Source organism: Arachis ipaensis, chromosome B8, assembly GCF_059453495.1.
Source record: "Arachis ipaensis isolate K30076 ecotype BB chromosome B8, ASM5945349v1, whole genome shotgun sequence".
In the NCBI taxonomy this organism is placed as follows: domain Eukaryota; kingdom Viridiplantae; phylum Streptophyta; class Magnoliopsida; order Fabales; family Fabaceae; genus Arachis; species Arachis ipaensis.
The window spans coordinates 139,930,101-139,999,492 of record NC_142443.1 but is presented as its reverse complement, the minus strand read 5'-3'; the positions used below and the strand labels follow the sequence as shown (position 1 = coordinate 139,999,492).

Here is a 69,392-nt window from a genome sequence, read left to right as displayed (position 1 = left end):
TATTTATTGATACCTCACTGAAATAATTTTACACCCGTAAATAAAAATGATTGAACTCAAATTTGTATGGAATTTGAAATTCGTTTATTACCAATTCTGTAAACAAATCTTGCCTATTAATATGAACATATAACAATGCAATGTATTATACTACATAAATTTTATAATTAGATGTGACATTATTTAAGATTTTAAGTTTAATTTCTACCGTTATTTAATCATATCCATTCGTTTAAATAGTCATTCACACATTAATTTGTTAAAAATAACTAATTTTGTTATATAATATTATATTTGCAAATATTTTTTACATTATTATTAGTATATTAAAATTAAATTTATTATTGTTTTCAACTACTTAATTATTTCATTAATTTAAAAAAATACTAAAACAGATTAATAGTAACAAAAGTGAAATTCAGGATGAGATAGAGATGGTGAAAAAATTGAAGCACATAAAGCCAAACTAGATTGGATGGCTCCTTGGAATCTAAGTATGTAACCTAACCTAACCTAAGTCTGAAGTTTGAAGTGGGTGAAGTGTGTAGTTATTATTATTATTGCTGAAAGTGAAAGAGTTGGACAGTTGAAAGCAAAAGGGTTTCGAGATACACATTACACAGTGCACTTTATTATTACTGTTGAAACCGGAATCACAAAGACTTCACTTTTTAGTGGATCATGAAACTTCTTCTCTCTCTCTCTCTCACTCTTTCATTAGTGGACCCCTACCTCATTGTTGCACTTGTCCATACCATATATCAAATAGGAAAGTTTTCAGAGGTACCAAACTACTTTATTGGAAATCTGCTATTCCATTATTTGTAAGCGTCCAAATTTATATTAAAATATTGTAATGGACATGATTGATTGCCAGAAATTTGCAATATACTCCATAAAAAGGGAGTGCAAGAAAAACCTTCAACCTGTGATACCCTTATCCAAAAGCACCATGTTGTTAATTACGGAATTACCCTTGTGTTTTCCTAAACGCATCAAGCCATTGTGGATAGTGGGAAGTCGGTTGCCTAATTGCTGGGGAGCCAATTGAAAAATATTGGGTTAAGGAATTTTTTTTTAATGGTTTGATGGACCTTGGATATGCAAACAAAATACTGTGTAGATTATTGTAATTTGTAACAGTGATGAGTGTATTGCAATAAAATATTAATATTTTGTTAGATTTATTTTAAATATTCAAATTTTAGTCTAACTTAATATAAAAACAACAAGTGTTTTGTGGTGACAATTTAAAAACAACAATTTATATTAGGTCAATTCAATATATATAATTTTGTGAATTTTATATAATAAATTTATAAAATCTTATTTGTAAAGATTATATTTAATAATTATATAATATTTATATACAAATTATTTTAAATTAAAAATAACATTATATATTATAAAAAGATCAATTACAATATAAAAATATAATATTTTTTATTAATTTCACTTTAAAATGAGTACTTTATTTATAAATTATGTCTTTATGCCAAGTTAAATCTATACTAAGCATGACTCAAATCCAATTCAAAAAGTATATTGGACAATGAATTTATAAATAAATAATTATATAAACATTTAAGATATCAAAGCATTTGTACAAGAAATAATAAATATAAACACAAAAAAAAAAAAAATCTCGAGTCTCAACTAAAATATAACATTTTTATTATTTAAGCTTTTAAGTTATTAATTTGTATTATTTTTAATTATACACTATTCATAAATAGATAAAAATGATTATACTAATCCGTCATTATAGTATATTAACAAAAAATTTCATAAGTAAACAATACATACTAACACACACTTACATATTAACATATAATTAAATTAATATTACTAACTTTTTAAACTTTTGGGAGTCTATTGGCCACCTAAGGTCCCCAGTTTCCGGATTTTTTAGTACGGAAGCCTATTAAAACGAGTGTGCAGTGCTTTTTATTTTGTCACATCTAAATTAAAATATTTTTTTTTATTTTATTAGAGGTTGAATAAAAGATGAACTAAAACGTAATAAATTTAATTAATGTTTTGATATAAAATTTTATAGTCATCGATCTTTTTACGTATAATTTAAAATAAGAAATAAATTATAATTGATAGATAAATAATATATATAAGTTATAATTTATTTATATATAAAATTATTGATTATGTTTATATTATTATTTAAATCAATTTGTGAGTTTAAGCTCAAATCGTGAATTTTTGATGACCTGAATTTGAATTTTGAGTCAGTTTAGCTTAATTTACTCTTATCTCTAACCTCAAATAAAATGTATAAAAATTTTATAAATGATTATAAGTGATTGATTCGATAAGAATCATTGTATATATTTATTTTTCTACATAAATATACTAAATAATGAGAATCTACTACTATAGTTTAGTAGCTATGTCATTCCTTATTAAATCTTGGTGAGTGGTTAGATCTTAAAATTTCTATTTTCTTATTAAATGGTGATGATTGGCTTAGCGTAATTTGTGTTATTAAATTTTGGTACTATTTTAGATTTTTATGATAAATTTAGTACCCAACCACTTATTAATAAATGTGTATTGAATTTTGAAAATTGTTAGACTGATAGAAGGTAATTGAGAAAGTCTAGGAAGTTAGTATTTTTATTTAAATTTAGTCCTTACTTAACTAATAAAAGAAAAGTGAGTAATCCTCCACTATTAGATGTAATCTTATACCATTAAAAATACTAATGATGACTAATTAATAACTACAAATCACAAAATCTACTGACTTCCTAGCACTCCTCATTAAAATTTATTATTTTTTGTCATTATTTTTAGCCATCGACTCAGTTATTTTAGTTTAATAATCCAATAACATTTTATTCTACTAATTAATAATAAAAAATAATAAATTTTAATGATTTTTTGGTTTTTTTTTTTAATTTTATTTGGAGGATAGTTGTATTGTAGAAAAATTATGATTGGACACAAGTGAGAAAAATGGTGAAATTATGGCCAAATAATTTGCAATAAATTTTTTAGAATTTGCCCAGCACTACAAGTCCGAAATGCTATCCAATAACTTCAAGCCATTGGAACAATAATTTGGCTCAATTCGCCGCAGACTCAATTTAACGTATCATGAAAGTCGCTTATTAGATTAGGCTTTTTTGTCATTTTAGGTATCATTTTAGGGATTTTTTGGTAATTTCCGTATACAGTAAAAAACAAATGATTAACTTGAAAACGGACCGTACATGGAATAGCAGATTTCCACTAAAGTGGTGTGGTATATGTGAAAGCTTTCCTATCAAATATATTGATATTGATTGAGAAATTTCATACATATATATTTGTCATAATGTGGTGACAGATTTGTTTGTGTGCTCTAAAGTTCAATGATGAGCCTTCTAGATTTCTCCTTTTAAGGCTTGTTGTGTGTACCAGAAAGGTTTTAATTTGACATGATTTGTTCAACTTGAATCCTCACTTAGAGGAGTAGGGTCCCTCCCTTTAAATGATTTGGCCACAACTGACAAGATATTTCAACTTGCTTAGATTCAAGTTCTTTAATAATCTTTAAATTTATTTTAACCAATTCTAAAATGAATTAAGCAATGATACATATATGGATACTTTTCTTAATTTAAAAATAATTTTTATTTTTTGTTTTAAAAATTATTCATTTAGAAGAAGAAATTAACATATCATTGCTTAATTTGAGAATTACTAATTGGAATAGATATATAAATAAGTTGAGATAAATTTATTAGTAGTCCATATGTCAAATAAATACATTATTATTATTATTGGAAAACCTTTCATGTTTGGTATAAGCTAATAAAGGTACTCAGCTATTTATTATAATAATAATAATAATAAAGAAATGAAAGAAATGATATATATTTAGTTACGCACCCTTTGAAAAGCAGTAGTGAGTATAGACATTAAATAAACCTTTGTAATGTATGTTTGGTCATTTTCTTTGTTGTGTCACAGATTGAAAAGCAGAAAAGGATAGCACAGGCTCTTTCTCCCGTACTTCAGACAAAAGCTAAATTCAAGTGCTAGTGCCATTTTTTTTTTAAATTTTCATTTTGATTAATCACGAGGTAGTTAGTTAACTCTTTCTTCTCATCTTCTTTCTTCTTTCCTTTAATTTCTTAAAAAAATTAATTACAAATTTGATTTTTTTTTTTGCATTTTTTATTTTTATATTGGATTGACGATGGTGATATTTTTTTAAATTATAAACTGTTATGATGTTTATTTTAAATATGATAATAATAAACTACTGTAACATAATTATTGATTACAATAATGCCTAATAAAAACTGATATGATTTTATAATTAATATAATTAATAAGTAGATTTGATAAGAACGGTAATAAGTAGAATGATAAGAGAGTGAGATAAAAAATAAAACTGATATTAAATGATATAAATGAAGTGAATTATGAAAAATTTTGGCTAATTATGGCTGAAATATTTTGGTTACTAAACTTTTTCCTAACTAAATTGCCATTTTTTTTTCACACACGTTTTATTTAATTCTACAAAAAGTGTTTGTGGATGCATCACCAGTGCGCATCGTCCCCAACTCCTTCATCAGTTGTAATTTGTTTCCCGTGGGTCGCGTCCCTACCTCCTGGCGTCAAAGCCCTTCCAGCGTCTTCTCCCCCAACCCAGTCCAATAAGGCCTCCTCTATATGCGTTTGATTTTTTCCTGTTAAACTCATCAATCATCATAACTGCATGATATTGTGCATTCCGAATCTTCCTCGTGAGTAACAACCCATCCCACAAAATTCTCACTCCCCTTTATTACCGCAACATTACAAGCGCCATAGCTAGAAAATACTTCTGTAGTGGGGAGACAATCGACACAAAAAGATAACGTATAACACACAAACCCTTGATTACCACCAAACCCTGCACTATATCTCTTTTCTATTTAATTCCCTTTTACACTTATTAGTTCTAAGGTAGAATAGTTATATTTAAAGTCTCCTGAACATGCATAACACACTGTTAGCCACCATCAAGATGACTCACTCTATGATGACGACGGCCGCCCAAAACGAACAGGTAATAATAATACAAATCAAATTAAACTAATCCATGTATGTTATTATTATCATCTCTTCCTTTTCTTTTTTTTTTTTTATTTATAAGAAAATCATAGAAGAATAATCGAAGCTCTTATTGATTATACATGAAGAGATTTAATTTCAATGGTGTTTTATTATAAAAAGCTGTAAATAACGTTATTAACTTACATATTAATTATTCAAATGGATATAATTTTTTATGATATTTGATGTATATTATATTTGGTGCAGGAACCATGTGGATGACAAGCTCATATATAATAACAGCAGTAATTGGATCTGGAACTTTATCCTTAGCATGGTCCATAGCACAACTAGGATGGAGTGGTGGCCTTGTTGTTATGATTTTCGGTCTCGTCACCTTGTACACTTCACATTTTCTTGCCAATAGTTATCGTGCCGGAGACCCCATCACTGGCAAAAGGAACTACACGTACATGGATGCGGTTGAAAACATTCTAGGTAAGTATAAACAAAATTAAATTATATATGGATTTTACATTTACAAGCAGATCTTTTTCAATCTGATGATGCATTTTGAGGAGATATAAATGAATTTATGTGTTTTTTGTTAATTACAATTACATATTCACGTAATATTAAAAATGACACATGCAACTTGAAAATGTATATTTAATTTGGTATTTTCTTATGATAAATTTAATTGTATAAGTATAATTAAGGTGTTTATTTTAGTTGTACATTAATTAAAACAATGTCTATCTTGCTGTGACTACGTAGTTTATTTAATGATTAAAAAGCATAGTGGTCATATATATTTCATTATAAAGTGTTTTGAAAAATAGGAAACTATAAAGTGTTTTCAAAAATAGAAAACTAACTTATGATAGCAAATATAATACATTAAAAATTAAATATTTCCATAAATAATATTGGATATGTCATAATTATTTTACAGGAGGAAAAAATTCCATTTTTTGTGGGATAATACAGTATGCAAATCTTTACGGAGTTTCAATAGGATATACAATTGCGGCCGCCATTAGTATGATGTGAGTTCAGTTAACCCTTATGTTTATTTTTGAAATCTTTAAAACTTTGAAATTGATTTCATTTGGTCAATTTGTATGTATATATATACTAATATACTTTGAATGATAATTATTTTAAAAAAAGTCCATTTTAATGATTTAAAACGATGAGCCGTAAGTTGAAGTAATTTGGCACTTTTTCTTCTAATTAATTTTAAATTTTTATGGATAAAAATTGAAAGGTTGAGCTTTATTTTTTTCATAAAAAAAAACTAATTTCTCATAGTAGATTAATTTGCTAAGCTCAAATCAACTAGTCATATTTCACTAGATTTTAGATAATTAATTTAACAATCTCTACTAATTTTTAGCCAACAACAAGTCAATAAGAATTTGTAAATTGTACTCTATACTAATTAATTATCATTAATTAGTGATTATTTAAATTTTATTTTTTTAAAAAATACAAAATTAATGATTATTAATTGCAATTGTTTAAAATTAGCTAATTAAAAGATATTTTACCTATACTTTTTTTTTAACCTAATTTGTATTTGTTGTTGGTAAATAATGATATATATCTAATCCAGTATTCTCATTTAGTCACCAAAAAAAAATCCAGTATTCTCATTTATACTAATAGTAAATTAAACTCTTAGATAATACTAGTAAAATAAATAAATATAATCTAGTTAAAAGAAAATTCATGTATTGTCTTTTATTAAAATTATTTGAATCTTAGCATAATTATTCAGAAGTTATAAAAAAGACAGTTATGTTTGAAATTGATTACAATTTATTGGCTTTGATTGGCAGGACAATCACAAAGACAAATTGCATACATTCCTCTCATGCAAAAAAAACATGCCATGTTTCTGGTAACCGATATATAATATGGTTTGGGGTAATTCAACTTGGATTTTCTCAAATTCCGAATTTTCATAAAATGAGATGGCTCTCAATACTTTCGTCAATGATGTCCTTCACTTATTCCTTAATTGGTCTGGCTCTTGGAATTGCTCAAGTTTCAGGTTATATTTAACTTGTTTTTCTATTTGAATTTGCTTAATACAACTAACACTCTCTATTGTTGAATACAAATCATTATATGCATTAATGAATAAAGGTTTAATTTGGTGGTATTTTATATTCTAGTCACTAAAATTTCAAAAATTATTAATTTTATTTTTATTTTTGTAATATTCTATAAATTGTTTTAGTATCTGACTAGTTAACTATTATTGTTTTATTAACATGTTGAGTGATATATTTACATGTTATTTTATGCTATACATTAATAAAATAATATAAAATTGATCATAAAAACTAAAATTAGTACTTTAAAAATTTTGGGACTAAAAATAAAGCACAAGTGCAAACTCAAAAATCAAATTGAACATCTACATGATCAGCGGCTGATTTAAGAGGGGGGAGGGGCAGGGGGAGGGGGAGGGGGTTGTTAAGGTGGCTATAGTCCCTCTAAATTTATTTAAAAAAATTAGTACTATTAGTTTTTTATTATATATATATATATATATATATATATATATATATATATATATATATGTTATAGATTAAATATATTATAGTATAGTAGACACTAAAAAAAATTTATATATTAAAAATTTAATATGTATAAATAATAATGTGTATTATAATATATTAGTAGCAGTTAATAAATAAGATTAAAAAAATAAAAGCGTATAAATATATAAATAATTGAAAAATTATTAGAAAAAAATAAGTTTGGATTAACGTAGAAAAACAACAACGATAAAAAAAATTTTTGTTTTGATTTTTTTTGGTGGTATTTTTTAACAATAAGAATTATTAAAACATACTTTGAAATAAGAATTATTAAAATACAACTAAAAAGTAATTAATATAGAATGTTGGACAACAGATTTGGGCTACAAGCTTGCACTGAATGGTTTATATGTCTTAAGGTCCAATAAGACACCAACTATAGACCCAACAAGTGCAGCAAATGTTACCAGGAGACAGAACATACTCAAACTTTGCAAAAGAATCCAACTCCCACTCCATTTTGGGATCTTTTTCTGTTTGATATACATTTCCACTGGAAAATAAACTGATAAGGGCCAAAACCCTAATGCCCCAATCACTCCTAATATGTCATTAAAGAACGGAATCAACATAGCTATAAGAGTGCTTACCACAACATACAATGATCTCCAAATTATTCTAAATATATTTAGGTTGTATGAGGGTAAAAATGGGATTTGAACTTTGTATTCTTTTCCAATTATTTCCCATTTTTTAGTTGTCCGTTCTTCAACAAATGCAAAGAGGGGTTGAGAATAAACTTGGTATGCTCCCACCAGTTGAATAATTAATGCTAAATTTGCAATATCAACAAGCCAGAATGGTTTATCAAACGCTGTGAGTAAGTTTCCTGGTGTTGAATTTCCAAATGCACCATATCCTATGCACCCACAAAGAACATAGAATGTTGTGGTGGTTGCAATACTTAAATTTGTAGCCCTCTTCATGGTTCTTACTTCCAATGGAGATTTTATGGTATCCTGTTTAGTCAGTGTATTATTATATACTCATTAATTTACATGTGAGAAAAAAAAGTTTTTTTATTATTTTTTAAAATTAAATCTTTTAACCAAGTTAGTATATTGAATAACAATCATATTAGATGTATAAAAAAAACTAGTTATTCATATAAAATATATATTGAAATATAAAATATATTTTAAAAATAAATTAAACAATACATGTATTTATATAGAAACGGATTAAATTTATCCAAAATAAAAAAAACGATAAAATAATAAAGTAAGACTCACATATAATGAGAGTTATAAATTAAATAGTAATTAACTCTTCACTTTATTATTTTAGTATTTTACTAATCTCTTTATTTTAAATGATCTAAATTCTACACCAAAACTAATTTTTTTGTATAACTAATATATTTAGAATACAGTTGTATTTAAATACATACATTTATTTAGTTGATTTCTATATTGCTTCCTTATATTTTTTCTTGTGTTTAAATACATTTTTTTTCCAATGTATTAATGGAGCCGCATTTATTTTAAAACTAATGATTAGTATATAGAAAAAAAGGGTATACCTGAATTTCAATGAGAATATCAGAAAAGGAATATGCAAAGGCTATGTTGCCAAGAGCTTGAAATATTGCCCACACTTTTTTGGCGTGTGTTTCTGCTTCAGCTCCTGCTATGGTACCCTTGAAACCACGGTTTTCTGTTTTAAGATCCAAACAAACAAAATATTAGGCAACAATTATCAAATGTTTTCAGATCATAAATTACTTTTTATCTTCTATTATTATCATAACCAGTGATGCATTCAAAAATTTTATACAAAAAGGAGGCAAAGTAAATATAAAATAAATTAAAATATAACATAATAAAAAATTAATAAAATATAATTTATAGTATATAAGTCAAAATTAATAATTATATTATATAGAAATTAACATTTAACTATATATTTTAGGATTTTAGTAATTTTAAATTTATTTTGTGATATTTTATATAACTAAAATTATCAATTTATCATCTAAAATAAAATTTAAAGTATTCTCTTTTTTAACATATATAATTATATAATCTGCTAAAAATTCGTCTTTCATCTTATTTCAAAGTCTGTTTTAATAATTCTTATTGTTAAAAAACTCTGTTCAATTGAAGGTATACATTTGAAGGTAAACATTTGAAACATATATAAAATGGTATACAAAACATTCTTCTAAAATAATTATTGGTTTTTCAGTTTTTAGTCTTTATAAAAATTAAATTAGGTTTTTTACTAATAAGAGATCCAATGATATAATTAAGAATACTACAAATAAAAATTTGAAAAAAAGATATAAAAATAAATCAAAGGTAAAAGTATATCATTCACATGTTACGAAAATAATTTTAAATGCTTCTATTTTCATAAAATTATTTTTAAAAATTAAAAAATATAACAAAAATAATAAAAAAATTTACTTTTTTAGACATAAATAGCAAACAAATAATGATAAAAAATGTTACGCATATAATTAAAGTGTTAAAAAATACATAAAAAATAATCCAGGCTATTACCATACCTCATCAAAGCACCTTCTACCATAGGTACTATATTAAGGTCGAAATCAATTGCCATAAAAGCACCTTCTACCATAGGTACTGTATTAAGGTCGAAATCAATTACCATACAAATTATAATGATAACAATAATTTCATGTAAAATTTCTTAGTTGATACACTATTGTGCTTGCAATGGTGTTGTTCTTGTGATTTTTGAATGAATATGATTGAATTAACATAGGATAAGTTTCATGTTTCATATCTCCAATAATTGATGATAAATACCATAACGGACAAAGAATCAATTGCAATTATTTAATGTAATTGATATTATAATTATCGTTTTTAAATATAATTATTAATCTTTATTGTATTTTTATATATATAAATCAAATTATAAAAAGGAATATTAATTATTGATTACAATAATGCCTAATAAAAACTGATATGATTTTATAATTAATATAATTAATAAGTAGATTTGATAAGAACGGTGATAAGTAGAATGATAAGAGAGTGGGATAAAAAATAAAACTGATATTAAATGATATAAATGAAGTGAATTATGAAAAGTTTTGGCTAATTATGGCTGAAATATTTTGGTTACCAAACTTTTTCCGTACAATATTTATGATGCCAACTAAGCTAAAACTAATTTCAACTAACTTCTCATTAACTTAATTTGTCTTCTACCTATCCTTCACCTTCATTACTCCTAATCACAATTTTATAAAAATTTACTTTTTTATTAAAAAAAAAAAGAAAAAAACGAAATCACTGATGATTAGTTGTGAAACCTGTCCTTTATATATATGTGTGTCATGTTGTTAATTGAATCTGTCCATCTGCTTCTACTTCCAAACTACACAGTAATAAAGAAGGCTAACATTCATCTATTTATTTAACTATCTTTTTTTTTTGGGACACAAAAGAAATTAAATTGAAGAAAATCATCTTCTTTTAAGAAAGAAAAGTAAAAATGACAGGTCTAGAAGTAGATGCAAATGGAAATGGCTCTTTAAAAAAGTTGAAGCCAAGTGAGACCATAGGAAAGAACATCCAATGCAGAGGTATTAAGAATGTGCCACTAATTTCTCTTAGCATATAATAATTATACATACCCTAAATTAAAATTGGTTGCATTAATTTAAAACAGCTGCCATGACTTTATGGTCCTGCAGAACTCTTTGTGGTGGAACTGGAACAAGTTGTTATTTATCCTCTTCAGAAAATGGAGGTTTGGATCAAAATACTGTCATACCGATCTAACATGTTAAAAAGTTGAGGTTCATATAAATATATGTGTGTTATAATATCTTGTTATTAATTAATGAATTAATAAAAGTTATATGGTCTACATATAATTTTCTCATATTGATTTTATTTCCGGTTTTATTTTTTATTTCCCCTTTTTTCTCTGTTCTGAACCAAATTAAAGAATGAAGCTCAGCGCGCTTTTCCTCGGATTTTTGGCCATGGAGCTTTCGGGTAAGAAGGCTTCTCTTATTACTTATGACGGTAAAATAAATAGTATTTTTTTATTTAGTATTATTTTAAACTGTAAAATTTTATTATTTATAATTTTATTATTATGTATAATTAATTATTTATTTTTTTAATAAAATTAATAATTAATATTATAATAAATTATAATAAAAAATCAAAAGATGAAAAAACAAAAAGTACTAAAAATGATAAACCAGGTCCGGCCACAAGATGACTCACAAGATGTCTCTTCATTCCTGAATCAATGACTGCTATTAATCAATTATATGTCTCTCATCAATGTAAACAACAAGAATTCGAAAAACAAAAAGATGGCCTCCAATTAGGGGTGAAAAAAGATTAGGCGACTTGTTAAGAACTTGTAATCTGACCTGTGTTTAATTTGGCTTGATCTGGTTTATTGTAAAATAAAAACAGAGTCAGATTTTTTTTAAAGTCTAAATATATTAATAGATTAAGCTCAAATTTATTAATTAGTCTTATTAGTTTGTCAGGCCTACATGGGCCTGTTAACACATAATTAAATATATAAATAATTTTTTATTATTAATAAAATTATGAGATATTTTAAATTTATTATATTTTATTATAAATATTAAATATGACATATTACATATAAATATTTTTATAAAAAAATTGTCAGACTTTTTAACAGACTTTAAACTAGATCAAACTAAAAACAAGTTAGGCTTAATACTTTAAATAAAGTCTTAATAAACTACAAGTCAAACTCAGACCAATTAATTATATAACATGCCAGACCTATTAAAAACAAAACTTGATCTATTTTTATCTTTACCTCCAATAATAGTAATAGTGAAAAGAAGAAAAAGACAATTAGTCTTTTTTTATTGCTCAATCAAAGACCGCTATTAATCAATTGGCTTCATCAATTCTGAGTGTATATTTCGATTGGCATAAAAAATTGCATAATTAATTATGTGCATCTTTGATGATATTTAATTTTTTAATAAGTCAAAATTTCGTAACTTACTATGAGTTCAAAATCAATTATACAATAAATAAAAAGTATTTATAAGATTATTAATTTATCTGTTCTTTGCAATTTAAAAGTCATGAAGATAATTTTACAATTGACAACAATAATTTTTTTATGTTAAATACAAGTTTGATTAAAAAAGAAGAAAAAAACAACCAATAAAAGCCATCAATCTCCTTCATTATTGCAATAAAAAAATTAGCAATCCCAAAATTGTTTTTATAAAAATAATAAAGTATGAAAACAAAACATATAAGTATACAACCATATTATGAAACATCAAATTAACAAAAAAATTCTTAATCAAGGCTCCTATACATTCCTAATATATCATATTTTTTTTTTTACCAATTTTCACGCTATTAGAATCGTTGCTGTCAATAATAAACAACAACACGTGGTAGGCAAATTAGAGTAAATAGTAAGTGATTAATGTGGTGTTAACGTAGCTGTTGCATGTGGGATCTTGATTAAAAATCTTTTGTTAATTAGATATTTTATGATATGCTTGTATGTTTTGTTTTTATAAAAACAATTTTGGAGTTGCCAAATTATTAATGACAATGTTGAAAGAAATTGGTAGCATTTATGGGTTGTGTCTTTTTATCTCTCTTCGATTGAATTTGTATTTAACCATACAAAAAAAAGATCATTGCTATCAACGGTGAATTATCTTTACTTTTTTCATTATAGAAATTTTGATGTCATCTCATAAAACTGCGTGTTCCAAAAAACTAATAAACCGATGTGTAGAAGATTATATTTGTAACAGAATGATTTGGTTACCCAAAGTAAATTTATTATGCAAGCAAAAAGCAGCCAGTACGTTCTCTAAGTTATTGATCTCAAAATAAACTCTTTTTCACTTTGCGTATTTTCAAACAGGATACTTTAATTTCTAGCTTCTACATATATTCATACATGTGATTGCAAATTTAAAGAAGAAATTCATACAATAGACTTTTTTTTTAATCATGGGGACACAGTTGTCGTGGTATTTGTGGACAGCATTATTGGTTCTACTCATCAACACATGTTAAGTTTGAGCCAAAGTTTTTAATATAGAGTAATGGTGTTACGAAATTATTATTTAATCACTTTTTAGAATCTTAAATATTGAATAAGATTGGTTTGTAATAAAAATATAAGAAGTTTAATTTTATCTGATCGGTGTTTGCCATCTCTCACTAATTAATTTGGTTGCATTATTGGATTAATCATATTAATTTTATTTTTTTATTTTTATTTACAAAAATTTTCAAATGAGTTGAGAAGAGAAGATTGAATTAAAAAACAGTTTTTAAATTTGAATAAATAAACTACTATACAAAAATCTGGTTTAGAAAATAATTTCTCATTTTATTTTGTAAGTGCAGAATAAAATTAAAACAGGAAAAAAAAAGAGAATAGGAGAATAATGACGCTTTGATATATTTTAGTTCGGCTATGATGACTTATTTCTAATCTCAACCACAATAACGGTAACATTTTTACTATAATCAAATTGAATTATAATTACTAATGCTAAGAGACTCACACTTTTATAAACCACTTAAACTATTTCAAACTTAATAAATCACTTAGGTATTAACCCAACCTAATTAATGATAACTAAGTATATTCTAACCGACACACTTTTAAATACAAACACTCAAATAATGATTGAATTTCGATTTTTGTATCAACTCCTCTTTTTGCCTTTTTTTTTTTATCTTTTAAATTGATCTTTAACTCTAGACACAAAAGAATAAAAACACACTTAATATGATAAAGGAATAAACTTGTATATCAAATCATATTTTATTTCAATTATTGCCTTTTTTCTTGTCTTTGTTCTTCTTATATAGAGATTGATATATTCTTCTTTAAGATTGATATAATTTTGTTTTTCACAAAACTAGTCATTGCACCAATTATACTTATGTCTTTGGCATCAAGGAAAAGATCTTTTCTTTTTTGTTCTTCAAGTTCGAATAGAGTAACTCCTTATGAATATGATATGATTTTGGAGTGTATTTTTGTTGTCTTAATTGTGCATATTTTTTTCTAATTTGACTTGATCGTTGATATCATCTTTGATTAATTCTTATAATGTGTATCACAATGATTAGTTATAATAGGAAATAGTTAATTATATTTGTCATCATAAAGTACAAAATTAATTATTGACTCAACAATTTAAAAGATATTAAAATTTAGGTAAATTCAACGTCAATTATTTTAGTTGAATTAAATCGTACTTTTAGATTTTTTGAATGTTTATACAAAAAATACTTAAATATCTTCCACCAAAATTGTTTATATAGACAATCAATTTAGAATTAATTGTGTCAATCATTTAAGATAAGGAGTGTTTATTGTTGAAAAGATCATAAAATTTTATCTCAATTAATTTAGATATATGAGGTGAAAATCAGTAGAATATCTAACTAAGACAGCAGATAAGATAAAAGATAAATATGTGGTGAAAAATAAAAAAAATGACCCAAAAATATTATATATAAAATAATAAAAAATCTATCTTTAAAAATTAATACTATAAATATAATATATCATAAAATTTAATAGATTTGTTTTATCTATATAGTTAATTTTGTTTGTGGTATAAAAGCTTTGTTGATGTTATTTATAACCATCCAAAACTAAATCTACTTAATAAATCAAAACTTCTTTTATAGATTTAATAATAATAATAAAAAGCAACATATACTTTTTGTTTTTAATATTTATGATATTTTTTAAAAATATTCATAACATTTAATTTTATTTAATTTTATTCCTAATGTTTTTAATTTATTCAATTTTATCTTTTAACATTTTCGATTTATATCAAAAGAAATTGGAATGGTGATTTAGTGAAATTGTGTTAAGAAGTTAAGAGATATGAGTGAAGCAAACCTTAAAGGCTGTATTTGGTTGTTCAACATAAATAAGACATATCCATAGGTACATAAGAATACATAAACATAAAAAGTTTGTGTTTGTTAAGTTAGACAGGACAAAAAATTGTAAAAAAAAATTAGTGTCTCAAATTAGAAATTTGTGTCTCAATATTTTAGAGAAATATAAAATATATTCTTATGTATCTTTGTATTTTTTGAGATAATAATAATAATTGTCATTGACGCTGATCATATTGAAAAAGTCATGCTTGTTGTTTGTGTATTTTTATGTACTCTTATATACTGTTTAGATAAAAATGCATCTAATATTTTTTTTATTATTAGTTAAATTTTTTCGTTACTTATATATTTGAACATTAACGTTTTTAAAATTATTAAAATGTATTCATAAAAATTATTATTTTTTAATTATAATACATTTAAAATTATTAAGTTATATATAAAATATTTTAGAAACACATAAAAAATTATAAATCTAAAATTTAAATTTAAACGTTAAAAATAAAATTATTTTTTAATATTTTATTCGATAAAAATGCATCTAATATTTCTTATTTTTTATTATCAGTTGAATTTTTTATTACTTATTTGAACATTAATATTTTTAAAATGATTAAAATGTATGTTCATAAAAATTGTATCTTTTTTCAGTTATAACACATCTAAAATTATTAAGTTATATACAAAATATTTTTGAAATACATTAAAATCATAAATATAAAATTTAAATTTAAATTTAAATTTAAACGTTAAAAATAAAATTAATTTTTTATATCTTATTTGATAAAAACATATCTAATATTTTTTATTTTCTTAATTATTAATTAAATTTTTTATTATTTATTTGAACATTAACGTTTTTTAAATTATTAAAATGAATAATTAAGTTAAGTTTTTTAGATCTTATTCAATAAAAATATATCTAACATAGCTTGTTATAGTATTAATTAAAATTTTTATTATTTATTTGAGCATTAATATTTTTTATTTTAAAGTCTTTATTAATTTTAAAATTAAAATTTCAAATTTTATTTAATTTAATTTTTAGATGTGTATTTAAATTATAATTTATTAGTAATTAAAAAATATTAAAATTAAAATAAAAATTTTAAATTTTAAATTTTAAATTTTATTTAGTATGTATTTTAAATGTGTATTGATTTATTTAAAAATATTTAAAAAAATTTAACTACGTAACATTCTAATAAAATTGTATTTTTATAAAAATAATTATTTAAAAAAAATAATTTAATATATTTAATTAAACTATTTAATATAACATATATTCACATTTTAAATAAAATCATTCTAGTAGTGATTATTACGATATTTTAAAAAATATTATTAAAATATAAAAAATATAACTTTAATTTTAATAATATTTATAATTTTTTCATATTCACATAAAAATTATAAGTGTCAGCACTAATTTAAAGAAGAAAAAAATGTTTATAAACTACTGTAACATAATCAAGACAAAATTTAAAGAGAATTATTTGCTATTTAGAGATGATATCTCTTGGGATGTGGGTTAACTAGATGTTATTTGTGAGACGGATTGTGTGAAAGCATTTAATCTTGTTACACAAGATGGTTTTGGATTTAGTGATTCATTGGTTCTCAAAATAAAAGATATCATGCATTGGTATTGGCGTGTTGACTTTCGTTTGATTATAAGAGATGCAAACAGGGTAGCAGATACTATGGCAAAGATGGCGATGAAGTTGTAACTTTCGTATGTGGAGCTTCTTTCACCTTGGGAAGAATTTAAGAATAGTTTTAAATGGGACTGTCTCCCTATTTAAGCAGTTCCTTATTTTGTTTGTTTTGTTTTTCTCTGTTTAATTTATTTTAGTTAAAAAAAAAGAAGACAAAATTCACAGCTTAAATACTATGTTCACGGTAGTGTATGCGCACAGTGCAGAAAGTACCTTAACTTCCCCTACCACTCTCCTCTTCCCTTCTCCTTCTCCTCTTACCCTAACCCACTCCTCCCCTTCTACCACCATCACCACCATCACCACCTTTATTATCATCTAAGAAACTCAACCCTTCCTATCCCTCTTTCTCTTCTCTTTATCTATTTCGAGTCGTATCTCATTCTCATTATCGGATTTTCTCATTGACCGGTCGTAATATTCGTCACTTTTTTCGTTGAATAGTGATGGCGGCGATGCTGAAGAGCTATAGTAGCAGTGCGTGCTTCACTGCTTCTGGTTTTGCTGTTTTTCGCTCCAACAATGCCACCAACGCCAGTAACAAGAGGTTATAATAAAAAATATCGATCTTTTATTTGCTTAATATGTCATTTCTTTTATAAAAATATCATTTTTTTTTGTATCTTGTGTTTGTCACTCATACATGTGTTGCTTATTCTAGTTCTCATTTCAATGTTCACTTGATCTTTACTTCTTTAGTTATTTGGCGGTTTTATATGTATGACGTAAGGGACTAAGTTGATAGGGAAAAAAAGATAAATTTAAATATCTCATATTGGAGCAATTTGAGTATCTGTCTTTTACTTAATGCTCATGTCGATTGATTAATAGATACTGTTACTATAGTGGGGTTTGTCATGGTCGATGGATTATCTTATATATTGAGTATTTATATTTATTTAATGTATCTATAGGACTGTAGTTGTAAGTGCTTGTTTGATTTTTTTTTAATGAAAAAAGATTTTTTTTTTATTTTTTAACGTGTTTGGCAAATTTCTAGTAGTAAAAGCAAAAGTACTAGAAAAATCAGAAAAAGATATTTTTTTTGAAAAGCTGTAATTTACATATTTTTTTAAAAGATATTTTTTCCTTAAAAAAAAAGATATTTTTCATGTAATAAATAAACAAAAAAATGCTTTTATATTGTTATACCAAAACATAATTGATAAATAAAAAGATCTTTTTTTGCATGAGATATTCAAACATAAAATTAATTTTACTTTTTTATAAGATCTTTTACAAAAAGATAACTCAAAAAAATATTTTCTTAGAAGTTCACCCAAACAAGCATTAAGTCATACATGATTAGTAATTTGCATTTTTCGTTTTTCAAATCAAACGAACTCCTTGGTGAATTTGTGTATTGAACATTTTATCTCCTTCAACTTATTCACTTTTAGAAACACCATATTTTGTTTTTGGATACTTGTTTCTTTTCAGAATTTAGCTAAAGCCAATCCTAACATTGTAGCCAAATGAAAAATTAAACAGTGTATGGAGCTAAATGAGTTTAGAAGATTTATGATTATCTTATGTTCCGAGTCTTTTTGTCTTTGTCTTATTGTTTGGATTTAGCATTTTGTCATTACTTGGTTGCCATTTCCCAGTTTTATGATCAAGAATGCCTTTTACTTGCTATAAAACAAGTAAAAATTATTTATTTGGTGAATCATGTGCATTCATCCAGCTACCTCTGTTTTCTTAGGTGAAACTCCTTAATTTGTTGTTAAGATGAAGGCATGTTTATGTAAAATGATGTCTTTGTTTCTTGTTTGCAATATTGTTCTGTCAGTGTCCTTTATGCAATTATTTATTTGCAAAAGGTGATTGGCAACCAGCAAAAAAATGGGGTGTGTAGATAGAGTTTTAAAAGGGCTAAAGTCAAATAGAACTAAGGATTTTGTGAACCTTGGTCAGCACCCCTGTATGTATGTTTTCCATTTCAGAATTATTAGACTGGTGGTTGGTGCCAATTGCAACGAGACAGTACCAAGTTTTCTTGCCATGATGTCATTGATCCAAATGTCGATTCATTGATTATTTTAAATTTTAATGTTTATTTGTATGAACCAGGAGCTCAAACTGGAAGCCTCCACAGGCAGCTATCATACCCAATTTGCATCTCCCAATGCGCAGCTTTGAGGTGAAAAATAGGTGTGTTTGACTAATGAATTGTCAATGTGCTGTTCCAAATAGAATCATTCTCTTGTTAAATTCTATACTTTAACATTGGGTTTTCATTTGCAGGTTATTTTATTTATGTATTATGCTGGACTTGATATTTTTAATCTAACTAACATAAGTATCTTTAAACAATATTCTGTGTCTGATCTTCACAATAAGTATTTTACATGTACTGTATGTACAGGACATCAACTGAGGACATAAAGTGTCTGAGATTGATAACTGCGCTCAAAACTCCGTACCTACCTGATGGCCGATTTGATCTAGAAGCCTATGATGATTTGGTGAACAAGCAAATTGAAAACGGTGTAGAAGGTATTATTGTTGGTGGCACAACTGGTGAAGGCCAACTAATGAGCTGGGATGAACACTTCATGCTTATCGGGCACACGGTCAATTGTTTTGGCAGTAAAATCAAGGTTGTTGGTAACACCGGAAGTAACTCCACGAGGGAAGCAATCCGTACCAGTGAGCAGGGTTTTGCAGTTGGAATGCATGCTGCCCTTCATATAAACCCTTACTACGGCAAAACCTCCTTGGACGGTATGATTTCTCACTTCGAAAGCGTGATTTCCATGAGCCCTACGATCATATATAATGTTCCTTCGAGGACTGGTCAAGATATTCCTCCTCATGTGATTCAAACCTTGGCTCAAAGTGCTAGCTTGGCCGGTGTCAAGGAGTGTGTTGGAAACGATCGGATCAAACAGTACACGGCTGATGGGATTGTTGTGTGGAGTGGCAACGACGATCAATGCCATGATGCTAGATGGGGCTATGGTGCCACCGGAGTGATATCCGTCACCAGCAACCTTGTTCCTGGTTTGATGCGAGACATCGTGTTTGCAGGGAAGAATCCAACATTGAATTCAAAGCTCCTTCCTCTGATGGACTGGCTTTTCCAGGAGCCAAACCCGATCGGTTTGAACACAGCTCTTGCCCAACTCGGGGTTGTCAGACCGGTTTTCAGGCTGCCGTACGTGCCTCTCCCTGCGGAGAAAAGGATTGAGTTTGTGAACTTGGTGAAGCAAATTGGCCGAGAGCATTTTGTTGGAGACAAAGATGTTCAGGTTCTTGATGATGATGATTTTATCTTAGTTGGTCGATATTAGTTTATTCTGTTACCTTACTTTGTTGTAGTTTGCATTTTCAGTTGCTCTTAGTTGAGTTTTGTATCCTTTTCCAGATTATGCCAAAGTTTTAAACCAATTAATGTACAATAGAGTCAGTTAAAATAAACCAATAATAATACAAGTTGGTGTTTCTTTCAGTAGCTATTTGTTGCTGTTGAGTGTTAACTGGTTCATGCTACTTACATGATAAAATGGACCTTGATTTCCTTTTTTTTTTGGGGGTCATGATTCATGAACCTTGCTTTATATATTGCCAAACACTTATAGCAGACAAAACCAAAATGACATAATTGCATATTCAGAGCATCAAACAAAGATAGGAGTAGTTGGGCCATCAAAGTAATGAAGCATTGAAATGAATAGCAGAAACAGATTAACAGAGTGAATCTTGGGCCAACACTGAGGGATTATTCTCAATGCTAGAATTCAGAGAGAGGGATCATGCTTTCCACTTTTAACAAGTGACATACACAGAATCGACATATAAATAAAATATATTAAATTAAAATAAATTAAAAACCTTTTATTAGTTAGTACTTGAAGAAACTAACACTAAGTATTATTTGTTTATTTTTTATTTTATTAGAAAAGTTATAATATTACAATCTCCTGTATGTATAAACGAATTGTCCCATATTGCTCTTTTGTGGTAGTAGACGAGGGGTGTTGTCCTCGTTTTGAGCTCCGAATGCAAAATTGCCAAATGAATAAAAAACAGTTGGTTGCCTTGTAACAAAAAACGGTTGTAAATTGGTACTTTTTAAATTACTAATTGAGCGCAGACCCACGAAAAAGTGTTTGTACAAAAAAAATCTACGATGAAATGCAAGGTTCTGAAAACCAGACCGATCATCAAATTGCTCTAGTCACTAGTTCATTGGTTTACTAGTCCAACCGGTTTAACTGGTGATTCAACCGAAAAAATCGTTTTAGAATAAAATAATAAATAAATTATAAATAAACATCCTAAAATATCTTCCAAATTTAAAACACTACACAAAAAATCATCAACTAAATTCACATGATATTATCAAAATACAAATTCAAAAGTTAAATAGTAAAAAAAAAAATCTAAATATTAAATTTTGACTTTGAGGGTTAACAGGATAACTTAACACCTCAGATTCCAATTTAGAAATGTCAGGAGACAAAGGATTATCAATTTCAAAAAAATGTTAAGCTAGTTCAATTAGAAAATGTTGATCATTCGGTGGTATTATGCTAACTGAACATGAACCTGAACCTTGCAAGATGACCTTTTCGGTTTAATCTTAGGCAGCGTTGCGTTCATCTGTTGTAAGAGAGCTCTGTTAGCAACAGATTCTTCTTGCTGAGCAAGCCATAAACGGGATCTGGTGTTGTTTCCAAGTTGAGGTATCAACATAACAAATAGTCATTGAATAAGAAAGCATAACATATCACCAACTACCTATACACTTTGACTCTCCTTCCACTACCATCATCATCATTCATCAGTTTATTTATATATGGCATTGGCAGGTAGCTACCCTACTCATTCAGCAACAACCAGCATTTGATTTGATTTTCATTTTTAGCATTCAGCAACAACCATTACAAAACAGCAGCATAACAACAACAGCAGCAAAACAAGGGGGAAAAAACAATGAAAGTCACAAAAGAAATTAGCAATCCTAATCCTGTTTCATGCATTTAATTAGGGGTGTAATCGGTTCGGTTTGGTTCGGTTTTGGACCGAAAACCAACCGAACCGACCTGATCGGTTGAACGTTAATATCAACCATTCGGTTGGCTGCTTTCTGGACAACCGAACCGAACCGAACCGAACCAACAGCGGTTTGGTTCGGTCGGTTTTTTCGGTTTTTTTATACCTAATAAACAGAATTTAAAATATCATAAAATAAAGTTTAAAACCTTCAATAAACCAGAATTACAAGAGTATATCACATCCAAATCCCGTACAATTTCAACTTAATTAAATATAAAACAAAGGCAATTAAAAATGTCTAGCAACAATTTCACCCCCAACTTCAGGCGTCCGCTCACTGGGCACCTCATTGCTTGTTGGCTGCATATATATATATAAACAGAACAATGAAAAATTAAGGTTTTTAATTCATAAACAGCACCAAAAGTATTGTTTCCAGCAACAAAACAAGCATCATTAACAGCTCTAACAGTCCACCAAAACAAGCGTAATTAACAGCTCAAACAGTCCACCAAACTACACATTTAAGATGCATTATACTCAACATAACACAGGAAGAATTTCACATAGAAGTATAACCATCATTTATTATTTATTTTTCTATTTATTTCATAAGAAATATAATGAATTAATAGTATTCTAATAATGATTCGAAAACACAACATGCATTTAAAGAAATATATAAAGATTTAAGCTAGCATGAAGTTTTTAAGTGGCAATAATATAAGCAAATTGATATTTCATATTTAAGTGAAGAGTCCTTAATTAGCTTGTTAGGTGCTAGTTGCTATTACTAAACACAAAGTTGCCTAGAGCATGCATGTTTCCCTTGTTCTTTGGTCCAACTAAGTAGAACAGTGTGGTTGTATTTTCATGATTACACGTTCTGCATCAGTTTTTAAGAATAGCTCTCCTAGTAGGCTGCATCAGCATCATCGTAATTATTATTCAAACGCGTCCTAGGTGGAAGCACATACATAAAGTAGTTTAGTTAGCTGTATGAGGAGGCAATTTGTCAAGTCATTATTTAATGTTACACTTACACTTAAACATAAGTGGGATGATGACAAAGCAAGGGGTTTATGTATGTCATGCCATTAATTTTAAGCAAATGGATCATTTTAATTTAGCTAAACTACAGCTTGTGGTCTCAAATGGAACATAATAATGGAAACGTTCAAAATTAATTGGGGCATGTGCTATGTAGACAAGCCAGGAAATTCTAGATTAGTACTGCTTCAGGACACTACTGCATTCCTCAGATACCAAAAGTCCAAGATTAAGGTTAATCATAACATGTACTAGATTCTCTTGATTAATTAAGGTTAATCATTACAATTTTTTTCTATCAATTGGAAGTGTAATAAATAAATCTTTTTTTTCCTTATAGTTTATGAAATATATATTTAGAATCAGTTATAGGCTTCAATAATAAAATTAAAGAAACATGTACCTTGACATCAAATACATCATCACATTTGGAGTCAAACATGATCTTAGTTAACGGCATTGAATGGCACAGGGGAATTAAAGAATCAATTTCCTTTTTCTTGAAGTAACCTTGCTTCAGGTTATTATTGACACTAATTAGAATAAGGTCTCCTATGCACCCAAAAACCAAAAAGAAATACTATCATGTGCCAAAGAACATAAGATTCTATGCAGTTTGTCCCAAACCAGATATATAATAAACCTTCTATCAAAATTGGGAATGAGTGAACCTAGTCCAATGCCTATCTCAATGATTTCATCCCTAAAATTACTATCAAGTATCAACTGCCACTTTTAGCCAGTTCATGCACTCACCACTAAAGCTGAATTCTAAAGCTTGACAGCTGGTGAAGCAGCGATCACATCTGTTTAGAATCTACTTCAAAAATTAAACATCAAACTTCATATTACCTCACAAGCAATGTATTCAATGAATGTCTCTATTTTTCATCCAGAAAAAAATTAAAATAAAAAAATAAAGCGATGCATTATCCTGTGAGTTCTTGATGCAGCCAATACAAACAGAATTTCTAGCTACAGAATTTCTAAAAAACATAACCACAAAAGCACAAACAGAATTTCTAAAAATCATAACCACAAACAGAATTTGTAAAAACAATTGTTCAGGTTAAATCAAGCACAGTATCACTAAACAGAATCTCTAAAAATAATTGTTCAGAATTTCTAACCTCCGAAGAAGACATTGTGGAGTTGCTTTCTGCAGGAGATGGCTTGGTGACAGGAGTGCTGCTCGGCGGTCGAGTTGGACTGCGACGGCCACTGGAGTCTTGCTTGGCGACTGGACTGCTGCTCGGCGCTCGAGTTGGACTGCGACGGCCACTGGAGTCTTGCTTGGCGACTGGACTGCTGCTCGGTGACAGGACTGCTTCTCGGTGAATGGATTGCTCCTCGGCGACGGCGACCCAGCGAGGCAGCGACGGCGACCCAGCGACGGCGATGACTGAAGAGAAGAAGAGAAGAAGAGAAGCTAGGGTTCTCCTTCAGGATCTCCTTCTCTCGAGCATGGTGGAATCGAAGGTGGAAGTGTGGAACCGTGGTCGTGGAAGAGAAGAACAGAGGAAGAAAGCTAGGGCTCCAGATTCGCCGTTCGCGTAAAAGAGAGGAAGAAGGCTAGGGCTGTGTGTGAAGTTGCCCTTTTATACCTAGGTTAAAGGGCAACTTAGTAAAAACACACCATTGAACCCTCATTATTCGGTTCGGTCCGGTTCGGTTCGGTTTCTGCCGAATCAACCGAAATCCGAACCGAACCGATCGGTTTATTTCGAAAAAACCAAAAAAAACCGATTTTTTCGGTTTTCTAATCGGTTGTTGTAAAATTCGGTTCGGTTCTGCGATAATTTTCGGTCCGGTTCGGTAATTTACACCCCTACATTTAATTACTCATAAACAAAACTCAACTCCACCTGAATTGTTAATTTAACCTTGGTCTTATGGAATCTTAAATAGGAATACATTACATTGCTCTTTCTTCTAAAATTCAAGCAAAAACAAAAAGGAATGGTTTTAGTAGTTTAGTACCTGTTTCAGCATTCGAACAGTGTACATTGATCCAAAACTCATGTTATTCTGTTGCTTTATTCTCTAAGGAATCCAGTGAACTTTAGGGCTCCCAACCCCACAACCCCTACACCCACTTTTCGCATCACTTTGCCATTTAAAACCGTAAAACAAATATTTCTGGTTGATACAAATGATCATATAACAGAGTAAGTATTTTAATATACATGATTTAAGTATTTAACAGAGTAAGTGAGTAACAGAGCAACCAACAAATACAAGACAGTACCAAACTTCAAAGTTCAAACCAAGACTGAAGATCGAATAAAAAGAATTGAAGAAAAAGAATTGAAGAACCAAACTTCAAACCAAGACCAAAGAAGAATTGAAGAACAATGGAACAAAAATTGAAGAACAAGACCGAAGACGAGAAGCCACTAACTTGGGTTCCGTGCCGAGAAGCCAGCCAAGATGAAGAGGACCTGCCGAGTTACTGGGTTCCGGACACGGGAAAGAGGAAGAAGCGGCGGTGCTGAAGAGCTGGGGACGGCGGCAGCGCTGAGGAGTTGGGAACGGCGGCGGCGCTGAGGAGCTGGGAACGGCGGCGACGATAGACTGATGGAGGGCTAGGATTCCTTTGCTTCAGAGTTCTCCAATGACAAATGAAATGAATGAACGATTGGGGGAAGAGGGGGTTGATCACGAGTAGAGTGGATGGATCTGTTTCTTTTATTTTTTTTTAAAATAAAAAACAACGTCGTTTTATCCGAACCGGACAGTTACTAGTCCGATTCAACTGATCGATTTTCGATCGGTTCAACGATTTTTTAACAATTTTTTTTCGGACAGTTGTAGATAAAGGATCGGACTCCTTATATTGTCGATTTTCGATTGAACCGATTTAACCGATTGATCCCATTTTTAGAACCATGTGAAATGTACTTTGACAAAAAAAATTGTAATTGTGTAGACCTTAAAAGGTCCTTGTCCCTACTTGGACATGACACAATTATTGATGAAGGCTATATACCATATCTTTTGTCCTTATTTTCTATTTTCGCATTTTATTTATTTATTTTTACAAAATTTTAAAATTAAAAAAAAAAAACTAAAAATAAAAATACAAACCAAAAGTGTATCCTAATTTTCTATGCTTGACCCAGAAAATTGATTCCACTACCAGTCACTGCTAATTTGCTATAAGTAACATTATCTTCTACTTGATGATGGGACAAATATTTGTTTGGAAATATAAGTGTTTGTCCCCCTTTTCAAATTGGAAGTAATAATTTCTTTATTTTCTTTTTTTTTTCAAGATATTTATCGAGTAAATGGTTGAATTCATTTTTGAAAAATTACTCTAAATTTATCTGCGAAAGTTTTTTTTTATTAAGTGACAGCACAGTATATACATGACCGTCTTAATTAGTTGCTAATATTATAAGTTTATGAAATTAGATTAAATTTTTATCCCAAATATACCTTAAAGTCCCCTCAATTTAGAGTAGATTTAATCTAATTACATAAATTTATCATGTTAACAATTAATTAGGATGGTCAAGTGTATGTTGTAGTTTGTGTAATGTCTCTTAATGTATTACATTAACAAATTTTGATATTGTTAGCAATGAAAGTGATAGAATGACTAATATGATTAATATAAAATATTTAAATAATAAATTTGATTAAAAAAAAATTTTTGCAAATTAATTTAAAAAATAAGTAATCTTTTTAGTGACGAATTTGATATTTACTAAATATTCATCATTGCAATGATTAAATAAGTAGATTTATATTCATGTGATTTTCGAGATTTTAGTTGTACAAATTTTTCATAAAATAACTGAGCAAATAATATTTTATAAAGTCTATTTTAGTTATATTATTTGTAAATTGTATCAATCTATAATTATTTAAATTAAAAATTATACAATATACGTTAGTAGTTTAACGAATTTTATTTTAATATAATTGTATCTAATTAAATATTTTTAAAAAGTTATCATGTATCATTATACGTAGCTAAATTTCTTATAAAATTCATAAAAAAAAATAAAATATACTAAATTCTACACTAAACAATCATCAAAACTTTAGAATCTGATATGACTTTAAATAAAAACAAGCATAAATGTATGTTAATAATAATGATCACTTGTAAAAAAAGTATTCACATTTTTGTAAAAATAGATAGATAGATTACACAACGAGCTAGAAAACACTCTCCATTAGCAACATTGAGGAATCAACCCACACCACTTGGTAAACCGTAAACGAACTAATCTCTTCGTTGTTAAGGTACCATTTGTTTTGAGGTATTGAAATAGAGATTGGGAGATTGAAACTCAGTATTATGTTTATTGGTTCAGAGACTGATATTAAAATTTTTGTCTCTATTTTTAAAATTTTAATATTTTAGTACTTCCAAAAAGTAAGGACACAGGAGACTAAAATTTTTAGAAATAGAGACAGAAATTTTAATAATATTTTATTCCTAAAATATACTCATTTTAATTAATTAATTCCAATTTTATTCTTTGTGCAAATTAAATTAAAATTTTTTTCTTGTTTTAATTTCTGTCTCCCACTTTGTACCAAACAAAATACTGAGATTTATTTCAATCTCTATCTCTTAATCTCTGTCTTTCAGTTTCTATCTCTCCACAAAAAAAGAGTTACACAATTAACTACGCAATTTAGGAACCCAATGAAATAACTACTAGACCGCATTCTAACATTATGTTTAATTAAGTGGTTTGTTTGGTAAACCTTTTTGAAAATGATAGCTTCTGCTTCTGTCTTTATATTGCGGGGAAAATCCATAAATAGGACTTCAATTATTTTTTGCTTTTATCATCTACTAGAATGGGCCATAAGGCAAAGTTCTATCTTTTTGTGCCTTTTATTATTATTATTTTGCTATTTTGTTATTTTGTAGCATACATGGAATATAATAATTAATAACGACCTAGAAAAAGTTGAGAATTTCTTGAATAAAAGTATAAAACAGTTAAACACAATAATGAAAAAGCTGTTTTTGAGGTGCTCAACTCCAATTCAAATTCCTTTTCTTTAATAAAAAAAAAATTCCTCCTTCTCTTTACAAACTTGATTGATTTCAAAAGAGAACAAAGTATGATTGGTGACATGGATTAGCTATGGTAGAGGCTTTGGTTGAGTTGGAGTTGCATATTGATATGACCAGTAAACATCGGTTACGAGTTATAGCTCGAAAATGCAAAATCTTCAATTATAACCGACCTTTTTGAAGGACAGCATTAATCTCTAATTGATAACGTCGGATATGTAATCAATCCTCTCCTCAGGCGTTACAACCTCGTCCACACGGTATAAAGGGACGAGGAAACAACCAAAGGTAAGATCATCTTTTTATGAAAGAAGAATATTCATACACCTATATCACTCTGCTAACTTAAGCATCAGAGTGCATTTGCAGGTACTCAACCTCCCCGCTCCAGTCAACCGACGTATACCACACTTTTCAGGGAAGGATCACCGACCTTCGTCAAGAGCCGAGTTATACCTCCATTCGCTCAGGCAAGAACAGATTGGCGCTAGAAGGAGGGCCTCGTGTGAAATTTCTTTTCGCGAGCTCTTGAAACCCTAACATTTGACGATGGCCGATGCCCCTCCCCCCACCCCGTCCGAGCTTCTCCGGATGGTAACTGAGCTCCAGCAGGCGAATCAACGTATGGCTGAAGCAAACCAGCGCATGACAGAAGAAAACCAAAGAATGCAACAACAGATTCAACAATTGGCTAACGCTCGACTGGAACATAACAATAATCGTCGTGAGCGGCAGGAAAATGATGACCAATGGTCCGAACCGACTCATGTCTCGGAGACACCTCAAGACGATGACGCTGATCATCGGAACGAGGAGGCAATACCCGAGGACGAGAATGACCAGCCCGACAACTCGGCAAGACCTTTTACGACTGACATTATGAATTTTCAACTGCCCAGACAATTCACGCTGCCGACAACGCTAACTCCCTACGACGGGCTAGGGGATCCTAAGCAGCACATTAAAAAATTCCGATCTATTATGATCGTCAATGGGGCATCCGACCCCATTTTATGTCGTTGTTTTCCTTCCTTTTTAGATGGACTCGCACTTGACTGGTTTTGCTCTTTGCCTGCAGATTCTATTTTTCGCTTCCAGGAGCTAGCAAAGCAGTTTGAAGATCATTTTGCAGCGTCAGCAATTTACCTGCACGATTCCATTTATGAATCTTGTAAAGTTACAATAACATTAGGTATAATATGAATTTAATTAATTTTATTGCAGAGAAAATTAAATAAAAGAGTGGAAAGAGAAAGAAAACATGAAAAAGTAGAAATAAAAAAAAATGAAGATGTGAAAATATAATGCCGAATTTACTTTTGGTGTAAATACCAAAAGAAAATTTACATATATTTATTTTCAGTAATAATCTACTTTTGAATGGGGAAGATTTTCTTTTATCCATTGAATCATGGGAACGAACTTGCTTAGTAACAATTAAATTAGTTTAAATAATATTCTTTTCATTCTAAATTAATTGTTCATTTTATTTCTTTGCTATGTTAAAAAAATGTATTTATACATAATTAAATAGTAGGAACAACACAGATAAAGAGAAAGAGATGAAATCCGTTCAATTTGGTAGTTAAAATTGCAACTTCAATTTACACATTTACCCTCTTAGTAAATATTAGTCATTTAGGCAATTGTGCATAAGGATAAAAGTTGAAAAAGAAAAAGAAAAATAAGAATTGAACACCAAAAATAGCAATCTCCTTTATATTAGTGTATAGTTCTATATAAATAATATCGATGACATCGTATATATTTAAACATCTACATGGGGGTGGCAACAGGGCGGGTAGGGGCGGATTTTTGCTCTATCTGATCCCGCCCCACCATACAAAAACCCGCATCGAACCCGCCCCGCTTTTACCTGCGAATAGTAAAATGTTAAACTCTAACCCGTCCCTGCGGGTACCCGCCCCGCCCCTACCCGTCCCTATAATTATTGGTTTAATTACTCTGCAGGTCCCTATAGTTTTACCGAATTTTCAATTAGGTCCCTATACTTTTTTTATTTTCAATTGGATCCCTATACGTTAAATTTTTTTCAATTAAGTTCCTACCGTGAGAATAACGTTTAAGATAACAGAATATTTTTGGTAAAAAAACGAATATTCTCTTTTTTGAGACAAGGAACCTCATTCAGGACACTTCTATATTTCAAAAATTCTAAAAAGACCTTTTTCATTTCACCCCACCCATGCATCTCTAGCCCTAACCTCTTCACCGAGCTCTCTTCGGATCTGCCGCACGGTCCTGTCTCGCCGCGCCTCCACCTCTCGGCGTCCCTCTCGTGCCTCGTCCCTTGTATTCTGCTCATTCTTTCGTGCCTAGTATGCTCCACTGCTCGTATTCTGCCCGCCGCACCTCTGTCCCTCGCCGCGTCGCGCCTACGTGCCTCCATGCTTCCATGCCTCCCTCACCGCGCCGCGCCTCCGTCCCTCGCGGCTGGTTTCTCTACCTGAAGTGCTGCTCGTCGTCCACGGTTCTGCCTCTACAACAGGTGATAATTTAATTTAGATTATTTCCAATTTTTTTCTCACGATAGATTCTTTGATGTTGTTTATGTGAATTTTATTGTTGATTGGTTTATTTTAACGTTGTTTAAATGTTGAATTTGGTTTCTGAATATGAATATGAATTGTTTTTGTTCTTTCTTTCAATTTTCATTCATCTACTTATGATGTTAGTGTTCAAAACACTTTAAGATATGCATGTGTTCCAGTTTATGGTATCTCAAGATTGAATCTTCTGAGCTATACTAGTTCATTCCAAATTTATATGGCTCATTTGGCTGCAATATCAGAGAAGTTATAGAGCCAAGCTCATGTTTGTCTACATAAGTAAGTGTATAACTTTCAATGTACATAGTATGCATTTTTCCTCAATGCATTCTTTCTTGTTGGTGCATTCTTGGAATAGTTGTGGTTGTTGAAATTGCTATGCTTTTTACATTTATCCTTGTCCCACTGATCATGTATTCTATGATGCATCTGTCATATGGGATTTGCTCTTTAGCTTTATGTCCAACTGCTCAAGATGTCATAACTTAAGGGTGTTCTTTTTACTAAGTTTGTAAATCACACAATTGTCCTAAACAGCTGTTATGTATGTAAAAGTAGCAATAACACCAATCATCCATTCACTTTCACAGGTGTGCATATAATCATTTGGTTAGTTGAGTTTTTCCCCCTTAAATTGAGTTCTCTGCACTATATATAAAAGTGTTTATTCAAAATTTTGGAAACAAGTTGGTTCAACTTTCAAATCATAATTTGTCATTGTCACTTCTCATTCTAACCATAATTGCATTAACTATTTAAAGTAAGGAAGTGCATTAATTTCATTTCTGACATTTTTCTTGAGGACTTTCAGGTTCACATTATTTCTATGAGCTATCTGTATAAACCATATATTATTCTAATTAACTAATTAATTAGCATATCATAATTATTGACTGAAATGAAGTTTGACCATATATATGTGCCAGATTCTTCTTTGAGTACTATTCTCGAAGAGCAGGGTCAACCATTTCCACCACTTTTTTAGTCCAGACATTGGTTTGATACCAGGTGTATGGTGGTGATCGAAGAACTCCCAAAGAGATAAATGGACCTCACAAAGATGAATGGTTCAGAGGATGAGAGGCTGCAATATAAGAACTGATTTTTAGATTATCTGTATTACACTGAAACTATGTTTTCTACGATTTTCGTTATTAGATTTCAATTTTCAATAACACAAATTACATAACCTTGTGATTTTTTATGGTGTACCATGATATGATAAAAACATAAACCACATTCTATGAATCCACACAAATGTAAAATATTACGTGATCATAATGAATTTGAATGATGGAAACTAAATTTTATATATACTTATTATTCCTATTTCTGTTTCATTTTATCCATTTCTTTTTTATTTTTGTATGTTCTTAAGATAAGGTATTTGAAAAGTTAAAAAAAAAAAGAGAAGGTATTTTTGGTACAATTTGTATATAAATAAGAAAAAGAATTATAGTGACAAAATAAAAGGGATTATAGGAATATCTTTCATATTGTAGAATCATTGAATATGGATTATAGGAATATCTTTCATTTAATATTTATAGTTTTATTGAATTTTCAATTAGGTCCTTATACTTTTTTTCTTTTCAATTGGGTCCCTAAGGGTATACAAGTAATTTCACAATTCACTAACATTTTTTTTTACGTTTAACGTTAACAGGGATTAAATTGAAAAAAAAATAAAGTATAGGGACCCAATTGAAAAAAAAAGTATAGGAATCTAATTGAAAATTTAGTGAAACTATAGGAACCTGCAGAGTAATTAAACCATAATTATTAAATCCAACAAATAAAATTAAATTTTAAAAATTATATAACCATCATTTACATACATAACATAAATTAAAGTAAAAATTTAAATATGATACCATATTATTAATCATTTTACTAATTATTTTATATATATATATATATATATATATACCGAAGAGGGTAGGGACGGGTTTAACCTAAACCCGACCCCGCCCAAAAATCCGCCCCGTTAAAACTCGTCCTAGTGCAGGGGTGAATAATTACTCGCCCCGAACGAGTAGAGACGGAGTGGGTACCCGCGGGGTTCGAATAGTGTTGCCACCCCTACATCTACATAAAATTTACTCGTTCAGCAAATAAATACAAATGAACAATATTATATAATCAATAAAATTTATCTATTTTTGTTAATATTTAGTTGGTAAATTTTTTTATTATAAATTTTAAATTTTATATCCTAAATCTTAGATTTTAATAATATAAAATAAAATATTAATTTAAAATATTAACTAATATTAATAAAAAATATTTTTTTTTGGTATTTTTCCTGCTCCTGTATTAGATACTCTCTCTTTTCATTCTTTTGCCATCACCTTGTCACACAGTGATAAATGCACCCACAGGCCACAACACCAGGAAATTCTTGTGAAAGCGAATAAGAAAGAATAAGTGATAAAGTGTAACTGTTCAGATGTTAACTTATCGCTCTTATTATTTCGCTTTAACCTTTTTCCTTTTCCACTTAAACCCCGGATAGATCATAGATTAATTAATCAAATTTAAAATATTAATCAACATATTATTCTATCAAATAATTAGCTCTGCCACCAGCTAAGTTTGGCAAAAAGTTGCATTAATCCATCAAATAAGAAGACACACTTTTATCGAAAACTTAGATAATAACGTGGGTTAAGAATATATTACAATAGAATTAAACTGAATTAATTTTATTCCGATATCTTAAAAAAGTAAATCAAATAATTTTTTTTTTAACTTACATTCAATTTTTTTTTTGAAAAAGACTTTTTTTAATTAAAAAATAAAGTTTATTTTTAAAAAATATTAAAAAAATTAAAATAATTTTTTTTGAAATATTAAAAAAATCATCTATTAAATCATTTATAGAATAAAAAATATTTTTTTATTAAGAACTCAATAGAATGCCTCAAATTCATCAACAAAAAGAATAAATCCCTAAAAAATTCTTCTTACACGTTTATTCTGCAAATTCAATTCATTTCAATTCATATCCCTAAGAAATTCTTCTTACACATTTATTCTGCAAACTCAATTCATTTCAATTCATTTGATTACTAAGTAAATTTTACTTTAGCCTCTAAAATTTTAATTAATTTTAATTTTTAAATTTTATAAATGAGTTAAGTTAATTCTTGAAATAATTTTAAAAATATAAATATTAATAGAATATTGTTATTTTTTTGTTATTTAAATACCAAAATTAAAATTGTATTTATCACGAGTGTTAACATGACATCTAATTGTTGGTATCAGTAGTTTATTAATATTTTTGTATTAAAAATTATTCTAAAAACCAATGTAAAATATATTTACAAAATTTAAACATTAAAAGGAGGCAATTGAAACCCAAAAATTAAAGGTTTAATTACTCTGTTAGTCCCTATAATTTCGCAAAATTTTCAATTAGGTCCCTATACTTTTTTTCCTTTTAATTGGGTCCCTATACGTTAATTTTTTTTCAATTTAGTCCTTACCGTCATAAAACCGTTTGAAATAATAGAATATTTCATTAAAAAATCGAATATTCTCATAATTTAGTCAAAAAATTTAATTAAAAACACCTCTATTTTTATAAAATACAAAAAATGCCCTTTATATTTTTGTCCCCCAAAACCAGAGAACTCTAACTATCCCTAGGTTATTCTCCTAAGTTCCCAATTAGATTTCTCCTCCGTCGCACTCTGCTGCCGTCTTCCATGGCGTCGTCGTCGTCCCTCTGCGTCGCCCACAGGTGCTCTGTTCTGCTCCGCTCGTCCGCCTTGCCTCACCGCGCCTCGCGGTGCCTTGCCTCAAATCGCCGCTCCTCAAATCTTCCTCCTACTACACTAAGAACCGGAGAAATGTTATTCTTAAAATAACTAGTAGTCAAACGGCATCTCCCAATTCTAATGCTTCGATGTGTTGTTGGTGAGAGATTTGCAGGCACAATTGGCCTCTATTCCCACTAGCAATCAAGAAACTGAACTCACCATTGACGATGACTTTGATATCTCGGGATTGAAGCCCCTCAAAGTCCCTACCCAGATCTTCTTCAAACACTCTTCCATGGATCCCCACAAAAAGGTCCCAGATCTCAAACCTTTCTTCTCGAGATTATAATTGTAATTATAATTGTAATTGTAATTGTCATTCCCGATCACAGCATTGGCATTGGCATTGCCAGTGTGTACTGTTGTCCCCTTCCATGGACCCTAGACCCTAATGGATTTTCTGTTTATCAAACAGGGTTCTGCAGAAGCTGAGTTTTTCACTGAGTATGGAGAGGCAAGCTGATACCAAATCCACGAAGTCATCGGGAAAGGAAGTTATGGCATCGTGGGCTCTGCCCTTGACACTCATACTGGGGAAAAAGTTGCAATAAAAAAAATCAATGATGTTTTTGAACATGTATCGGATGCTACAAGAATTCTAAGAGAAATTAAGCTCCTGCACTTGCTTCGCCATCCTGATATAGTAGAAATTAAACATATTATGCTTCCTCCTTCCCGTCGAGAGTTCAAGGATATCTACGTTGTCTTTGAGTTGATGGAATCTGACCTTCATCAAGTAATCAAGGCAAACGATGATCTTACACCTGAGCATCACCAATTTTTCTTGTACCAACTTCTTCGAGGCCTCAAATATATACATACAGGTATTATTAGGATTCTTAATTTCTTATAATTAGTTCATACTGCCATCGCATTTATACTCATATATATATATATATATATATATATATATACATACTGTTTATCTCTCAGCAAATGTTTTTTATCGTGACTTAAAGTCCAAAAATATTCTTGTCAATACTGATTGTAAACTAAAGATATGTGATTTTGGACTTGCTTGAGTTTCTTTTAATGATGTTCCATCAGCTATATTCTGGACTGTAAGTGTACTATTGTGCATGCCATGTCAATCTGTTACTTGTTTACCAACCTCTTGCTGACTTAATTTACTTACTCTCACTAAGGACTATGTTGCAACTCGGTGGTACCGGGCACCTGAATTATGTGGTTCTTTAGAGAGCTTCTCTCTACTTTGACAATACCTCTGGTTGCTTCTGCAAGATACAACAAGATGAGTTTGCTTAAAAGTAATGGAATGGAATATCTATGTAAATGTAAATGTAAATTCTTAATCCTTGTGTTGTGCAGTATACCCCTGTAATTGATATCTGGAGCATTGGATGCATATTTGCAGAAATGCTCAATGGAAAGCCATTGTTTTCGGGTAAAAATGTGGTGCACCAATTGGATCTCATGACCGATTTGCTTGGCAGTCCTCCATCTGAGTCCATTGCAAGGGTTAGTTTTTCAAAGTCTAGTTTGATATCCAACCATATGACATGTCGCAATCATATTTGTATCTAACCAATTGCAACTTCATTTCTATACGCACTCCTTTGGTAATATACCTTATGTAATGTAACTGTAATTGTAATTACAGGTAGCAGCTAATTATGTAGCAATGGTTCCTTCCGGACAAGTATTTGATAGGTAAATCCATTGATGATAAAACTATATCAATCTCAACTCATCTTCATGAATTCCAATATTTAGAATGATGTTTCTTCCCGTGTATTGTCTGAACCTTATCCAGGTAAAGAAGCGAAAGATTAATGCAGAAAAGAAGAGGAAAGAGCTCGAGAAGGAGAGAGCGAAGGATGAACTTCTGACGAGAAAGCGCCAGAATGCTTTGGTGTTGCTTTGTGATTGTAGGTGGTCCAAAAGCAGCATGTGCTGGTTGTGCTGGCTTTGCGGCATTCTCAGTCGTTATAGAGAAATTCTTAGACAGGCATGAGTAGTTACCTATTGAATTGAAGTCACCCAATTTTGTATTCATTAGGCATAGCATAGATTTTCATAGTGATAATGTTTTGTCCATTTGCTAAAGGGCGCATACAAAATTGTAGTATTTTATTTTACATCAATTATTGTTTATTTGTATACAATATCAATTGGTGGATGCATTCCTCCAATTCCAAATTAGATGTAAGTATGCTCTTAAGTATTAATGTAAAGTTTATTATATAAACTGGATACATTATCATAATGAATACTTGAAGGATGAAAATTGAATTTTATATATGTTTATTACTACTATTTCTATTTCATTTTATCCATTCTTTTTTTTAGGTTCTTAAGATAAGGTATTTTGAAAGTCGAACAAAAAAAAATATTTTTGGTTCAATTTGTATATAAATAAGCAAAAGAATGATAGTGACAAAATAAAAGAAATTATAGAAATATTTTTCATGTCTTAGAATCATTGAACAGGGATTATAGGAATATCTTTCATTGAATATTTATAATTTTACCGAATTTTTAATTAAGTCCTTATATTTTTTTTTTAAAATTAGGTCCCTAAGAGTATAAAAGTAATTTTACAATTCATTAACCTTTTTTTGACCTTTAACGTTAATAGGGACTAAATTGAAAAAAAATTAATGTATAGGGACTCAATTAAAAGGAAAAAAAAAGTATAAAGACCTAATTGAAAATTTCGTGAAACTATAGGGACCAATAGAGTAATTAAACCAAAATTAAATTAAGACCAAGCATACAAATAACTCAAAAAACTTGTTCCATCCACAACTGCCCCCATCCACCACAAAATTAGACCAAAATATCTCCGAAGAAATAATAATAAACACGAAAGAGACGAACAAACCAATATTTTCAATAAAACAAAATAATAAATTAGTTAATATTAACTCAAAAATTAAAAAAAAAATATTAAAATCAAGAAGAAAATAAACCAACCTGGTTGCGGAAAGAGACGAAGAAAGAGGAAAAGAGATCGAAGATGGCGGCGTGCACCATAACAGCCTCCTCCTCCTCCCCTTTCCGATGCATACTGAACAGCGATTCTCCTCCGATGCTCTCTAACGCCACCAACCTTCTCCAGCTAGATTCCGTCCCCTCCGCCATCTGAACCCCCGATAAAGCCACGTACACCACTCCTCCGTCGCTGCCGCCACTTTCTGCCACGAAACTCCGTGCCGCCGTGGCGTTGGCCACGCTGCACAGCCTCCATGACTCCGATATTATCGGACTCGTTGCGAGACACGTGGCCAGATCCTCGTTGGTTTCAAACCTGACATGGCAAGAAATTATTCAATTCATGAAATTAAATTAAAGCATAAGATGATTGATTGATAATTAACTAAAAGTTTTAGGTAATGACTAGTTATATTAACAATTTTAATAATTGTGATGATAATGTGAAGAAGAGTGAGTAATTACGATGAAGCTTCGTCGAGAACCATGGTATTTACATATATGGTGTGTAAAAGGAAGAAATGTTTTCAAGCTTGGTTTTCAATTTCTAAAGGGTTGAAGGAATTGAACAATTTATTATGTGAATGCGAATGGGAATGCGAATGCATAAGTGGCTCATATATGCACCCAATTCATTGACTTGGAGGGTCAACTGTTAACTGTTTATCATTTATTTAATTAGATCAATCTATGATTGATACCCTTGAACTACTACTTACATTGTAAGGGATATACAAAGGATTTTTCCAATACTTCGTTCGTGTATACTATAGTGTTTACAAAACAACAAATACATCTAATATAATTGAATATACAAAAACTAACTTGTGTTAGTCGAATGGTCAGTTCACTCGTCCGCTTAAGCAAGTGTCGGATTCGAATCTCGCTTTTTATATGCAACAACCCATTTAAGTAAATTTTTATTTATATCTATGAATATTTAGAATATTGATAAAATTATATATAAAAACTAACATTGTATTTCAAAAAATGAATTAATTTTGATGAAATAGGTTAATTTGTTCAAATGAAAGAGTGATGTCATTGCTGTTTTTGTTTTCCTTGTTACGCATATTCATAAGACAAAAATGCTTGGGCCTAAGATGTACGCAGTAAGAAGTGGGCTAGTATAGACGGTATGATGTAATTGATTAATTTTTCAGGTGTTGTATATACAAAGAACCTATGCTTGGAAAAAAAAAAAAAAACACTTGCCGACGTATAATCAATTAATCATACGTTTATGCCTAATCCAGCCTGGACTTTTAAATTTTGAAGTGTAATAAAATAAGACACAAATATATTCAAGAACATGAATATAAATTTATCAAAAAACTTGCCATGTCAATACCTTACTAAATTAATTAATTTCAGAGAGCACTTGCCACCTTAATACCCCACATTTATATTTTTTCTGATTATCTTGACTCAAAAAATATTTTTATTTTGCATTAAATTTTATAAGATTAGCATTGTTTACTATTCTGGTTTATTTGAACTCTAAATCATCAAACTTTTTTGACAAATATAATTTCTCTCAAGTAATCAAATAGACCTTATTATTAATTTTATTGCTGTCCCACACAAAATTCATGCAGACTTATTCAATCTCATCACACATATTCAGTGTCAGTCTTATAGTTTACATGAAATAAAAATGAATAGTTGCTAAAATTTGATTGGGCCAAAGTGATCCTGCTCGCAAGAGAGAAGTTTTGCGTTTTTTAAGTACTAGACTGAAATATCATTTTATCAAGAATAAATTAAAAATCTTCTTTTCTAGTACGATTATGTAGCGAAAGGACTCCAAAGTATTTATCCAAATTGGACGCCAGCCTTATCCTCAAAATTCTACTCGATTCTAGCGTCTTTGCCAAACATAAATTGTCAGAAAAAAAGATACTTGATTTCTCATAACTTGCTTTGTGAATAGGAAAGCTTGCTGTAACCTTGCAACACAAGTTACTAAAACAAAATAAAAATAGCCACCTAGAAAAAAAATACTTTATTTATTGGTGGTGCAGGAGGAAACGTTTTCGGAAGACGTAACAAGTTATACCTTCACCAAGACCATATAAAAAGTATTAGTTCCTCCAAAAGTGAAACTGCTTGTTTGGTTTATCTTAGTAGGCAGGCTAAATACAAAAGAAGAATTGTGTTGGTTTGGGATGGCTAATAATGAGGATAATATGTGTGTACTATGTAATAAGGATGTAGAATATATCCATCATTTATTTCTTGCATGTGAATTTACTTGGCAGATGTGGTGCGTTTGGTTATCTCTTCTTGACAGGTGTTGGTCTGTCCTGGGTACTTTAAAGGACCATTTTTAAAGCTGGACAGGTGCGACTTGTAGAAAGGAGGAGCGCAACAAATGGTATATATCTTTCTTTGTGATAGTCTGGAATGCCTGGATCAAAAGAAATCGAAGGATATATTTCAGAATAAAGGCAAAGAGGTAGAAGAAACTGTTAACTTGTCTCGTATTAGTTATGAGGAGGGAAGACCTCTTTTGTTATTGATGGCAGTGCCGAGCAAAGATGACAAGGGAATTTGTTTTGCTCAACAAGTTCTTAGGTGGCTATTTTTATTTTGGTTTCTTTGTTTCTTTGTTCCTTGCTCCGCTTGTGTGTTGAGCTCCTTTAATTCAAAAAAAAAGAGTTAATTGGAGGTTTTACATTGCATTTAGAATTGTCCAAAAGCTCAACTAGTTTGGCAAGCTTTGAAAATTTTCTGTCAGCCTCTGAATTTGATGAATTGGTTCTTGTTTCATAGCAAAGAGTGCTCATTTAGATTCTTTTCTAGTCTCTGATGGATTTGGCGATCAAGGAATAATGCGATCTTTAATCCCCTCGAGCCTTGGCCTCCGAATAAAGTGACTTATATGGCTTTAGCCTTAGAAAAGGAACTTTGGAATGTTTTTGAGTTGCAACGAGTGTCTATTTCTACTATCATTAGTGGCTCTTAGATCCCCCATTTGATGGGTACCTTTAAGATTAATTGTGATGCTAATTATCTTGGCACTGATAATTATGTTTATTTTGCTTGTGTTAGCAGAGATTGGAATAGAAGTTGACAAAGAGATTGTTTAAAAACAATTGAGAGTAATAATATTCTGCAAGAGGATAGTTGTTTGCTATTTGGAGAGGATTTCTTCTAGTTTGAGATTTGGGGTAAAGAGATATTATTTGTGAGAACAGAATGTCTGAAGACCTTTACTCTTGTTAATAATTCTCAGGTTAGTTCTGGATTTGTTGATCCTTTAGTGCCGAAAATTTGAGACATCATGACTTGAAAATGGTGTGTAAATTTTCAGTTAATCTTAATAGATGCAAATACAGTAGTGAATATCATGACAAAGACGATGATAAAGACTCATACTCATCAAGTAAAACTTTTATTACCTTAAAAAAATTTTGAGAATAATATTTAACGAGATTATCTTACTAATTGAATTGTTACTTATGTTTTTTTTGTTAGTTATTTGCAGTTACTAAAAAAAATCTAACTTTACATTTACTAAAGAAATTTACTAACTTGTCCTCTTTTTCCAAAAAAAAAAAATTAAAAGCAAAAACGTAATCGAGTATATAATGTCGATTTTTTAAAATATAAATTCAAAATTCATATTATAATTGATTTTTTTATTGTTTATTCAAATTTAACCTCTTTTGAAATGGTGCTTTCTTATGCATTAATTGAGTAGTAATACTATGTTAAATCATGCAAAGCTATCTAATTCATTGTTCTCTTATAATAATTATTCGAGTACCAGGATAATAAACATCTGATATCTTATTGAATCGAATATTTTTAAACTCTATTGTATACATTGTACATATATTTCATTGGTTCTCTATACTTCCTCATTTAAATTAGTCTAACCTAATCTGACCTGAAGCCCATTAACGACGCTGTTAGCAAATAAAAAATCTAAAATGAACTGAAAATTTAAATGGGCAAAAGAACTAATTAATAAGGTACAAATAATTTTTTCATATATTTATTAAAAAAATTAGGTAAACAAGTGATAAGTAATAAGGTGAGCTTTGTCTCTTACAATAAAAAGTTTCTTGACATGTTCAAGTTTCTTGACAGGCTGTCTTAGCCTAATTCCATTCCCTAGGAAATACATATTTAGTATTCATGAAAAAAAAATGGACAGTGTTGTAAAAGAAGTTTAATTATTCTACTATTATAAGTTTGATTATTATTCTAATGGCTGATTATTTTATTGAAAATATGTATAGAATAACATGTATGAATATAAACAAATCAGTTATAGGAGCATTTTATTTACAACTATGTTTTGTATAATACTGTAGCAATTTATGTAAATTTTAATGTATAAAATCTTCTGTTAATTCATGTAACTCTAGTTTCATCTTTCAGTAAACCATATCTTGAATTTCACAAGGCAAGGGAGTGTAGCAATGCAAAGGGCTTATACCTTATTCTACAATTTACAAGTTTAGACATTTCGAGTATAAGGGAAAAAACTGTTAGATCTAATTTAAAAAGGATTAGAGAAATTAAATTAAAAGTCTACTCCCACAATTTTTCTATGAAATTGTGATTATACAATCCATCAATACTTAGCATGAATAATGTCTTGTTAAGAAAGAAAACATAGGCAGGTTAAGAAAGAAAATTAAAGGCAAACGGCGTCACTATAAGAAAAATATTGAGTACCATTAAATTTATTGTTAGAAAAACAAAAGAATTCCATAGTAATTAAATTATCTTCGAAAAAAATCAGACGATATAAACTTTGCCAGTAAATAATTATCGTCGGATTTTTTTCGTCTAACAATAATTACCATTGGATTTTACGACGAATTACTAGCTCGAAGAACCAATTAGTTACCGTCAGATTTTTCTGACAGTATTATTGGCGCTAAAGTATATAAGTCATTATATGTTATAATAACATCAACACAAAAATTCATATCATTGAACACTTAGTATGAAAAAGCACAAACAACACAAAATAGCATTCACAATCAATCTTTCAACATCAAGTTATAAAATTTAGCATTATATTGCAGTGTTCAATAGAATATCAGCCAATGAACCCTAAACAAATTCAAATTACAGACCCAAGAATCACAATAGCATGCTTAATTACTTATGAATCAAAAGAAATCTTAATAAAAAAAATTATAATTTTATTCTAAATTAACCTAACAGCAAAAAATAGTTTAACTAAATCAAATTGCTAACGAAAATTAAAATCAAATTAAACCCTAACAAATTTAAAACAAAGAAGATTAATAGAAAAATTGACAAAATTTCAAAACCAACCTCAGAGTAAGCAAAGTAGAGCAACGATGGAGGTGGCTCTCTAGAGTGCGCCTCTGTGGAGAGAGCGGCGGACGTTGGGTGGTGGAGGTGTGGCTTGGTGCACGAAATTGAGAACTCTACAACTTCGTACAGCTTGACCGGCAAGTGCACCGGGTCGTCCAAGTAATACCTCAGGTGAGTGAGGGTCGAATCCCACGAGGATTGTCAGATTGAGCAAGCAATGGCAATCTTGAAGATCTCAGTCAGGCGATCAGAAAAAGTGGTTGATTTATTGAAAGCATAAACAAAAATAAATAAAACGGAATACCGGATAATTGTGAATTCAATGATAAAAGGTCAGTTAAGACTTCGGAGATACTTTATCTTTCCGGATTAACCTTTCTCACTGTCTACTCCAATAACTTCTGATTCATTCAATGGCAGCCATAGGTGGTTAACTCATATCCTCTCATCAAGTTAACCTCTTCTAAACCACAGCAGTCCACCATATCCGAGCAACTCATGTCCTCTCATCAAGTTAACTAATGGCTTCCCACCAAGACCGAAGGTGAAGCTCTAAGCAATCCACTCTCCTTCACAATCCTACTCAAAATGCCACAGACAAGGTCGAATCTTTCGGATCAGAGATGATACTTTTCTGACTCTAGCCTTAATGCTACAGATACCTCAATCACCCACAGCCAACAGAGTTTTATGTCACTTTCCCAAAGTTGCTCAGGCTCTCTCTTGGAATCCGCAATGCATTCTTTAACTTTAGTTCAATGCTATCCAGTCACGGATTCGCATGGGACCCATGTAGAATCGGGATGACAGTCACATTACACTTCCAATTCACAAAGTTGAAGAACGAGAATACATAAGAGAATAGAATCAGACATATTGGAATAGAACATTAATATTATTAATCCATGAGAATCAGCAAAGCTCCTAACCCTAACTTAGGAGGTTTAGTTGCTCATAAGTTTTATGAAAATACAATGAAAGGTTTAAATGAGGCAAAGATGGTGGTAGAAGATCCTAAACATTGGTGATCTTCTCCTTTAAATACTAATCTGATGACTAAAGATTACAGAAATAAAACAGACTAGACTCTTTAGTGCGAAAATCTACTTCCGGCCCACTTGGTGAGCGTTTGGGCTGTGCTTGGGTGACTTCCACGAGTTGGCACTCCCCTTGGGGCGTTGGACGCCTGGCTTGCTCCTTGTTGGGCGTCCAACGCCAGCCTTGCTCCCTTTTGGGCGTTGGACGCCGGGCAGGGGGTGAGTGGGGCATTGAACGCCAGTTTTGGAATTTCATTTCCAAAGCAAAGTATGGACTATTATATATTGCTGGAAAGCTCTGGATGTTAGCTTTTCATAGCCGTTAAGAGCGCATCATTTGAACTTTTGTAGCTCCAGATATCCTTTTACGAGTGCAAGCAGGTCAGATTCTGACAGCATCTGCAGCCCTTTCTCTGTCTCTAAATCAGACTTCTATTCCAGCTCTTCAATTTTAGCCAGAAAATACCTGAAATTGTAAAAAAACACAAAAACTTATAGTAGAATCCAAAAATGTGAATTTAATACTAAAACTTATAAAAAATATAATAAAAATTGAATAAAACACACTAAAAACTATATGAAAATGATGTCAAAAAGTGTATAAAATATTTGCTCATCAGTCAGCCATTTGCAGTGTAATCCTTGTTGCCTGTGCTTCTTGGTTTACCAGCTTCTTCATTATAAATAGGGGCATCAGATTTACACTTAAGCCAAGATCATACAGGGCATTGTCAAAAGTGATCTTTCCAAAGGTACATAGAATCTGGAAGCTCCCTGTGTCTGGCATCTTCCTTGGTAACTTATTCTGAATTAGTGCATTGTACTCTTTAGTCAGTACCTCTAATTCATCTCCCTCTAAGTCCTCCTTTTCAGGGGGTAAGCTCTTTATGAGTGCAGTAGAGAGAGGCCTTTGCTCCAGGACCTCAACAATAGGAGTATTGACTTGCAGCTTCTTAGAAACTTCTAAGAACTGTGAGTGTTGGTCATCCTTGGTCTCTGTTTGCTCTTCCTGAGGACGTGATACTTTAGGCTCTCTTTCCATAAGAGGGGCGTGTAACAGTGGGCTTCCAGCCTCTGGTTGATCCTTTTCTTCCTTTAGTTCCTCAACAGTGTGTGATAAACCACTATTTTATGGTTTATATTGTATTTAATTGAGTGGTTTTATCAAGCTTTTCACCCACTTATTCATATGATTTGCATGATTTATTTCCTTCCTAAAATTATTACATGATTGAAAACCTACTTCCTAGAGACTTTTAATTAGGTATTTTAATTCTCCTTTATTCCATTCGATGCCGTGATCTATGTGTTAAGTGTTTCAGGTTTTATAGGGCATGAATGAGTGAGAGATTGGAAAGGAAGCTTGAAAAAATGGAAGGAATACAAGAAATTAAGAAGATGACCAGCGAGAAGTGACGCGGCCGCATGACTCACGCGACCGCGCGAAAGAGAGGAAATCGCAGTGACGCGGCTGCATGGCTCATGCGACAGCGCGGATTGGAAAAGCACGAACGACGCGAATGCGTTGACGACGCGCAAGCGTGATACGAAAAAGCTGAGTGACGCGATCGTGTGGACGACGCAGACGAGTGACGTGCGCGATCTGCAGAATTACAAAACTCGCTGGCAGAGATTCTGGGCTGCATTTCAACCCAGTTTTCGGCCCAAAAACACAGATTAAAGTCAGAGAACATGCAGAGACTCAACATGCATATCATAACTCACAATTTTAGGTTTTAGATGTAGTTTTTAGAGAGAGAGGTTCTCTCCTCTCTCTTAGGATTTAGGATTAGGATTCCTCTTAAAGGATTTAGGATTTCAACTCTTCATCAGGTTCAATATTCCTTTTACTTTATATTTCTCTTCTATTTTGAGATACTTTAATGTTTTTATTTATATTTGATTTATGTTGTCCGATTGGCTTATGAATATTTTCCATGTTAGATTTGACTCCTTTGAATGAATGTTAATTGAGGTATTCCAGATATTTATGATTTTAATTTAGTTTTCTACTTTCCTGGCGTTGGTTAAGAAATCAGTAACTCTTGAGTTATCAAACTCAATGTGATCGATAATCGCTATCTTTGCTAATTAGCTTGAACTTCTATAATCCCAATCTTTTTCTAGGAATTAACTAGGATTTGAAGATCAAACTAATTAGCCACTTGACCTTCCTTCGCACCAGCAGAGGTTAACTATGTGAAATTAAAATCCAATTCTCATCACAATTGATAAGGATAACTAGGATAGGACTTCTAATTTCTCATATCTTGCCAAGAGTTTATTTTACAATTATTTATTTATTTTACTTGTCAATTAACATACTTCTTCCTTACTTTCAAAATCCCCAATTTACAAGACTCATAACCAATAATAAGAACATACCTCCCTGCAATTCCTTGAGAAGACGACCCGAGGTTTAAATACTCGGTTATCAATTTTAAAGGGGTTTGTTACTTGTGACAACCAAAACTTTTGTAAGAAAGGACTTTTGTTGGTTTAGAAGCTAAACTTGCAACGGGAATCTATTCTGAATTCTAGACCTAGCAAAAATCTTCTCTTCAAAATGGCGCCGTTGCCGGAGAATTGCAAACGTGTGCCTTATTATTGGTTATTGTAAATATTTTTCAAATATATATATATATATATATATCAAATCTTTTTCAAAATATTTTCTTTTTGTTAGTTTTTGTTTTTATTTTCTCCTACTACCATGAACTCTCACCCCTTTGGCTATGAGTCTGGTTACAACTATGTTGTAGGAAGAGGAAGTTATAACAAGAATATACATCAAGGTCAAAGCAATCAAAGATGGACGGAGCCAAGATGATCTGATCAACCCTTTAGGCAACAACATCTTCCAAGATATCATGGACGAAGACCATTCTACAATGCATACCAAAATGATAGATATCCTCAACATGACTTTGGACCACCATACTCACAAGCCCCTTTCTGCCATTCACCTCCATATGACCCTAACCCAAATCCACCATACCAACCACTTTATGAACCGTATGAACCATATATAGAACCACCCCAATTCCACCCCAATTACTCCCAAGAACCACCACCTCAATATACACAATCTCCATATCCATCAATCCAAGAGCACTATGATCCTACTTATGATAGCTGAGCGCAACAAGAATCAACGGATCGTTTCAAGGAAACAGTGGATCAATTTCACGCAATCCTTCATTAATTGAATCAAGCGATAAATCAATTAGCTTCCCGATGTTCAGACATTCAAGGAACCTCCATGGCTTCATGTGAAGAATCTACTGAAGAACGTAACAGGAAGGAGAAGTTAGGCACTCTGATGGATAGTGAGCAGCACGATTTGGTAGTGGAACAAGCGGAGGAAGCCGAAATTATTGAAGAAAAAGAGGAGGCAGTGATTGAAGACTTAGGAGATGCTAAACCTCCATGGGAAAGTCAAGTTATAGAGCCTCCTTCAAAGACGTTTGAAACTGATGTTGAGGAGGGTGTACAACCTCCAAGGCATCTCATGGTTGAAGACTTTGAAGGGGATGATCAAGAGATGGATTCAATCATTGATGAATTCTTATCTACATTTGAATCCTCTTCCATTGGACTTGATATGGAGTTTAAAGAAGAAGAAGTACAACCTCCCATGCCCTTGGTAAACAATGAAGAAGAGATTGAATTGGAAGAAATCCACCAAGAGAAAGAGGTTGAAATTGAAGAAGCTTACAAAGAGGTGGAAGTTGTCAAAGAAGAGCACAAGGGAGTGGAGCTTGCAAGTTCATTAGAAACCCCTCTCCCTACGTTGCCATCATCCTTCACAACATTCAAGTGGGTAAAATTCATATCCCTTAGCTTTCTAATTCCACTTGAATATGGGCTACTGGAGGATGGTCAACTTAGAACTCTTTGTGTCATTAAGAGTAAGAGGAAGATGGTCAGTGGAAAGAATTGTCCTGCAAGGTTCATTATGGTTGGAAGCTTTAAGTTTAAATGCAAAGGTTGGTGTACAGCTCAACTGAATGAGTCTAAGAAGTTGTTTGGCCGCTTTAGTGAGAATTCAGACTGCTTGCCACCTGGATGGAATCATGAGAATCAACTTGAAGATGGGTGTAGAAACAAGATTTGGGATCCAGGAATATATGAGGATCAATTTTAGGAGCTCAAAGCTTGTGAAGAACTCCATCAAAGCTTGAGGAATTTACTTAGTATCGATAGAGCTTATTGGAAGACCAAGCATTGGTGGAAGTTTCAAGATGAATTCAAGCACAAGCCGCCATAACAAGGAGCTCGCCAAATGTCCAACTTAAGGACTTTAACTAAAAGTGCTAGGTGGAAGACAACCCACCATGGTATGATCGTTCCTTTTCCATTTCAGTCTATTTTTAAATTTTTATTGAACCTGGAATCATGCATAGCATTCATATTAAACATAGCATTCCACATACTACATTATATAAAAAAAAGAAGAAAAGGGCACGTGACAGCGTCCCTTGTGCCTTAGGAAGAAAAGAGACTTTACAGAGAGTCACGTGAGAGCGTGGCTGGAGGTGTGCCTTTGGCACAAATTTGACCCACGCGACCGCGTCGCTGACGCGTCCGCGTCATGTGGGAAAAATGCCTCCCACGCGTCCGCGTCACCCACGCGAACACGTGTCCTGTAAATCGACGTAAAAAGGGTGTATGGCCGAAAGTTGAGCTGGATCGTGGCTGGACTCGTGCTAGAAGCACAAGCCTTACCACGCGGACGCATGGCTGACGTGTCCGCGTCAGATCCCTATAATGGCCACTTATGCGATCGCATCGACCACGCGACCGCGTCACCCTGAAATTTGGCAATAATGAATTTTGAACAGAGAGTTGCGCGACCGCGAGGCTACCCTCGCGCTAATGGCACAAATCGATCCACGCGACTGCGTGGATGACGCGTCCGTGTCATTTCATAGAAGCGCTATCCGCGCGAATGCGTCACTCACGCGTTCGTGTCACCAGCGGCGCACAGCTTATCTTAATCTGCCAAAATATCTTATCTTTTTCTTCCCCAAATCCTACTTTTTCTTTTCCTTTCTTATTTCTTCCTTCCCCCTTCCTCCTTCTTCCTTCTTTTTTCTTCCTTCTTTCTCCTTTCTTTCTTTTTTTTATTTTCATGCATTTTTTTGTTGGTGTTGGAGCTTTATTTGGATTATACTTTATTATAACTGAGCTTGTGGATATTATAAGGATTGATTTGACAATTGATATTTTAAATTTGACTCTCATATATATTTGGATTTATTACTTTCATTCTTCTTTTAACTCACAATACTTGTAATCCACCTGTATTTGAGATTATCATTCACAATTGTCATCATACAAGTGCTCTTTAATCCAGCTTATTTTAACAATTGATGCTTGACCTATGCTTCTCATGCCTTTGCCTGCATGCTTTTACACATCTTGCATCTAATTGATTTAATATGCCTTGTTATATTTCCATTGATGTCCTAATTGCATGTAGTCGTGACCATGTATTTAAGACATTATCCCTTACCTTGGCATTGATTATCACTTAAATCTTCCTCCTCCCGGTTCTAGCTATTTGAATTACATGTCCCTTTCCCTTCTCCCTTTTTCAGGATGGCCACCAAGAAGGGTAAAGAGAAAGCTACTCCCAAACCACCGACAAGGAAAGGAATAAAAAGAGCATCAGCTAAGGAACCACAACCCCCATCCACCTGCACATCTCAGCATGCACCGAGGACGGTGCAATCTTTAAGTGTGGGGAGGTCGATACCGATCTCCACGGGTTAGTTATTCTCTTCTCAACACCAATATTCTATTTTCTTTGTTTGTTCATTGCTGCATTGCATATTTGATTGCATGTTTATTTGATTTTATGCATTTAGTTACTACTTGGTTGAAGTAATATTTTCTTTTTCAAGAAATTTTTATAGTATTTTCACTAATTTAAATTGAAAAATTTTTTTGTTAAATTTGTTTGAAGTTGTATTTGGAACATGGTTTTTGTTAAATATGGTTACATTATTTAACCATAAATATTTTATTCTTGTGTGTTTTCTTCTCTATGATTGCAATCTTTACTTTGTTTCAATCTATATGTCCAATATCTAGTGTATTTACATGCTTGCATATGATTGAGGCCATTACTTATTTTTGCTCACTTATCCCAAATAAGCCTACCCTTTTATGTCACCCTTGTTAGCCAATTTGAGCTTTTTAATCTCCTTCTGTTCTATAATCACATTGCTAGCCTTAAGCAGAAAAACAATTTAAAAATCCCAAGTTGAATCCTTGGTTAGCTTAAGATAGAAATTGTGTATCAACTAAGTGTGGGAAAATTTATGGGAACATGGGATGATAGGAAAAAGGTATTAAAGTGAGTAAATTATTTGAAATTTGGGAGCATGCTCATGTGAAATCAAAATAATTAAAACACTATGTGCATTGATATATTATTCTTATATTTCAAAAAAAAATTATTAAATAATTAAATAAGGGGACAAAAATTACCCTAATGAAAAAATTAAAGAATCAATGCTCATAGGATAAAATCAAAAATAAAATTGATGCATGAGTATGTAACACACAAGTGGGAAAATTGGGCAGCTAGGCAAGATTTCTAGATTATATAGAGTATGTATATGTTAAGTGAGAACTTAGACTAATCAAGGGTTCAATTATTAGCTCACTTAGCCTTATATATATACCCTTACCCTTACCTTAGCCCCATTACAACCTTGAAAAAGACCTCATGATGTTTGTCTGTATACATTAAATATTTGTTGATTGGTTGGATGAAGAACAAGGTTTAAAAAGCATGACTAGGAAAGAGTAGAGTGATTGACCCTAGACACTTGAGAGACTACAATGATATACACTACCAGTGAGGGTTCAGCGCTTAATTCTATGTTCCCTGCTTTCATGAGCTATCTTCTTCTTGCAAGTTATTTGTATTGTATTTTGTGATTTGAATTAGTGAAATCCAGTTCATATTTATTCTTGAAAGATTTATTTACTTTTTCACCAAGTAGGTAGAATCATTTTAGCATATAGTTGCATTCACATTCATAGGTTGCATTGCATGAGTCTTGCATTTCCCTACTCATTTATTTGTTCTCCTTGAGTTTAGCATGAGGACATGCTAATGTTTAAGTGTGGGGAGGTTGATAAACCACTATTTTATGGTTTATATTGTATTTAATTGAGTGGTTTTATCAAGCTTTTCACCCACTTATTCATATGATTTGCATGATTTATATTTCCTTCCTAAAATTATTACATGATTGAAAACCTACTTCCTAGAGACTTTTAATTAGGTATTTTAATTCTCCTTTATTCCATTCGATGCCGTGATCTATGTGTTAAGTGTTTCAGGCTTTATAGAGCATGAATGAGTGGGAGATTGGAAAGGAAGCTTGCAAAAATGGAAGGAATACAAGAAATTAAGGAGATGACCAGTGAGAAGTGACGCGGCCGCACGACCGCGCGGATTGGAAAAGCATGAATGACACGAATGCGTGGATGACGCGTACGCGTGATACGAAAAAGCTGAGTGACGCGATCGTGTAGACGACGCGGACGCGTGACATGCGCAATCTGCAGAATTACAAAAGTCGTTGGCAGAGATTCTGGGCCGCATTTCAACTCAGTTTTTGGCTCAGAAACACAGATTAAAGTCAGGGAACATGCAGAGACTCAACATGCATATCATAACTCACAATTTTAGGTTTTAGATGTAGTTTTCAGAGAGAGAGGTTCTCTCCTCTCTCTTAGGATTTAGGATTAGGATTCCTCTTAAAGGATTTAGGATTTTAACTATTCATCAGGTTCAATATTCCTTTTACTTTATATTTCTCTTCTATTTTAAGATACTTTAATGCTTTTATTTATGTTTGATTTATGTTGTCCGATTGGCTTATGAATATTTTCCATGTTAGATTTGACTGCTTTGAATGAATGTTAATTGAGGTATTCCAGATATTTATGATTTTAATTTAGTTTTCTACATTCCTGGCTTTGGTTAAGAAATCAGTAACTCTTGAGTTATCAAACTCAACGTGATCGATAATCGCTATCTTTGCTAATTAGCTTGAACTTCTATAATCCCAATCTTTTTCTAGGAATTAACTAGGATTTGAAGATCAAACTAATTAGCCACTTGACCTTCCTTCGCACCAACAGAGGTTAACTAAGCGGAATTAAAATCCAATTCTCATCACAATTGATAAGGATAACTAGGATAGGACTTCTAATTTCTCATATCTTGCCAAGAGTTTATTTTACAATTATTTATTTATTTTACTTGTCAATTAACATACTTCTTCCTTACTTTCAAAACCCCCAATTTACAAGACTCATAACCAATAATAAGAACATACCTCCCTGCAATTCTTTGAGAAGACGACCCGAGGTTTAAATACTCGGTTATCAATTTTAAAGGGGTTTGTTACTTGTGACAACCAAAACTTTTGTAAGAAAGGACTTTTGTTGGTTTAGAAGCTATACTTGCAACAAAAATTTATTCTGAATTCTAGACCTAGCAAAAATCTTCTCTTCAATGTGTATCACCTCAGGCTCAATCTCTTGGGTCATGATGAGGGTCTTCTTAGATGAGTATAAGTACTGGTTATTTGCAACCATCTCAATGAGCTCATCTGCCTCTTCTTACGAACATGAGACTTCTAAAGTCTTTTTCAGATCAATATGATGGTGAAATGAAGAGATTTGCTAATTGGATACTTGATGTTGGAAATGAAAATATTGGTTCTACTATTGGTGATGAGTCAGAGGTTAAATTTCAGATGATCTACTAATTACAACTACTGATGACCCTCTCTCTCATTTGGTAGACATTGCATATCCAAATATGTTGCAAAACATGTCAGATTACAGGTATTTCTAGAGTAGGGCAATTCTTGCACCCACGCTTGAGAGGGTCGAGAAGGTAAGCAATTTCGTCTTGACAATCTTCCCAGGGATGGAAAAGGAGTATCTAAGTTCTGACACAACAAGTCAAGTGGATAAGAATGAAGATGTACAATAAGAGTGGTTCACATGAGAGTTCCTAAATGACATCAAATGTTGGGACTACCCAATCACAAGTTGACTTTGAAGCCAGGAGTCACTATAATGCTACTGCGAAATATAGACCGGACTTCAGGTTTATGCAATGGGATCAGGTTAATAGTTAACAAACTTGGCAGCAACGTAATTGGATCGATGGTAGTGACCGGTAGAAATATTGGTGACAAAGTGTACATTCCAAGAATGAACTTGATCCCTTCAAATTCAGGATTACCATTTAAGTTCCAACGGAGATAATTTTCATTAACAGTGTGTTTTGCAATGACCATCAACAAGTGTCAAGGTCAATCATTATCGCATGTAGGGCTTTACTTGCTAAAATCAGTGTTCACCCATTGACAACTTTACGTTGCTTTGTCAAGAGTTAAGAGTCGCAGTGGCCTCAAGGTTCTAATTCTGGACGAAGACGGCAATCCAAAATCATCAACAACAAATGTCGTGTTTAAAGAAGTTTTTAATAACATTTAGGTAAGAAAAATAGTATTTTTATTTAATATGTTATGATTTACACTTTTGTACAAATATTTACTGTAGATATAACTAATTTATCTATAAATCTTCTTTCAGATTTGAAATAAAATGTGTAATAGGGAGCACAACATCATATGCCAATTGCTTTTCTAATGAGGTTAGTAAAATGCTAGGTTGTCGATAAATTTGTATTAGCCTTTTGGTATAAAGTTTAGTGTAAAATTGACATGCTACTATTACAGTTATATAAATTATTATTTTTTCAGGTATCTTTCCTCATGGTTCAAGAATATTATAGACTTCAAAATGTTCCATTTGTATTTTACTTTGAATAAAGATAAAATGGCATATTCAGTACGTTTATTATATAATGATGATGATGATAGTGTCATATGTAACACCCTACCACACAGAGTCTTATGTTTAAATCATAAAACTGAGGTAGCGAGGTATTACAACCTCTAAAAGTAAAATCATATATATATATATATATATATATATGGGTGAAAAGAGGTTTTATCTAGGAGCCTTTTTAAGAAAAGTTCAAACAAAACCGTTAAGCAAAAAAGCGCATCACTTGCGTAAGCAATAAACATAAACCAAATAAGATAAGAGTAAAGCGACATAGGAAAGGAATTCCAAGAGATAGATAACAAAGCTTTTGACTCGGCTCGCGAAGTTAAAACCGGCCAGAGCATATAAACATAAACATATGTATATACCCAAAATACCCAAAAGATAGATTACATAACCTATTTCTCCAACTCAACCTCTAAGAGGGATAAAACATGAAATACAATGTAGTGGAGATATAAAAGTATCTATATATACAACTTAACGGAAACATAACCCAAAACACAAGGATCCTTCGCTGACTGAAGCTCCCAGAATGCCTCAGCGAGATGCATCTCGACTTGCATCTGAAAACCACAAAATATATATAGGGTGAGAACCAAAGGTTCTCAATATGGTAACAATGTCCACATAACTAACATATAAGGTCCCGGAAAAGGCGAAGGCGATCCTAAAACTTCCGACAAAAGATTACAAACTTAAAACTATTCTTTACAACCATAAATAATCAATAAACAAGGTGGGGAAGTTAAGGGTTCAAAATTCTAACTCAACCTAACTTAGTCCTTTAGCTTCTCACCTTCCTCTGTTCCTCCAGAACTCCATGGCACAGACAAACAAAATACAGACAAAGCAAATACAAGTAGAATACAATTACAGCAGGTAGCAAATTTATCAAATAGGCATAATAATCACATAGGGACGCTCAATTAATGCACAACCATACAGAACAAACATATGCATATGATGTATGTTTATCCTACTAGCCGTGAGCTCACGTGTCGGTTGCTTTGCTAGAACCCGACACAACCGAGCTAACCCAGATATCGCCTCTCTGATATACCTCCACACTCTTGGGATATAGTTTCCGTCATACTCTCGGGATATAGTGTCTGCCTCACTCATGGGATATAGTGCTCGTCGCATTACCCGGGATAAAGTGTTCCCACACTCTTGGGATATAACACCCACCACGCTCTCGGGATATAGTGCCTGTCACACTTATGGGATATAGTGCCCGACACACTTTTCAGGGTAAGGTGCTCCCACACTCTTGGGATATAGCTTCCACCATGCTTTCGGGATATAGTGCATGTCACATTCATGGGATATAGTACCCAACACACCTTACAATAGAGAGAAAACTCAAACATATTCATCATCAACAATCTCAATCAGACCTCAATTATCATATTCATTCATAATAATTCATATTCATTCATTATGGACATAAACATCACATATATATTATATCTCTGCACTTCTCATACCTAATTAATCATATTTCAAGCTTACTTCACTCCCACGTTACCACCCCTTTCTAGCTTCACCTCATCACTCAACGTACAACTAAGGTTTAGAGACTAAAAGAGTAAAATAGAGATTTAGAATTTTAAAATTATGTTTTCATTCACAAAACTCATTTTTGCTGAAAACAGGATCCCGTGTACGCATGCATGTTTAGACGTACGTGAGACCCCTGAACAGTGATGAATTCTCGCATCGCGTACCACTCGCTCGCGTACGCAAGCGTGTAAAATCTACCCCTCGCGTACGTATACACCTGCTCGCATATGCGAGATACCAAACCCGAAGGGAATGGCCACGTCGCATGTGAGTTCGCGTACACGAATTCTGCAGGGTAGGCAAAAATGATAAGTGTTGCAGAATCTCTATTTTATACACTAAACTTCCGACGAGCATAACTTTTTCGTTTTAAAGCATTTTTTATCCGTTCTTCAAACGGTGTAAACTTCACGGACCCAATTTTTATATAAAAAAGTTTGAGAAAAATCAAGGTTCCAGAAGCCAAGTTATGGCTCGCTGAAGTCTAGTCAAAAATCAACTTTAAACCAAAAATTCACAAGGATTCCTAAACCTCAATTTTTACAACATTCCAATTCCAACCCTCTTTAAACTTACCGTTTCTTACCACAATTGCTCCAAACCAACCTCAATTCTACCACCACACCCATCAACATACCAATTTATCACCTTCGTCAAGATTTCAATCCAATAATTCAAGCATCAAACAACATTTCAATATACATCATCATCATTTACCAACCTCATATGCAAAGTTAAACACATCATTCATGATAGCATTAATCACAACCTCAAAATTACTAACCAACAAACATATTAACCAATTTTAATCATCACATCATCAATAATTCAATTCTTATCTTACGGTTAACTAACCTAAGTTTTCACGGCATATTATATTTTAATTACGAGAAATCGAAACTATACCTTGGTCAATTCCTCCCAAAGCCAGAACACCTCACAATTTAGTGTTTTCCAAGCTTCCAAGACCCCAAAACCCCACCAAACAATCCTCTAGACACCAAAGCTCAATCCAAGCTCCACATTCTCAATCTTGACTCCATTCAATAACCAATTTCAATCTTACATCGTAATTATTATTATAATCAATATAGAGTTTACTAATTTAACATTACACAAGAGTTTTTAGGGTGCTTACCTGACCTACAGCTCAAGTGAGCTAGAACGGACAATACCCGCAAGCTAAATGGAACTTAAATACCGAAATTACGCAAAATTTAACATAGTTACACATTAAATTTCAAAATTTAGGAAGAAGAGAACTAAAATCAAAAAGTGGTATTCCATACCTAATCAAAGACTGGGCTTTGTAGAGCTCGTTGCACTGGTTGCGTGGCCATAAACGGTGCGACGATCAGAGTTCCAGATTGAAAGTTATGGTGAATTGAAAATGGAGCAAGGGTTTGCTAATGGTGTTCTTCCCCTTTCTCAAGTTTCCAGCATGAAACATATTAAGGGAAAGGAAGAAGAGCTGTTGCCCTTTAAGTAAGGGTGAAATAGGATTGGACCTTAGGCCCGGTTCATTTAATTCGGTCCGTTCGGTTTAATTTTGGGTCAAATTTTTTAAAATTAGTATCAAATTTTTTATTTTAATTAGTTTTACCTCATTAAACTATAAATTTGTATTTTCTAATTTTTAATATAATAATTAATTTATTGACTAATTATTTACTAATTTTACGGGTTTTACATTATACTAAACTCGAAAAATTTATGATTATAAAATATTATTTTCGATTTACCATGTCAAATTAAAATGTAAGCCCGTGCATCGCAGGAGTTTAACACCAGTAGTAATACAAATGGTGAGCTCTTATGCTAATATGGCGCTCATACATTGAGTTTAGGAATTTATTTGCTTAAGTGTCGTCACTAAAAATTTTTAGAATTATATTAATAAATTATAAATTATTATTTGGTAAAAAATTATTACTTTTTAGATTTTAAATTATTTGCTTAGGTGGTGTCACTAAAAGTTTTTTAAATTTTATTTATAAATTATAAATTATTATTTGCTTTGGTTGTTACTTTTTAAATTTAAGTTATTTGCTTAAGTTGTTATTTTTAAATTTTAAATTATTTCGCTTAAGTAGTTATTTTTAAATTTTAAGTTATTTGCTTAGGTTGTTCTTTTTTAAATTTTAAATTATTTACAGATTACTCTTTTAAATAATAAATTATTATTATTTTCTTAAGTTGTTACATTTTAATTTTAAGTTGTTTGCTCATAAATTAAAATTTTCAAAAAATTTAATCTAAATTTATTTTAATTCAAATTTATTCCTAAGTTAATAAGTTTACATAATTATTATAATTTATAACCAAGTGCGATTAGTTTTTCACGTAATAATGATAATAGTTAATAATTATTCAATTAATTTTCGTGTAACAATAATAATTTTGTATTATTATTATTTGCTTAATAATAATTTTTGAAAATATTGATTTACATTTTGGAATGTAATTTGGACATTAGGATCTATATATGAGGAGAAAAGTATTGAAAAACTAAGGTATTTCACTATATATATATATATATTTATTATATTCTCTTATTATTTTTATTTATCTTTATCTTTATAGTATTACAAATAGGAAGCTCTTATTCTGATGTGGCGCTCATACATTGAATTTAGGAATTTATTTGCTTAAGTATCGTCACTTAAAATTTTTAAAATTTTATTTATAAATTACAATTTATTATTTACTTAGGTTGTTACCTTTTGAATTTTTAAATAGCTTTTGTTAAGTTGTTGAGTATTTAGTTTTTAGTATTGTTGAATTAATTATTTGTTTAGGTATTGTCACTAAAAATTTTTAAATTTTATTTATAAATTATAACTTATTAGTTGCTTAAGTTATTACTTTTTAAATTTTTAATACACTTTTTTATGTTGTTCGGTATTTAGTTTTTAATATTGTTAAACTAATTATTTACTTAGGAGTCCTCATTAAAAATTTTTAAAAATTATAAATTATTATTTTAGGTTGTTCACTAGAATTTTTTAAAATTCATTTATAAATTATAAATGTACTGATGTGTGGAGACTACCAAAATTGTCAAGTATCCCACAATATAAATTTAATTTTGTGAGTTTTGACACTCTCAATACTCTTGAATTCTATTACACCTATTTAGTTGGTAAGTTTGTTTAAAAAGATATTCAATAATAAATTTATTTAATTTATTGATAATTTCGGTGGTATTTTTTTTTAACAAATTCATTGACAACAAATATTTTAAATTTTAATCTATTTTAAATGTTATTGGATATCTTGCTGGAGTTGAAAGTAAGAGCACTCTTAAAAAGATGGCAAATTTACTATGTTAATGTTGTTGAATTGAAAGCCGATGATAGATAATCATTTTTAATATAAAAACTTACACATAATATATGAATAAAACGAAATTTAAGAATTTCAATATTAATTTCAATGTAAGTTTATTTATTTGAATTTGTTTCAAGATTTTATTCTATATATTCGAATTTATTTGTTGTAGTATTTTGTATTTAAATTGTTATTTTAACTTTATTTTGTTATAAATATTTTATAATATTAAACTTTTTTGTGTTTGAAGAATTTTAATTTGTTACAAAAATTTGTTTTTGGTGAATAAATATTTTTTTATTTAAAATATTATTATTAGTATGTTAATTTAAAAATATAAAAAATAAGCATACTTTAAAAAAATATACTTTATGCTGTTTGATCTTTATAAAATTAAAATAATTAATTAATTAATTAATAATTTTTAAATTGTAACTATTTCTTAATAAAAAATAATTTATAAATTGTGTGTAAAATTTTATGAATTTGTAAATTTTTAAATTTTAAAATATATATATATATATATAGTTTGGTACAATTTTTTTTTGTTATTTTTTAAGTTGTAATTATTTTTTTAATATAAATACTTACACATATTAGATGAGTAAAATAAAATTTAAAAATTTTAATATTGACTTCAATGTAAATTTATTTATTTAAATTTATTTCAAGATTTTATTTTATAATTTGAATTTATGTGTTTTAGTATTTTCTATTTAAATTGTTATTTATTTAAAACTTAACAAAAGCAAATTTGAAGATGGCCTCCAGTGGGGAGATTAACTTTTTATTTGTTTGGAAAGTAAAATATCATATTTGAAGACGATGACAATTTTGAGAAAATCATGAATTAAGAGAAAAGGAAAGATACGATGTTCTTCGTATGGATAGAGGCCAACAAAAAATTTGAAGCAGATCAAACTTTAATGTATTCTGAATTTTCAAATCAATTTGTTTATGATAGAGAAGAAAGGAAATGACATCCACGCAAGAGACAAGAGAGAGTATTCTATCGGGAGGTTAAATTATATTCTATCGGGTACAAGTGATATATACTATATGAAAATTTTGTTAATTGTTCAAAAAGATTGCAGAACATGAGTCTATTGAGACAGTTAATGGGATTACATATCCTAACTTTCAAGATGCTTTCTATTTTATGGGACTACTGTGTAGCTATAGAAGATTCAATGCAACTATTAATGAGGTCTGCTCATCAATTTTAAAAACTGTCATATTATTAATATCTAATAGTGTTAGCAAATCAAATCGTATTTGGAGTGTAACTTGGACATTATTGACTAACGGAATAGTATATATAAGGAGAAAAATATTTAAAAAAAGTTTTTAATAATATTTAGATAAGAAATAGTATTTTCATCTTAGTAACATGTTATGATTTGCATTTTTATACAAATATTTGTCGTCGTAGATATAACTAATTTATTAACTATACTTTCAGATTTGAAATAAAATGTGTAATACGGAGCATAACATTATATATCAATTATTTTTCTAATAAGATTAGTAAAATACTAAGTTGTCAATAAATTTTCATTAGCTTTATGATATAAAGCTTTAATGTAAAATTGACATGCTATTGTTATAATTATATATGTTCTTAATTCTTTTAGTTTTTTTTTATGATTCAAGAATATTATAGACTTCAAATTGTTTCATTTGTATTTTACTTTGAATAAAGATAAAATAACACATTCAATATATTTATATTATATAATAATGATGATAGTATTATAACTAAACAAATAAATAACTAAATAAATAAATAACTTAATTTTTCTTTTATCACACGGATGTTTCTCTAGTAAATAACTAAATAAATCTACAAACGTGTTAAATTGAAAATGAAGTGCGTTAACAAATAAAGAACACGCGTCTTTCAATTTTTTCCTTTTTGTTTCTTTTTTCTAATTTAGGGAAACTAAAAGAAACAAGCACCTTAAGAAAAGAAAAAATCAGTTTTCAAAATTTTAAATATCTAAAAGGAAAAGTCTAGGGGCCAGCAGTTTTATTGAATTTTGGCCAGCATGTAACCAGCAGAGGAAGGTGAGTCATTGGATGAAATCTCATACCAATCTCACACCATCAAATCATCATTGATGGCTAGTTGATGGCTAACAATCACAAAAATTGCTGGCCCCTAGCATTGCTCTATATAAAAAAAAAGAAAGAAAAAAAACTTAAAATGGAAGGATCCGTAGCTAAATTCTTAACTCCAGCAGCAATAAGCAGATAGAGCCTTCAAGTTCAATCACATGTTGAATAGTTTTAAAAATGTTCAAAATCAGTTATCATAATATATATATATATATATAAAAAATTTAACTTATTTTTAATAATTTTATATTTTAATATATATTTTATATTAATAATTATTTTAAATGACTACTTTTAATATATATTTAATATAATTGAATTATTTTATATTAAAACTTGTGGTACATTATTAGATACTAAATAATAATAAATATTTTAACACAAAATATCTGTCTGATTTAATTCAAATAACATGATATAATATATAATTTTATATAAATAAATTAAATTTAATTTTGATAAACTGACATTATAAACGATTTTACACAGTGTAATTACATTCATTCATTTGAATGATTATTCATGCGTGAAAGGTAAAAGATAGTTATTTCTATTGTTAGGTAACACCCTAACTTTTAGCACGTCATAATCGTACTAAAAATAAGGAGTTACTAACCTACTTTCTTTTATTATCTGTTTAATATTGAGCATTTACATCAATATCGCGTTTCAGTTTTTAAGAAAATTCAAGAAAAATGGCTTTTAGTAATTAAAATCATATATCAAAGATATTCAAATAATAATAATCACATAATTATTAACAGTAATAGATGTTATACAATTAAATTCAATATAAAACTCAAATACAATATTTATCCCTATGGATAAAATAAAAGCTAAAACAACAAGAGCGAGGGAACTCTATAAAAACAAAAGAAATCACAAGTAAATCTACTAATCGTCTGCAGCTTCTTACTGAATCTTTGAACCTGTGTCACTAAAAGATTGAAAGATTTTGGGGTGAGAACAAACCACTAGTTCTTAGTAGGAAATAGGAATGCCGTAAAAGTAAAAATAATGAAATAAAATGCAAATAATTAACTTTACTCAATAAAACTATATTTATTAAATCCCTGAAAATACTTAGTTTTACTTTAGATAACCAATTACTTTTCTCTAAATTTCTAAAGTCCAACAGATTTTAATCACAAAATCAGTCATATTAACCATCTCTCAGCCACAATCATTTCTAAACCACAACATTACACCTCAATGCATCTGTGAACCAACAGCACAAGTAAGAGATCCAAACCAACACACAAACAAGTCAAACAGCACAATCACAGAGAAATAATACAAGCAAACACAGCCAAATGCAAATGAGCAAACAAGAATGATGTATGTCAAGTCCTATCGCAGATAATGAGCTCGTTTGTCGGTTTCGACCCGCACCCAACGCAATCCGACTTGCAAGTCAGATAAGGCATTCCAGACTTTCCAGCGACATAACCTCTGCAAGTTTCTACTTCTTGCAGGCGCTGAGAGAAAGTATGCCGAACATGAACTCTGCAAGTACTTGCAGGCGCTGATTCTCCGGCTGAAGCATGTGCCCCTTTCTCCTGGAAGCCATTTCATACACAATCATTCACACATAAAGCCCACGACTTAACATTTTCCCATCAGCACCCTAACTAGTTACTTTCCGTCACCCTCTCGTGACCTTTTATTCATTTCATAATCACACGTGCCGTGTTCTTTTTCCTCTTTCCTTCTTTCTCTTAACAAACCGAACTCAAATCATAACTTGAAACAAAATCTATTGTAAAAAAAACTGAATGTAAAACTTTATACTTTCTTAATAAATCAAGCTGAAAACAAGACTTTCTATAATAAATTGAAATCAAATAATTTTCAACAATTAAAATGTTTTCTTTGAAACTAAACCACTTTCTATTTTAATAAAATTCAGACCTTTCAAATCTTGTATTATTGAGTCAAACCAATCATTATTAATAAATCAAGTCAATAATTTCTCAAAATAAGCTTATAAATCGGATTTTTAAATTGAAATCACTTTTCGTGTATTTTTACAAAAAATTGGACAGCATCTACCCTTAAAATTGGACTTCACCACCCATGTGGGCTCCCTCGGATTCATAACATCCCAAACCAAACTCAAGTCCAACTCCATTCAACAATTATCAATATGACAATTTCTTCAATAATTAACTCATTATATTTCAATTTAACAAGTAACACTAATTTAATCACCTTTCCCAGCCACAACTCAACCAATTCATCACAATCACACAAAATCAGGATTTCAACAACTCCATCAAAATCAAAAAACCAATATCAATCATAGCCTTAAACCAAAATTAATCTTATCAATTAATCACTCATAACAACAAAACCAATCACATTCTCAGCCATGACCAAACTCAATAAACTAATTATATCACCAAAACTTCATCTCAATACCAAACAAACCACAATTTTACAACCTCAAACCAAGCTTATTCCTATCAATTAGCCACCTAAAACATTTTTAAATTATTCGCAATTACTCGTTAAACTTTATTGGCATTCATAGATTAAAACAATTGATTTTAAAATAAATCTCCTACCTCGATTAACCCAACTCGGGAATCAAACACGACAAACCCACTTATTCCGAGTTCACAGCAACAGTAGCCTCAGCTCCCTCCGGGCAGCAACAACAGCGACAACCGCGCCCATTCCAATTACCTTTGTAGCGGTGACATCAATGGTTCCGGATACAGACGGCAGTACTAAATAGAAACATATATTATTGTATTCGGAACAAAAATATAGTAGAGAAATAAAATCGGGAAGCAGAGCACGAGTTAGAGTGTTACCGTTTCAAGAATGGAATTGGGAACGCAGGAGAAGCTGCTGTCGGGTAATATCAGTGGCGCTTCTCTTCAAGCTCTATGGTGATTGAACTGTGACGGTGAGCTCGACAACGACCAAGCGCGACAGAGCTGGCAGCGTCCTCTTCATTTGCGACGGCGACAGACCCTTGTAGCGGCAGCGACAGGATACGGATGAACGACGGCATCGCGGGCTCGGCTCCATGGACGGGACGGCGAGGACGACGCATGCAGAGGTAGCCCGCGAGGATGACGACAACGGTGACCCCATGGAACGGTGGCAACGGCGCAGTGGCGTTGCGGCGGCGACAACAGGGCACGGCTCCTCCCTCTCTCTTTTCTTCTTCCTCCATTAGCAGCTCTTTCTTCCCTCTCTTTCCCCATTTCTGTTTCCCTTCTTTCCTGCCTGCGACGGTGATGGCGACGGGCCCTGGCAGCAGCGGCGGTGGATTAGCGGCGACGAAGGCAAGGCACGAGGGCGACGCGGTGCGGTGGAGACGCGACGGCGGGCTGAACGCGGCTGGGTGTGGCGCAACTAGCAGCGCGTCTTCTTCCTCCTCTTCTCGCAGATCTCTTTCTGTGCTCTCTGTGTGATTGTTACGTTTAGGAAAGGAAAGGGGGTAAGGGGTTAGGGTTAGTGAATTGGGGAAAATAGAGTTTCTGAATTAATTTGGGGATTTTGGGATTCAGGTTAAATTAAAGATTTTATAAAGAAATAAGGATAAGTATGAATAAATATTTTGATAAAATTGGATGATAGAATAATTTTAAAATTAAATATATTTTATTAAAAAATATTTAAAAATATTATTTATTAATATATTAATAAATTTAATTAATTGTTTTTAGTTTAAATTATAAAATAAATATATTAATTATATAAATTAAAGACCATCTTCTTATTTTTTTAATGAGTCTATTTTTTTTATTTGTATTCAAATATTTATTTAAAAGATATTTAAATTGATAACTAATATAAGATCGGAATTTTTGGAAGATTCTTTCAATCAAACAAATATTTGTCAGCAAAGTTTTTTTTTTTAAATCCTAAGAATTCTTATTATCTTTATTTTTATTTTTATAATATATAAATGGGGAATTCATATGCTGACGTGGCACTCATACGTTGAGTTTAAGAATTTATTTGCTTAGGTGTCGTTACTAGAAATTTTTAAAATTATATTTATAAATTATAAATTATTATTTGCTTAGATTGTTATTTTCAAATTTCAAATTATTTGTTTGAGTTGTTTCACATAGGTTGTTATTTTTTAAATTTTAAATTATTTTACTTAAATTGTTGTTTTTTTAAATTTTAACACTATTTTTTAAAAATTTGTTGATTTTTTTATCACTATTTTTTAAAAATTTATTGGTAAGTTTTAAATTTAGAATTTTTAAAGATCATAGTTCTGAAATCTGTTTCCACCCAAGTAACAAAGACCACTTGCCACTTTACTTTATCTACAAATTTAATTCAAATTTAAATTAAAGTCAATTAAATTTAAAAAATATTAATTATGAGTTAGCTATAAAAATATAAGTTATGAGACATATATAACACCACAATTCAAAATACATTGATCGCTTTTTTTACATATATCCAAAATTTAAAATTACTCTACTTATTCCAATGGCTGGTATTCACAAAATTGCAGAGATTAATCTTACAATTGACAATTTGTGTGTACGTATACGAGCGATACGGTTATGGACATTGCCAAGTTACGAAAATTCTCAATTGCCATACTCAATTGAGATGGTTTGACTCGATGAAGACGTGAGTTTCTTACTAATTTTTTATATTATTTTAAATTTATATTATTTATATTTTAAATTTGTTTGTTTATCCCCATTTAATTGTTCTTTAATTTTTTTATCAATTATAGGGAGGAAAAATACACGCTCCTTAGTTAAGAGAGCTTTTGTATCTCGATTCGTGAATTTGCTAAGAAAAGGAATATCTTACCAAATAAGATATTTTGGTGTTGGAAAAGAGTTGTGTAGAGATACTTGATCCACTTCTATAGATAAGTTCCAACCAATATTTATTTCTAAAATTTTAGTGATGATATTTTTAATGATATTTTTTATATTTTGTATTATTAATATATTATATGATACCCTGCATAGAAAGAAGATCTATCGGATACACTTACACTTTTTCTCAACCTAATTGATAAGACATTTCTCTTCATCGTTGAAGTTCAAATATATAATAATCCACATTTTTCACCTTCTTATAAAGTTAAGAAGATGACTGATAATGTGGATCTCATAAATAAATGCAAAAAGGCTCACTCTATTCAAATTGTGAGTATAGTTAATTACAAGTGTACTTTTTATTAAAAAATAATTTATTTTTTACTTCCTTGATCATTAGTAGTATCTAATTTATCAATGATAATTAATAACTAATTGTAATTTTAGGATGTTGACTACATTGGTGGTTTGCTTCCATCTTCAAAAGCATTCTCAATCATTGAAGGGGAGGAAGTAGAAGGTGCTAAGGTATTTGTTCAAAAAATGAATTTTTTGTTTTTTTTTTTTTTTCAAAGTTAGAGTTTAATTTTATTCAAAAAATATTATTGAGATAAAATTAAAAGGTGAGAAGGATGTCTTTAATTTAACATAGTATTTTTACAGAATTTGTTGCTTGAATTCTTCAATAAAATTGTGGACAATGGTGAATCTGAAGTGTTAGAAAATGTTATTACACCACCCAAGCAACTATCTTCGGAGTCGGAAGATTCAGAGGTGGAAGGAGAAACCTTAATTTACAAGAAGATCAAAATTGAGAATAAAAATTGAGAATTTGGATGTATATGTTTTGGAATCCTTTTTTAGAGTCTATCTAATAGAATAATGTCAAACATATGTTTGTTTTGGTAGAAACATTATTTTTTCTTGAGTTGTTATTTTTTTGGTTCTTTTTTATTTTTATGTTTGAAATTTAGATTTTTTTTAAATATAAATTGAAGTTATTTGGTTATTACTTATGGTTTTATTTTTCAATTGATATTTTGTTAATTTCTAATTTAGTCTTTAACGTCATAAAGTTATAAATTTTTCATATGAATTATTGTTGATACAATTAAGTTAGTTATTAATTTTTAATGTGTACTTATTTTTAAAAAAATCTAATTCTAATTTTTAATTAAAGTATTATGTTTAAAAGCTTAAATTTAAATTCAAAATATACTTTTTTTAATTTTTAAGTAAACAAATGGATTTAAGAATATTTTTAAAAAATTTATATAATTTATAAGCAAATATACTAATTACAAAAGATTATATTAAAGTAAATAGAATTACCAATTTTATTAAAATGTGAGGTTATTTATACTATTAAAAAATATTAATTTAACATTCCTCTATAGTTAATTCTATCTTTAATGTTGTTCCGATAAAATTAAATTAATTTAATATTCTAAAAAAATTTAAATATTTTTTTAAATTTATGTAATTTATAAAGTTATTAATTTTTAGATTGTATTTAATTTTATTTATTTATCGATAAATAATAGGATTGATACTATTTACGAAAAAAAATTATTTTTAAATTAACAAATTCCTATATTCCTAATGAACAACGAACATTTAATTAAAAAAATTATTTAAAAATTTAAAATTTGCATTATTAGCTAATTAGAAAACTCTATTTAAAAATTTAAAATTTAAAATTCTAATACTAATTCCTAATTAAGTGACTTCTTAACCGTTTCAATTTTTAAATTTAATTTTTTTTATTTGTCACATTTATAAATTTTTTCTTTACTCAATTTACATTGTTATATTTTAGATTATCTCTGTACAATAGAAGTAATTTCATCTTTTTCTCTCTCTTTTAAATATTTTTTTTTAAATTTACGTAATTTATAAGGTTATTAATTTTTAGATTGTATTTAATTTTATTTATTTTTATTGACAAATAATACAATTGATATTATTTATGAGGAATTTAAAAAATAATAGGATTAAGAAATTTAATTAAATCCTGATGCTTTCAGTAGGTAATTCATCAATGTAAGGACATATTACAGAGATGATAATAACATATAGCAACATTACTAACATAGCCAATAACAATAATAATATAATATAGTCTTTATAGTAATACAAATGGGGAGCTCATATGCTGACATGGTGCTCATACGTTGAGTCTGAAAATTTATTTACTTAGGTGTCATCATTAGAAATTTTTAGATTTATATTTATAAATTATAAATTATTATTTGTTTAGGTTGTTATTTTTAAATTTTAAATTATTTGTTTGGGTTGTTATATTTATGTTGTTATTTTTTAAATTATTATTGTTGATTCTTTTTAGTACTATTTTTTAAATTTTTGTAGATTTTTTTCAAAAATTATAGCTACATACGTAAATTAAATATATTTTTGTTAATTTAGAATTTTAAAAAGTGTTAATATATTTATTTACTTTATCTACAAATTTAATTTAAATTTAAATTAAAATTAATCAAATTTAAAAATTTTAGCTATGAGTCAACTATAAAAGTATAAGTTATAAGATATGTGCAGCACTACAATTTAAAGTACATCAAATCCTTTCTTTACATACATCCAAAATCTAAAATTTCTCTACTTATTCCAATGACTGATATTCACAAAATCGCAGAAATCAATCCTACAATCGACAATTTGTCTGTACGTATACGAGTGATATGGTTATGAACACTACCAAGTTACGAAAATTCTTCATTGCTATACTCAATTGAGATGGTTTGGCTCGATAAAGACGTGAGTAGGTGTAATCGTAGTCTTTGACTACACTGATAGTTTGCTTCCAATTCAAAGGCATCCTCAATCATTGAAGGGGAGAAAGTAGAAGGTGCTAAGGTATTTGTTCAAAAAATAATTTTGTTTGTTTGTTTATTTTCTCAAAGTTAGATCTTTATTTTATTCAAAAAATATTATTGAGATAAAATCAAAGGTGAGAAGGAAGTCTTTAATTTAACGTAGTATTTTGTACAGAATTTATTGTTTGAATTCTCAAATGAAGTTGCGGCAATGATGAATCTGAAGTGTTGAAAAATGCTATTACACCAGCCAAGCGACTTTTCTCGGAGTCGGAAGATTCGAAGGTGCAAGGAGATACTTCAACTTGCAAGAAGATCAAGATTGAGAATGAAACTTGAAAATTTGGATGCACGTGTTTTGGAATCCCTTTCAGAGTCTATCTAATAGAATAATGCCAAGCATATGTTTGTTTTCGTAGAAACATTGTATTTTCTTGAGTTGTTATTTTTCTTTTGGTTCTTTTTTATTTTTATATTTGAAATTTAGAATTTTTTAAATATAGATTGAAGTTATTTAGTTATTGCTTATGGTTTTATTTTTAATTCTATTTATACCGTTGATATTCTGTTAATTTATAATTTAGTATTTAATGTCATAAAATTATAAATTTCTCATATGAAATATTATTGATGCAATTAAGTTAGTTATTGATTTTTAATGTGTATTTATTTAAAAAAATCTAATTATAATTTTTAATTAAAGTATTATGTTTAAAATTTTAAATTTAAATTCAAATAAACTTTTTTTTG

General features: G+C 30.3%; 2 protein-coding genes, 2 long non-coding RNA genes and 2 pseudogenes across 8 annotated transcripts; 2 read left to right on the top strand and 4 right to left on the bottom strand.

Annotated features, from left to right (window-relative positions):
* Positions 1-7,987: 7,987 nt before the first annotated feature.
* On the bottom strand, positions 7,988-8,661 carry LOC107611761 (amino acid permease 3 pseudogene; annotated as a pseudogene).
* Positions 8,662-17,493: 8,832 nt separating this feature from the next.
* LOC107612942 (4-hydroxy-tetrahydrodipicolinate synthase, chloroplastic-like) lies at positions 17,494-20,683 on the top strand. The gene is made up of 3 exons (XM_016314734.3): positions 17,494-17,827; positions 19,354-19,434; positions 19,649-20,683. The coding sequence occupies exons 1-3, from the start codon at positions 17,727-17,729 to the stop codon at positions 20,574-20,576; spliced, it is 1,110 nt and encodes a 369-aa protein (XP_016170220.1). The 5' UTR covers positions 17,494-17,726; the 3' UTR covers positions 20,577-20,683.
* Positions 20,684-22,467: 1,784 nt separating this feature from the next.
* Positions 22,468-26,961, bottom strand: LOC107612945 (uncharacterized). The gene is made up of 2 exons (XR_015896923.1): positions 24,465-26,961; positions 22,468-22,644 (listed from the first exon to the last, which is right to left on the bottom strand). It is a non-coding gene; the product is annotated as an uncharacterized LOC107612945 (long non-coding RNA).
* Positions 26,962-27,336: 375 nt separating this feature from the next.
* Positions 27,337-38,393, bottom strand: LOC107612943 (uncharacterized). 5 transcript variants are annotated; one of them, XR_015896921.1, is made up of 4 exons: positions 38,199-38,393; positions 37,716-38,049; positions 35,914-36,761; positions 27,337-29,527 (listed from the first exon to the last, which is right to left on the bottom strand). XR_015896921.1 is itself a non-coding variant. In XM_021110146.2 (3 exons), the coding sequence occupies exons 1-3, from the start codon at positions 38,219-38,221 to the stop codon at positions 29,516-29,518; spliced, it is 369 nt and encodes a 122-aa protein (XP_020965805.1). In that variant the 5' UTR covers positions 38,222-38,389; the 3' UTR covers positions 27,374-29,515. The 5 variants fall into 5 exon arrangements, 3 of the variants coding, with proteins under 3 accessions (XP_020965805.1, XP_016170221.1, XP_020965803.1); XR_015896922.1 differs by lacking the exon at positions 27,337-29,527 and having other exon boundaries at positions 34,166-36,013; positions 36,113-36,761; XM_021110146.2 differs by lacking the exon at positions 35,914-36,761 and having other exon boundaries at positions 27,374-29,527; positions 38,199-38,389.
* LOC107612944 (mitogen-activated protein kinase 8-like) lies at positions 34,665-36,453 on the top strand (annotated as a pseudogene).
* Positions 38,394-61,725: 23,332 nt separating the features above from the next.
* LOC107614512 (uncharacterized) lies at positions 61,726-64,498 on the bottom strand. The gene is made up of 3 exons (XR_001614478.3): positions 63,808-64,498; positions 63,556-63,720; positions 61,726-61,925 (listed from the first exon to the last, which is right to left on the bottom strand). It is a non-coding gene; the product is annotated as an uncharacterized LOC107614512 (long non-coding RNA).
* Between the last annotated feature and the right edge of the window lie 4,894 nt (positions 64,499-69,392).

Bases quoted from the DNA above. Each gene is read 5' to 3' on its own strand.
- LOC107612942 (XM_016314734.3), top strand. From the start codon at position 17,727: ATGGCGGCGATGCTGAAGAGCTATAGTAGCAGTGCGTGCTTCACTGCT. The intron at 17,828-19,353 runs GTTATAATAAAA...TGTATGAACCAG, and splicing joins ACCAACGCCAGTAACAAGAG to GAGCTCAAACTGGAAGCCTC. The intron at 19,435-19,648 runs GTGTGTTTGACT...CTGTATGTACAG, and splicing joins AGCTTTGAGGTGAAAAATAG to GACATCAACTGAGGACATAA.
- LOC107612943 (XM_021110144.2), bottom strand. From the start codon at position 38,221: ATGGTTCTCGACGAAGCTTCATC. The intron at 38,050-38,198 runs GTAATTACTCAC...TTGCCATGTCAG, and splicing joins GTTCTCGACGAAGCTTCATC to GTTTGAAACCAACGAGGATC. The intron at 36,762-37,715 runs GTTGGTTTATTT...TCAATTCAATAG, and splicing joins TCGTCTCTTTCCGCAACCAG to GTAACTACTCATGCCTGTCT.